At 33.0% G+C, this 63,076-nt stretch overlaps 7 protein-coding genes across 13 annotated transcripts; all 7 read right to left on the minus strand.

Moving 5' to 3' along the window:
• Positions 1-2,266: 2,266 nt before the first annotated feature.
• On the minus strand, positions 2,267-6,392 carry LOC148199888 (LEAF RUST 10 DISEASE-RESISTANCE LOCUS RECEPTOR-LIKE PROTEIN KINASE-like 2.5). The gene is made up of 3 exons (XM_088114451.1): positions 6,118-6,392; positions 3,967-3,999; positions 2,267-3,036 (listed from the first exon to the last, which is right to left on the minus strand). Exons 1-3 carry the CDS (start codon positions 6,314-6,316, stop codon positions 2,495-2,497), a joined length of 774 nt encoding a protein of 257 aa, XP_087970577.1. The 5' UTR covers positions 6,317-6,392; the 3' UTR covers positions 2,267-2,494.
• Positions 6,393-6,490: 98 nt separating this feature from the next.
• On the minus strand, positions 6,491-10,811 carry LOC148199889 (LEAF RUST 10 DISEASE-RESISTANCE LOCUS RECEPTOR-LIKE PROTEIN KINASE-like 2.5). Its single transcript, XM_088114440.1, has 3 exons — positions 9,721-10,811; positions 8,708-8,737; positions 6,491-7,706 (listed from the first exon to the last, which is right to left on the minus strand). Exons 1-3 carry the CDS (start codon positions 10,661-10,663, stop codon positions 6,622-6,624), a joined length of 2,058 nt encoding a protein of 685 aa, XP_087970566.1. The 5' UTR covers positions 10,664-10,811; the 3' UTR covers positions 6,491-6,621.
• Positions 10,812-12,648: 1,837 nt separating this feature from the next.
• Positions 12,649-27,257, minus strand: LOC124822655 (LEAF RUST 10 DISEASE-RESISTANCE LOCUS RECEPTOR-LIKE PROTEIN KINASE-like 2.1). Of its 3 annotated transcripts, none has more exons than XM_088114441.1 (3): positions 26,303-27,257; positions 15,415-15,450; positions 12,649-14,013 (listed from the first exon to the last, which is right to left on the minus strand). In XM_088114441.1, exons 1-3 carry the CDS (start codon positions 27,180-27,182, stop codon positions 12,914-12,916), a joined length of 2,016 nt encoding a protein of 671 aa, XP_087970567.1. In that variant the 5' UTR covers positions 27,183-27,257; the 3' UTR covers positions 12,649-12,913. The 3 variants fall into 3 exon arrangements, with proteins under 3 accessions (XP_087970567.1, XP_087970568.1, XP_087970570.1); XM_088114442.1 differs by lacking the exon at positions 26,303-27,257 and adding an exon at positions 23,753-25,085; XM_088114444.1 differs by lacking the exon at positions 26,303-27,257 and adding an exon at positions 16,242-18,659.
• A 1,090-nt stretch (positions 27,258-28,347) lies between these two features.
• LOC124840523 (LEAF RUST 10 DISEASE-RESISTANCE LOCUS RECEPTOR-LIKE PROTEIN KINASE-like 2.5) lies at positions 28,348-37,491 on the minus strand. Of its 4 annotated transcripts, XM_088113698.1 has the most exons (4): positions 36,786-37,490; positions 33,601-33,947; positions 30,747-30,779; positions 28,348-29,693 (listed from the first exon to the last, which is right to left on the minus strand). In XM_088113698.1, exons 1-4 carry the CDS (start codon positions 37,253-37,255, stop codon positions 28,585-28,587), a joined length of 1,959 nt encoding a protein of 652 aa, XP_087969824.1. In that variant the 5' UTR covers positions 37,256-37,490; the 3' UTR covers positions 28,348-28,584. The 4 variants fall into 4 exon arrangements, with proteins under 4 accessions (XP_087969824.1, XP_087969820.1, XP_087969821.1 ...); XM_088113694.1 differs by lacking the exon at positions 33,601-33,947 and having other exon boundaries at positions 36,433-37,491; XM_088113695.1 differs by lacking the exon at positions 36,786-37,490 and having other exon boundaries at positions 33,601-35,838.
• A 966-nt stretch (positions 37,492-38,457) lies between these two features.
• On the minus strand, positions 38,458-45,422 carry LOC124827827 (26S proteasome non-ATPase regulatory subunit 13 homolog A). The gene is made up of 6 exons (XM_088113699.1): positions 45,203-45,422; positions 42,227-42,673; positions 40,789-40,869; positions 40,486-40,682; positions 40,286-40,385; positions 38,458-38,941 (listed from the first exon to the last, which is right to left on the minus strand). The coding sequence occupies exons 1-6, from the start codon at positions 45,350-45,352 to the stop codon at positions 38,756-38,758; spliced, it is 1,161 nt and encodes a 386-aa protein (XP_087969825.1). The 5' UTR covers positions 45,353-45,422; the 3' UTR covers positions 38,458-38,755.
• An 841-nt stretch (positions 45,423-46,263) lies between these two features.
• On the minus strand, positions 46,264-51,588 carry LOC124822122 (LEAF RUST 10 DISEASE-RESISTANCE LOCUS RECEPTOR-LIKE PROTEIN KINASE-like 2.4). 2 transcript variants are annotated; one of them, XM_088112543.1, is made up of 5 exons: positions 50,396-51,588; positions 50,178-50,252; positions 49,065-49,295; positions 47,968-48,006; positions 46,264-47,528 (listed from the first exon to the last, which is right to left on the minus strand). In XM_088112543.1, the coding sequence occupies exons 1-5, from the start codon at positions 51,183-51,185 to the stop codon at positions 46,435-46,437; spliced, it is 2,229 nt and encodes a 742-aa protein (XP_087968669.1). In that variant the 5' UTR covers positions 51,186-51,588; the 3' UTR covers positions 46,264-46,434. The 2 variants fall into 2 exon arrangements, with proteins under 2 accessions (XP_087968669.1, XP_087968670.1); XM_088112544.1 differs by lacking the exons at positions 50,178-50,252; positions 50,396-51,588 and having other exon boundaries at positions 49,065-50,127.
• Positions 51,589-52,647: 1,059 nt separating this feature from the next.
• Positions 52,648-58,168, minus strand: LOC124844353 (LEAF RUST 10 DISEASE-RESISTANCE LOCUS RECEPTOR-LIKE PROTEIN KINASE-like 2.3). Its single transcript, XM_088112793.1, has 3 exons — positions 57,508-58,168; positions 54,302-54,331; positions 52,648-53,985 (listed from the first exon to the last, which is right to left on the minus strand). Exons 1-3 carry the CDS (start codon positions 58,166-58,168, stop codon positions 52,910-52,912), a joined length of 1,767 nt encoding a protein of 588 aa, XP_087968919.1. The 3' UTR covers positions 52,648-52,909.
• Positions 58,169-63,076: the final 4,908 nt, after the last annotated feature.

The raw sequence follows: 63,076 nt of genomic DNA on the forward strand, positions 1-63,076 counted from the left end.
TTTACAATCACCTACCTTTTGGAAGAGGAATTATACAAATCTTTCAACTTCACCTTACAGCGCAATCTTAAAATTTATGACAGGAAAGAAGCATATGGGTCCAATATAAACGAATTTTCTACCTTAGTGTTCAATTTTCTCATTGTTACATTACATTTTAAATCTTATATTATACGTTTGATTTCAACATTAAAACTTACTATCATTTCACATTACTGAAATGCTTGTTCTAGATTATAAACCTCTGTTCAAACTAAATAACTAAATCCAAAGGAATCATTCTATCGAACTGAGTACTTGTTTTCTTAACACAAATCAAAACATTTTGATTTTAACAATTCTAATACAAAGAGGTGCATCGTCTTCAATTCTTATTTAAAAATCTAGTGCTTAAAAATTTAGGCATAGCTTATTCACGAAAATTATAAACAGATTACAAAGACATATTTGTAAACGAAAATAACTCAAAAAATAAGAAGTGATAACTGATGATTTATTTTCCAGAGGAGGAGAATGAAGGTGGAGTGATATATGTAATTTTGTTAAAATGAGTAAAGGAAAACTAATTTTAAAGACGATGAAGACATACTTCTTTTGTCAATTTTTGTTTTATCAAATCACTCAGATTATATAACTTTTATAACATAATTGATTATCTTTTATATATTTCCACTGCACTTAATAATTAAATATTTTCATGTTGACTGGGTCAAGTGAAACAAGACAGAACAAACCAGCTAATAAATGTAGGGACCAAGAGAAAAAAGCACGTCAAGACCTGGAAAAATATGCAGTCAACTTCAGAGTCTGGTCAACAAAAGCAAGTAACTGAAAAACCACGCAGTTATTTTTTGAGTAAATATGTGTAAGCTAAAAACATATGAAGAATATGTAAATTGGAAAGAGAAATGTGCTAAAATCAGGCAATATTTTGTGGGACAAAAAAATAAATGAAGCCGAGAAACTAAAGCTTATTCACAGAGAAAAGCACATTTAAGCTTCTGAAGTTTTGTTTTTTTATAGATAAAAACATCATAAAATTTAATTTTATTGATCTAAAACTTTTTTCCGTGTATATATATACTGATTTTTAATTTTGTTTCAATTAATTCTTAAATTGTTTTAATAAATACATGAAAGTTTAATTGTGCTATAATTATATTTTAAGACTAAGTAATTTTTTTGTAAATAATATTTTGAAAACTCTGAGTTAGAAAATAATAATAACACTACCAGCAGCAGTTTAATAAAGATATATTTAACATAAAGAAGGTTATTTATGAGAAATATACTTTAAGAAATAATTATGATAAAATTAAAGTTTTAGGTGTATATATATAAAATAAAGAGAACAATTGAAGAATTAATTAGAACAAAATTAAACATATATAGATTGGATAAAATTTGAAAATCAAGTAAGAAAAACGGATTTTGAGGTCTGAATATTTATAGAAAATGGTAAATTTAGGGGGTTAAATTTTCTTTTACTTGAAATTTAAAATTACAAATATAACCATAATGACTTGTGATAGTGTTTAGTTTCCAAGTCATAATTCTTTTTTATCTTAGATAAGCTTCAGTTTTTATTTTAATCGAGAAAAAAGTGTCAATTTTACTAATTAATCACACCCAATTATACATTCTACATACCGAATCTCGTCTCTCCCATTTTTACTTATTTCACCACAGTATATTATTTATATCACTTTTTAAATCATTTACAAAACATTCATCACATTTCTCCATAATTAATTTAATTTCTATCCAAAAACTTCATTTCTTAGCCCCAACAACTTCTCTTAATCCAATGAATCTCTTGGTTACTTTTGCTTTTGTTCTTTTCCCTCGTAGGTTAATCTTTATTTCGAATAATTTTTCTGTCATTAGAATTCTCTATAAATTTGTCTCTAATCATATCATATTAATATTTTCTGCTCCAAACAGTATACATTACACATTAATGACGCGTGATTTTTGTTTGCCACGACAGTTCTAACCCACGTTAGAATCTAAGGAAATTAGATTTTTCTTCAGAAATTCATTTGTAGGTCCTTCGTTAGTTATCATTACCTTGTTCTATGCCTCCTCTGTTTTTAAGATGTCAAATTTTATCAAATTTCTGACATTTTATTAAAGTTGTGATCTTCCCCCTGTCAAGACATGACTGTCAGAAATACTCCGGCCATTCTAATTTTGTTTTTATATATACATATTATTTATACAAATTTAAAATCACATGCTCATTTCTAAATATGATACATATGAATATTCCAACTGATTAATCTATATTATAAAAATCAATATCAAACCTTGATTTGAGATATTACAACTGAAACATTACTGTGTTGAGTGATCTTTAAAAAAACAACTTTCAAGATCTACTCAGACTGCAAGGAACTAGTGGTCCATTCTGCCACCAATCCAGTTGAGGGATAAGAAAGAACAGGTTTTGGGGGTATTTCTTGAGAATTCATGTTACCTTCTAACATTTCTATTATCCCTTGTGCAGGTACTCTAATCCTCTGGCTATCCCTTTCGCAATTTGCAACAGATTATCCCAACTCAAAGATGAAGTGCTCTCTAGTCCCTTATTACCGATAAACTTGTCGAGGGAACCATTAGGCATGAATTCATAAATAAGGGCTTTCTTCTTTCCTTCTAAACAGAATCCAAGAAGTTGGACAACATTAACATGAGATGTTCTACTGATGCTGGCAACCTCATTGATAAAGTCTTTGCCATTTCCTTTCGATGCCCTTAATATTTTTACAGCCACATGGTAACCATTGCGTAACTCTCCTTTGTATACAACACCAAACCCACCTTCACCCAGCTTAACGGTGAAGTTCTTGGTGATTTTCTTGACTTCTGAAAATGTATATTTCTTTTGTGCTAGAGTTCCATGATCTTTTAAGAATACTTCAATATCTTGCTCATTAGTAATATGAAATTTTGTCTTTCTTATTGATGAGATGCGTTTTCTGCAACCTATTATGAGGCATATCATGAATATCCCCATTGCTCCACTTGCAGTACCTGTGTTAATAGATATATTAGAGGAGTTACGAGCTATAAGAAACATTTGAACTGCCTTCTATAACTAAAAATATTATTTAAAATATCATGTTTCATTAACTTTAATTGGGAAAATGGAAAATAGATTTATTCTTTCCAATGCTTTCACAAAAGCTTTTTTGAAAACAAAAATGGAAACCCCTTGACTTTTAAGATTGGTATATGTGTGTGAGAGTGTGTGGGTATGAAGCATAACGAAACAATAGGTATAAAAGGAAATTTGAAAAATATTCGCAATTATATGTGGTTGTATTTTGTTTATTTGAGAATTTTTATTAAGTGAGCCTTAGTTTTTTGGTTGAGATTTAATACAAAAGTTATATACTCTCTCCAAATTTTATGAAAAAATTGAATTTTCTAAAAAATAATATAAGAGAAAATCGTATTAATTATGTATTGAATCTTGAATTGTCCGGTTGAACAATTTAAGAAGATTTATCACTTTTTTTAGTTTATTGACACATACATATTTTAATATACATATCTTAAATTTCATTAAAATTTATCAATTGTGTTTTGTAAAGATTGTTGAATCATATTTGATTATGGTTGATAATCACTTTGGATAACTCAAAATCCTGACAAAATTTTGTTAAATTTAAGACATGTTTAAAATTGATATGTACCACTAAACTAACCAAAGTGAATCTTTTAAGTGAAATAGGATCAAATCTTGAATACAAAAGTGATTGAGGTGATCATTCATTTAAAAATTATTGATATTGTGTAAATTATTGCACTATCCGTATGGATCGAGATTGAATTAATTTACCATGCATTCACACTCATTATGACGGTAAGCATAGCAAATTTCAATTATTATATGACTATTAATGAAATATATGTGAAAAAAATTAAGAAAAAAAATGAAAGAAAACTAAACCTAATTACCTATAATGATTTTCGTTCTCCAATTCATTCGTCCTGCAACGGATAGAAGGGAAAGCAAAGATGGGTTAGCATTCTCCCAATGCAAGGATGATAATATAGTAAACATAAACACACCGATGCCTCAAGAAGAAAGTACGCGCTAAGGGTTATGGCATGACATTATGAGGCAAAATGGGAATTACCAATTAGTTTAAGTTGCACTGGTATCAAACAACTTAGAAGTTAGTCATTCTATACTTGTTTTTCGATTCAAATCTATGATGATTAGTTTCTAACTTAGTATAGAATTTGGTCCTCTGCATATTTTGATGATAAGTATATAATGCATGACAATTGAAAAATATATTGGTAGGATAGGCTTTAACCATGATTCTGATACCATATTAGAAAGTGGTTTTAAGCCTAATTCAACCTATAAAATCGACTTGTAAGATGAAGTTTGCACCCCTCTTATATATTATAATTTTATCTTATCTCTAGTCGACGTAAGACTTCCAACAATTAGTGTGACTAGACACGTTTAAGTAGGACTTATCCTTGCAGAAACAGAGAAACTGATTGCCATCAAATCCACAACGTCCACCACTTTTCTCACAGTACTCGCAATAAGGTGCAGTCCAATTCAAAAGAAACCCTATCTTCAAAATCTACTCTCAATGTAATTCATTCTCAATAAGCCAGTGAAATTAACAGAAGCATTCATGCTAAATGGCGCATTGACCATAAGCTGACACTCGTTTAAGGAATAGCTTTTGTATCGGAATGCAACCGTATGTATATAGCTCCATTGAATAGATAAGAATTTAGATATATAGTCATGTATACAAATATTGCAAGGTCATGACTAAAAGCTATAAAAAAGCACTAAAGAGTAATATTTTAAAATTTATTAATGTTTCGTTACTACAAGGGGTAAATCAAAATAGTGGATGATTTTGTTTGAGCAACCATATTTTAGGAAAAATAAGAATAATTGAAGAAATCAAAGTCTGCTTCGCAATTTTGATACTTTAAAAATCTCAAAAGTAGCAGAAAGCAGAAAATGATGTCCATGATGGTGAAATACGTGTTGGACCACAAAAGGAGGAAAACATCTACATTTACTCATAAATACAATCAACAACTCTGTTAAAAACATATATATATATATATATATATATATATATATATATATATATATATCACTTACGATGCTGTTTAATTTCAATAAAGGATTCTTTTTACGAATATACAATTACTTCATAACTAATTATAATAATATATCTAAGTTAATAAATAATTTTTAAATATTATATTATCAATTTATTATTATAATAATAAAAGTGTGAAATTGTTATATATGAAATAAAAATTGTCAAAATATCATTGTTGATTTAATTTTTAAATGATCACTTGTCGAGATGAGCTGCTAAACTAGAAACTATATTATTAATGAAAAATTCTTCCTCTTCTGAATGATTGGTGTTACATGCTCATGCATCTTGTAAAACGAAAGTAAAAGAAGGAAAAGTAGAAAAAGGATGGATAATACTTTATTGTCGTGCATGATGTTAAGGACGGGTCCCAATAATTTTAGACCATAAAAAACAACACATGTATGCTTAGACTGTGAGTATATAAGTAATAATTTCATAATAGGTCAAACTTGCCCCTCTTAAAAGGATATACAAGAAATTTTGTCTTGAGCGATTCTCTTTTCCATGTCTTTTCTTAATAATTATATATCTTACAATAATATATGCACTACATGAACAATTTTTAGATACATACGAACAATCAGAATTGCAGTTAAAAACAAATTTAGACATACAATAATATATGCACTACATGTCTTTTCATACGCTTATTTCAATATCTTCCATACTTTATTTTTTGTGTCTAAAAAAATTATTATAGTTTCAGTGTTGATTTACAAAATCCCAGGTAGATGCTGCCCGATCATCGAAATTTGTATGGGAGAAAGCAATGGAGTCTATTTAGTATTCATAAATTAGAGGCCTTTTACATCCTGGACGTGATTTTTCACTTCTCAACATGTTTAACATGTAAGGTATTTAGATCCTTATGAAAAAGAAGTTGAATGGCACCATTGAAAAGAATAAGATTATAGCAGGAGAACATAATAAAAACTAGAGAAGGAAGAAAACATACTCTGAGCACGTGGAGACTCTGGTGGAGAGAAATAATAATAAGGGAAAAAGGGTAGTAACGGTGAATTTTCTGGTATTACTGTAGGTGTTGGTGCTGGAGACCTTGCAGCATGACTAGATAAATATGTTTGGAAGAGGAGTGATAAGAAGAAAAGGGTGCTGATGATGGTAGAAGGAGATGAAACAAGAGGAAGAGGCATGGTAGAAATCTGAGAGGGGCCTTAATTTGCAGGAGAACAATGTCAGAGGCCTCGTTTGTCAGTGAGGCAAATGATCAACTACACAACGACAATCTCTTTATAACTCAAACTAACTCAAGTTCCCAACTACATTGATGGCTATTAAAATAAATGGCGTTGAAGATATGGGAAAAACGTTGAAAATTCTATAGCATATATATCAAACAGAAGGTGTTATAAAAGTCAATATTGAACGTTGACTTGAGATGTTACAAATAAAACATAATTATGTTGAGTGATCTTCTTTGAATAATAACTTTTAAGATCTACTCAGACTGCAAGGAACTAGTGGTCCATTCTGGCACCAATCCAGTGGAGGGATAAGAAAGAACAGGTTTTGGGGGTATTTCTTGGGAATTCATGTTGCCTTCTAACATTTCTATTACTCTACTCATAGTTGGTCTATCTTTTGGAAACGTTTGAATGCACCACAAACTAACTGTAATCATTCTCCTTTCTGTCTCTTTTTCTTCTGTGACTATATCACTTCTCAAATCTTGGTCTTCCTCCAGCTTTCGGTATATCCAATCTGGGAAGTATTCACTTGTTTCAGTGGTTTCTTCATTAACATTGTTCCTCACTCCCACTATTTCTAGTAGCATCATTCCATAGCTATACACATCAGATTTTTGTGAAACTCCACCAAAATGTTTGTTGCACACTTCAGGAGCTACATATCCTATTGTTCCTCTCGCATCTGAAACTGAAATAGTGCTCTCTTTCCCAGGACAAAGTTTTGCAAGCCCAAAGTCTGATATCTTGGGACAGAAGTTGTCATCCAAAAGAATGTTATGTGGTTTTATGTCAAAGTGTAAAATACGAGTGTTGCATCCCTTGTGCAGGTACTCTAGTCCTCTCGCTATCCCTTTTGCAATTTGCAACAGATTATCCCAACTCAAGGATGGAGTGCTTTCTAGTCCCTTATTACCGATAAACTTGTCGAGGGAACCATTAGGCATGAATTCATAAATAAGGGCTTTCTTCTTTCCTTCTAAACAGAATCCAAGAAGTTGGACAATATTAACATGAGAAGTTCTACTGATACTGGCAACCTCGTTCATAAAGTCTTTGCCATTTCCTTTTGATGCCGTTAATAATTTTACAGCCACATGGTAACCATTGCGTAACTCTCCTTTGTATACAACACCAAACCCACCTTCACCCAGTTTAACTGTGAAGTTCTTGGTCATTTTCTTGACTTCTGAAAATTTATATTTCTTTTGTGCTAGAGTTCCATGATCTCTTAAGAATACTTCAATATCTTGCTCATTAGCCGTTCTTCTTGATGACATACATTTTCTACAACCTATTACGAGGCATATCAATATTCCTATTGCTCCAATGAAAGTACCTGTGTTAATATATATATATTACAGGAGTTACGATAAAAAAACAAATACGGTAGCTAATTTTAAACGTTTTCTTTTCCAAACAAGTGTTGAAGAGACGCAAAACATATGGCTTAAAATCATCATCAAAATCTTGTGTAAGATAGTATATGTTTCATGACCTTTATTTTAGAAAATTGAAAACAAAATTATGTTTTCCAATTCTTTCATATATTTTTTTGTCAATGCTTTTTTTGAAAATCAAAATCGAAACACCTAGATTTGTAAGTTTGGTATGTGACTATCATTGTTCTGGTACTGGATGGATAAAAGATTTGTCATGGTTAAATATTCTATGGGCTTAATATATTATATATTTGTTTTCCTTAAACACCATTTTAGTTTTTTATTTAATTTTTGGACCATGATACTTTGATCCTAATAAACTTCTACACTCCTCTTATATCTAATAAAGTACATGCATCTTTTTCTTTTTTCTTTTTTGCTCCCAAAATTTTCTGGAAGGTCATACCTAGGTTAAGATATTGGCCAACTAATAACTTAACCACTGTGGACGAACTGTCCTAATTTGATAGGTATGGCTTCTAGGGAAATAGAAGTAGGCTTCTAGCTTTTCGTTTATCTTAACCTTTTTTATAGATGGGTTTTTGTCTAGGTCTCTCAAGATTTTTTATATATTTTTTTCCAGATATTTAAATTTTGTTATAACTTATTAGTGAGAAATTTGAATCTATAATTTCTCGTAACTTTTCTTCTAAACCTACTATATCAATCTTATATTTCTAAATTAACAGTGAAAAAGTTTAATTCAAACCTCTCACGTTCTCTCTCCCCATTTTATCACTAAATCAATTTTATAGTTCTTAACTAACAAATAGTTTGATTCTACAAAAGTCAACAATGAGTATATATATATATATATATATATATATATATATATATATATATATATGAAACATACCAAACAAAAAACAATATGTATGAAAGGAAATTGTGTCATTACCTATGACGATTATCGCGTATAAAATGACATCTACAACATTGAGGGAAAGAAAAACGCAAGTAGTTAAAAGAAATATATATACAAATAATACATAATGAATAATATGACGTGACTTTTTAATAACAGGATAGGATACAATAGGATAGAATGAAGATAACACTATAATATGATAGAATACGAAAAAGGAATAAGATAACAATATAAGATAAACCGTAATCGTATGTGATGTTTATTGTGCAACTTGATAAACACTAAATATTAATAACGTGTAATAACGACGGTAGTGATTATTGATATTTTAAAGAACAATAAGATAACAATAATGGCTATGTACTACAATTACAATTATAACAATGATGTAAATAATAAAAATGAAACTATGGCAACAATGACAATGCTACCCCCACAATGAATTATCCAAATTTATATAGGATAGTTATTAGAATAAATTCATATATGTTTATATGTAATTTTGTATTTATTTCTCATTTATATCTAATGTTCGACTTCGTACTCAAGTTTGACGTCAATAAATGCAATGGATTAATTCAAATACAATAAATCACCTATGAGATTTTATTATGGTGTGCATGTGGAAATGTTTGAACAAATTTTTTTGTAGATATTTTTAAGAAATAAATATAGGTAGAGCAATCTGGATCGTATAATTGATAAGTTATGAAAAGTCTAAAGAGAAATATTTAAATATTGAGTAATATTCTGTGATTTAGCACGAGTGGATGATTTGGTTTGAGCACCAAGTTAAAGTAAACAAGAATAAGTGGAGAAATAGTTTAGCAATATTAATTCTTTAATAATATCAAGAAGAAAGCATCATGATCGATTGGACCCTAGGTTGGTTTAGTTCCACCCAAGTGATAATTAAGTGCGGTTTTTCTTTTTGCACTCTCATTATTACTAACCACATCCCATTTTACATGTCGTTGTTTTGTGGCACTGATACGTAAGATATGAGAGGCGGAAAATTGAAAAAAAAGAGAGAGAAGACTTACCTGTGTCGAGAGAACACTGTTCATTTGGGCAATAGTTGCATGAAACTAGACGTTCATCATAACCATAACCATACGGTGAGCAACTTTCGTCACTTTCTCTGCATCTTGTGCAGCCACGAGGAATACTATAGTTGACCTTAAACGCATCATTGAGAGCTTCTTCCAGAACTCCAGCTCCGTCATCAGTGTCATCGTAACGATCCAGAGGACCGGCAGCAGGCACGTTCAAACGTCTATTGCAATCCTTAAGCGGTGGGTATTTGTGGAGCATCTCCTTTTCCGTGTACCCCTCCTCAAAATAATACACAACATCCGCGCACGTAAACTTGCGTTTTAAAGGGAAATTTGGGATTGTAGGACAATGCTCAAATATGATGATTTTACGCACTGACGCGTTATACTGGAGCAGAGTGCTGTTGAAGTTATCGTAATCGAAGTTCTGGTAGCCGTCAAAAAGGTGAGTAGAACAGACATGGTCGACAGGGGGTCTTGGCATCAGTTTCATGGTGTGAGTGGTGTTGTCGATATCTTTCACTGTGAAATTTTGAGATTCATAATGAGCATGGCAGGTGAGCAGGAATGATTTGTTGGGGCCGTTACATTGAGAGGGTGGAATCTTTTCCCAGGGAGGATCGAAGATGGCGGAAACGTTCCAGTTGCACCTGTATAACTGCTGAGCACAGAGCGGTGGTGGTGGTTGAGAGTGGGAGTATGGCAAAGCGATGAAGAGTAATAAAGAGACGGTGAGTGCGAAGGCAAGGGGAGAGGTGTGGATGTGACTATACTTATCATCCATTCTCACACTTCTTCTCACTTCCCTCCCAACTCTCTCTCTCTCTCTCTCTCGTAAATGAAGGCTACAGAAGCACTTTTTGTCAGCACCAACGGTTGAATAAACTTTAATGTGGCCAACGTCAATGTCCCATACAGTAATCACAATCATGAAATGCACCACCCTTGGTGCAGTAGTGTTAGGTATTGTGGGGGTATGATCATTCTCTGGAAAAAAATATGTCAACACACAACAAGATTTTGATATGACCACGTGTACTGATTAGTACATTTTATTATATTTTTGAATTTATTTTATATTGACGTGGAAATGAAATTTTAGAAAACGAATGCCCTGGTTTCAAACTTTCGACTTCTCCTTTTGCAAATCTTCGTTGCAGTCGACCATACCTCATTGGTGTGTTTTATGGTTGCTCTCTGATTCGCTTTTATTGAGCTCCCAAAATCTAGGTTATTAGGAGCGAACTCTTTTGGTTTTATCAGTTTTTCATTTTGAGTGACAATCTGATTCTTCGGTGATTGGTTCATTTTCATTGTTTGGAACAGTTTGTAGTAAGTAAAGTGAAATCCATGACACAATCTATTATATATCTATTAAAACTCTAAGAAGAAAACTATTAATACACTCATGACAATTTAGTGTGACGTAACGAAGACATATAAGAAATGGAATCCACAAACTTCATCAGTGCACTTACTGTGTCATATCAGACATGAGCATTAATAGGGTAGCATAGTATAAATAAGTGGATAGGTATGTTGTAATTTTTGCACAACTTTTCCTTAACGTGAATCTTTAAAGGTTCTTACATCAACTAATTTCATTAACTACTAATTTACTACTAAGGTCATGGGTGGCACCAATTATAAACACAAACTGTATCAACATACTCACTCTTTAAAGAAAAAAACCTCATAACAAACTTCACAATTAACTGGGTAGCATAGTACAAATAAGTGGATAGCTAGCTGAAATTTTTGCACAGTTTTTTTTAATGTGAAGCTTTGAATGTTCTCATATCAACCAACTCCATCAACGGATAATCTATCACCCAAGTCATCAATGGTATAATTTATGTTAAGAAACCAAATTTTTGCTTGACACTAAAAATCTAAAATGCACTTAAAATCAGAAGTCAGCACTTCTGTCATATGCCTAGTTTTTCAAAACTGAACATTGCACAAAGTGAATATGATGAACAATCCACTTTTAGAGTGAATATAATGAACAATCTACTTATATCATGAATCACAATTATCAAGATCTTTAAATTAATGAATTTCCTTTTAATATAGACTTCAATCAACACATTTATTTTCAATACTCATATTTTTTGTGTTTCTGTTATCTTTTCACAAGTGAGACGAAAAAAGAAAAAATGAAGAATCATAGAGGAAGAAGATAATGGAAGTGAAGGGTTTGCAGAAAAATAAATTTTCAAAGATAAAACAAGAACTAGTAAATTAAATCAATAAAAGTGATTATTCGAATTGTCACAATCAAAATTGGATTTGTCATTTCTTTCTGTTTGTGACGTTCTTAAAATGTTTGAAACTTTATTCACAATTTTTCACCTTCTGTTTATATTAGATCTATCTATTTATATTTTTCTCTTATTTTGTGAGTTACTCGACCCAATAAAAAAAAAGATAAAATACATATATTAAAATAACAACCTTAAACTATCCACTTAAGGTTAGATATCCTAATTGATTTCACGATCTGTAGCCTTTAATGTATACAACCTTTTTCTCGAATTAACTTTAATCTATGCTTCAATTGCTCCTCTTTATGTTTCTCTACTTTGATTTAGTTTCTTTCCATGTCTTTTTATCCTAGTCAAGTTTTTTTTGTCTTAACAATGTCCGATTCTTCATCTTGATCCTACTTAGCTTCTTGACACATTTATTTTCCATCCCTATAACAATGTGTAAGATGATTTCTTCAATTCAATTATTTTCTCGATTCCCTCAACATATATCCCTAAGAAAATACTAATTCCACTGTGTTGGTTTCAAGGTATACGAAGAGTTAGGACAATTGATATACCAACAATACCAAACCCAAGCTTTATGAGACTTGGTGGGAAAGAAACCTTGGAAGGAAGGATACAAGTCATAAAAGAAACACGATAATTTGTCAAGAGAAAAGGAAATTTTTTTTAAATAAAAATGAAGTATTGATTGGTAATAGCTGCACTCTTGGAGAGCATCAGATTCATTTGGGCGATAGCTGCACGAAACTACATATTCATCATAACCGTCGCCCCCAGCAACTTCTATTTTCGTTGCATCATGTACAATACACCCCTCAGCTTGGTCCACAACTTATATATATATAATATTACAACTGAAACATAATTAAGTTGACAGATCTTCTTTAAAAAACAACTTTTAAGATCTACTCAGACTGAAAGGAACTAGTGGTCAATTCTGGAACCAATCCAATTGTTGGAGAAGAAAGAACAGGTTTTGGGGGTATTTCTTGAGAATTCATGTTGCCTTCTAACATTTCGATTACTCTACTCATAGTAGGTCTATCCTTTGGAAACGTTTGAATGCACCACAAACTAACTGCAATCATTCTCCTTTCTGTCTCTTTTTCTTTTGTCGCTATGACATCATCACTTCTCAAATCTTGGTCTTGCTCCAGCTTTCGGTATATCCAATCTGGGAAGTATTCACTTGTTTCAGTGGCTTCATCATTACTATTATTCCTCACTCCCACTATTTCTAGTAGCATCATTCCATAGCTATACACATCAGATTTTTGTGATACTCCACCAAAATGTTTGTTGCACACTTCTGGAGCTACATATCCTATTGTTCCTCTCGCATATGAAACTGAAATAGTGCTCTCTTTCCCAGGACAAAGTTTTGCAAGCCCAAAGTCTGATATCTTGGGACAGAAGTTGTCATCCAAAAGAATGTTATGTGGTTTTATGTCAAAATGTAAAATACGAGTGTTGCATCCCTTGTGCAAGTACTCTAATCCTTTGGCTATACCTTTTGCAATTTGCAACAGATTATCCCAAGTCAAAGATGAAGTTCTTTCTAGTCCCTTATTACTGATGAACTTGTCGAGGGAACCATTAGACATGAATTCATAAATAAGGGCTTTCTTTTTTCCTTCCAAACAGAACCCAAGAAGTTGGACAACATTAACATGAGATGTTCTACTGATGCTGGCAACCTCATTGATAAAGTCTTTGCCATTTCCTTTGGATGCCCTTAATAATTTTACAGCCACATGGTAACCATTGCGTAACTCTCCTTTGTATACAACACCAAACCCACCTTCACCCAATTTAACTGTGAAGTTGTTGGTCATTTTCTTGACTTCTGAAAATCTGTATTTCTTTTGTGCTAGAGTTCCATGATCTTTTAAGAATACTTCAATATCTTGCTCATTAGTAATCTGAAAATTTTCCTTTGAGATACGTTTTCTACAACCTATTATGAGGCATATCATGAATATTCCCATGGCTCCACTTGTAGTAGCTGTGTTAATAGATATATTAGAGGAGTTACGAGTTATAAGAAACATTAACTGCCTTCTATAAACTTAACCAAAAGAAATAAGAATGAAAACACTTAAGCTAATTTCCAATGCTTGGGAAATTCAACTATTTAGATATGATGATAAAAGAACAACACGTTATATTAGTCAATTTTGTATTTGTTAATTTTAAATGTTGTTTTTCATACAAGTGTTGAAGAGACGCAAAAATGTAAGGCTTAAAATCATCATCAAAATCTTATGTAAGATAGTAGGTTTCGTGACCTATATTTTAGAAAATGAAAAACAAATTTATATTTTCCAATTCTTTCATAATTTTTTTGCCAAAGCAAATTTTAACAACAAAACCGAAACACCTAGATTTTTAAGATTGATATGTGACTGTTCATTGTTCTTGTACTAAGGATGAATAAAATGTTTGTCATTGCCACCCTCTTACCGCCACCTACCATTGTTACAAACGTTGGTCCATGTAATTTTTTTTTAGTTTTTAATTTTTGGCATCTGCTAAAATGCTTGTGTATTTTTATTTTCAGGTTTCTAGTTCCTCTCTTTATACCTTAAACATTTGAGAACCTAGTTACAACTAGTTTCACACTCCCACGTAATGTATATTTGTATATAAGTATTTTTTTATGTTTAATGTATTTTTTTTTACATATTTGATATATATTGTATTTTTTTTTTATAATTCGTAATTACATGTACTTGAATTTTGTTTATTTGAAATTTTTTATTAAATTAGTCTTAGTTTCTTGTTTAAAATTTAATACAAAAATTATGTATTGTTTTCAAATTTATGAAAATATTAAATTATTTGAAAATTAATATAGAAAGAAACAATACTAATTGTGTATTGAATCTTGAATTGTCTTGTTGGATAACATCAATAATTTTTTCTTAATTTATTAGTGTATATATATATATATATATATATATATATATATATATATATATATATATATATTTTAATATAGTTATCTTAAAATTTATTAAAATTTATCAATTGTATTTTGTATTGATCTTCAAATATATATTTGATTTTGATTGTAGTTGATAATCATTTTTATTTAGTGTAACCTTAAAACAAATGCAAAATGCTAATAAAATTTAGTTAAATTTAGAACATGTTTAAAATTGACATGTATCACTAAACTAAAAAAAAGTGAATTTTTTTAATAAGATAAGGACAAATCTTGAATTCAAAACAATCAAGTTATTTAAAGATTACCGAAATTGTTCATACAATTTCAGTATATACGGATTGAGATTTGATTAATTCACAAAGAGCAAGAATATCATATTTCCATTATTATATGACTTTTAACGAAATAAATGTGAAAAAAATAAAGAAAAAAATGAAAGAAAACTGAACTTGTTACCTATAGTGATTTTCGCTTTCCAATTTATTCCTCCTCCTACAGATAGAAGGGAAAGCAAAGAAGGGTTAACATTCTCCCAATTGAAGGATGATAATATAGTAAACATAGACACACAGACACATACATACAATTTCACCAAATGCGTCAAGAAGAAAGTACGCGCTAAGGGTTATGGCATGATAAAATGGCATGACATCCTTATGAGGCAAAATGGGAATTACCAATAAGTGTAAGCTGTACTGGTATCAGACAACTTAGAAGTTAGCCATACTATACTTCTTTTCCGGTTCAAATTTATGATGACTAGTTTCTAACACAGTATAAAATTTGGTCCGTTTTCTTAAAGTCCAAGTATAAACAATACTCAATTTCACTATAGTTCTGCATATTTTGATGATGCATGACAACTGATAAAGATATCTTCACATCGAGACAGTGAAAAGATTATACGTAGCCGAACCTTTTCATGAGACAGTTAATAATTATATCAAAAGAATTGCACGGCTGATTTTATTACTGTGTCCACCACACAAATAGTTATCGTGGCTATTAGTGTGGCCAGACACATTTATGTAAACCAAATACATACATATATATATATATATATATATATATATATATATATATTTATTGTGAAACAATATCATCATCTGATCTATGAAGATACTTAGCAAAAGTTCGTATACTAATTTGGCTAGCATATTCTGAAATTGCATCTGTACCCGAAAGAGGGAAATGGGGAAAGAAAACATGAAAGGAATAGAATTATCACAGGGATCTGAATAAACAACAAAAATAATTATCAATATGTCAAAATATATTATTACCACTAACACAACTTCTTAAGTAGGCCTTATCCTTGCAGAAACAGAGAAACTGATTGCCACCAAATCCACAACGTCCACCACTTTTCTCACAGTACTCGCAATCAGGTGCAGTCCAATTCAAAAGAAACCCCATCTTTAAAATCTCGATGTAATTCATTCTCAATAAGCCAGTGAAATTAACAGAAGCATTCATGATAAATGGCGCATTAACCATAAGCTGACACTCATTCAAGGAATAGTTTTTGTTCTCTAGTGTCTCCTTATGAAAAACCGCAAAAGAATAAAGTGAAGCATTTTTAGCACAATCTACTTGGTAAGTGGGGTAATCTATGGGTTCTGTGGTACAGTTGTAGAAGAAAGAGAGATTCCAATTTTCTGAACTGTAGGTAAAGGGAGTTTGATCAAAGCTGTAATTAGATAAAGGAACAGGACAATTGTCCTCGTAGGCAGCCATGTTGGCCACAGTAAATGAGGAGTTAGAATAAGAGATATCTTTCACCAGAAAATCATAACTAGGAGTACTGAGAATTGGATTTTTATCCATACAAGTGATCTCAAAGTGGGGATAGCCACAAAAAGATTCCTGTTCATAAGAAATCCAGAAAGGGTACTTAATGGACGGGCCATTTCCACAACTTTTAGGTGTGCAGACCTTAAATTTTGGATTAGAAGATAGAACAGTGGTAGCAAAGAAGAAGATTGTGGTAATAATACATAGCTGAGGCTTAAGGTAATGGAAGGAGATTGGAAGGATCATTTGGTTCTGGGGATTTGAAAAGAATGAAGAAGAGAGAAGAGAAGAGTATTAGTGTGGAATGTAAGGCTGACATTTAGGAGAAACTTCAAAGTCGTCGGTAGGTGTGTAGTGTGGAAATTCTTACACAAAAACATGCTACTATTTTATAATGGGGTTTATGATTGAAGCTTGAAAATATAGATGAAAACAAAATAAAAGTTCAAGCAACAGATTGCAGGCTTCATTTTTTGTAGTTATATAACAAGCATCAACACAAATGGAATACCAATGAGGATGAAAACCACATCATCTCCAGTAATGGTGAAATCACTATGACATTGCAGGTGGATAAATAAATCAACAAAAGAAGTGATGAAAGCAGAAAATGATGTCCATGACGGTGAAAGACGTGTTGGACCAAAAAAAAAAAGGAAAACATCTACATTTACAAATGCAATCAACAACTTGTTGAAAACTAAAATCACAATTATACCCTTAATATATGGACCGCGATATTCCAACAACGCATATTTAACACTGTTTTGACAACGCCACGTGTCGTTGTTTGATTGGTTTGTTTTAAAAATAAAATTTTTTTAAAACCTACGAAACGGAAGTCCGTAACCCTTATTTTTACTGAAATTCCGAAAATAGCCCTTTCTCTGTTCCATTGGAAACGAAGGTGCGTTCTCTTGGAAGGTCGAAGGTCGCGTTTCGTGGCGCTTCACTTTGTTCTGTGTGCGTGGTGTTGTCTCCGTCCAGTTTCGTTTCCTGTTATCGTGCGGAATGGCAAGTTCCGGTGACGATTGTCCGACGACGAAGGTAAGTGGTTTTCCATTCCATGTCGTAGCGTAGTTATTCGGTTTGGGCATCTCGTAGCATGCTTATTTGGTTTGGGTTAAGGTTTGGGGTTCGTATCCTTGTGTTGTGGTTCTTGGGTTATTGGGTTTCGTTGTTTTGATGAATTTATTTTGGTTTATGCAGTTGAGTGTTCGTCACTCTTTTTCGACAAAGTATATATGTACTTTGAACGAACGCTTGACAGACGAGAAAGGATGCTAAACCAAGAGGAAAGAAGAAACAAAAAAGAATTCGTAGAGAAACTTTTATGCGTACCTTAGAGGAACAAGAATTTCTAATTGAAGAACTTAAAAGGAGGGTTGCAAATTTGGAGGCACAATTGGCCGAAGAGAAGGCAAGAAGGCAAAATAAAGATGACGTTGGACAAAGTGTGCCTCGTACAGAACCATCCGTGAACACTGGTTTTGTATCCCCTACTGACATTGACAGAAATGAACAACCTTTGAAGACGTATGTTAGGGTTGGATCACGAAGGCGTTACAAGGGAAGAGCACTTAGGACTCCATACACCGGAACCGTAGTGCTTAGAATAAAAAATGAGTGATCTGTGTATTTTAGTTGATGGAAAATGTTATTTGGAAAGTAATGATAATTGTAATCATTGTAAATAGATTAAGAAAACAAAGTTTAATGTATCCGATTTAGTGCAATGAAATAAAATTTGAGTTTTGGTTTGAATTGGTCTCATATTTTATTTATTCACTACCGTTGTTATTATGAGTTGTGAGTTTGTGGATTTCAGAATGTGGTCATTTTTTTCGTCTCGTAAGTTGCAGGCTTGTTTGTAAGATGTTGGTGTTTGAGTGGTCATTTTGGATAACATGGTGACCAATGTCAAAACCAGTTAATTTGAAGGACAATTTCAGTGGTAGGAGAGGGTGGTTGGTGATGTGATGTGAGTCCAAGGAGTGTGGGGTGACCCCTGATCAGTTGGAGGAGCAAGCTCTGCAAGGGATGAGTGAGGGTGTTGAAAAAAGGGTCTGGTAATCGTTTTCAGCATCCCTGTAAACGATTACCCGAGACAAAACTGGATTTTGTACAGAAAGTCCAACACAGGTAGTCAGTCAGGTGAACAGGGGTCACCATTGGCCAAAAAACTGACTTTTAGGCAGTTCTGCACCTGTCTGAGGCTGGTCCAGGTGTTTCAGTGGTGGGAGAGGGTGGTTGGTGATGTGATGTGAGTCCAAGGAGTGTGGGGTGACCCCTGATCAGTTGGAGGAGCAAGCTCTGCAAGGGATGAGTGAGGGTGTTGAAAAAAGGGTCTGGTAATCGTTTACAGCATCCCTGTAAACGATTACCCGAGACAAAACTGGATTTTGTACAGAAAGTCCAACACAAGTAGTCAGTCAGGTGAACAGGGGTCACCATTGGCCAAAAAACTGACTTTTAGGCAGTTTTGCACCTGTCTGAGCTGGTCCAGGTGTTTCAGTGGTGGGAGAGGGTGGTTGGTGATGTGATGTGTGTCCAAGGAGTGTGGGGTGACCCCTCATCAGTTGGAGGAGCAACCTCTGCAAGGGATGAGTGAGGGTGTTGAAAAAAGGGTCTGGTAATCGTTTACAGCATCCCTGTAAACGATTACCCGAGACAAAACTGGATTTTGTACAGAAAGTCCAACACAGGTACTCAGTCAGGTGAACTGGGGTCACCATTGGCCAAAAAGGTGAGTTTTAAGCACTTTTGAACTTTTCTTAGGCTGGTCCTGGTGTTTCAATGGTGGGAAGTGATGTTTTGGTACCCCATGATGGAGGAAAAAAACAATGTTTATGAGATGAGCAACTTGGGTGAGATAACATGCTGTCAACTTTGACCTTTGCTGGCTATTTTACTGATAACTTTTCCCACCGACTTCCAAATGATGTGATTCTTTTTTTATTAGAAACTAGACTCAAAAATCTTTCCAATGACTACTAATTTGTAATTTTTGGACATCTGAGTTGGTACAGTTTATTCTTTCAAGTTAGCGTTTCATATATTTTTGCCAACTCTAACCTTTGCTTGTTCTTTTGCTCATAACTTTCTCCACCGAACTCCAAATGAGTTGATTCTTGTTTTGTTGGAATCTATACTCAAAGACCTTTCAAATTATGCCTTAGAAATCAAGTTTACACCTTTTTTGACACTGTAATCGATTACAAGGATACTGTAAACGATTACCATAGTGTTTTTTCTGCAGATTAGGTCTGCACTTGTCCAACTTGGTCCCTTCAGTAAGAATGGCTTCTTTCCCACTTCTTGGGGTCACCTCCCATCACCTACCACCCTCTACCACCAGTCAAACACCAACACCAAGTAAATACAAGTGGACTTGGGCTTTAAATTAACAGTTTTTGCCAATGATCACCCAGGACACTACAACTGACTACTTCAGTTCAACTTTCTGTACAAAACAGTGATTTCTCTCGTGTAATCGTTTACAAGGCCACTGTAAACGATTACGACAATGTTTTTTCTGCAGATTAGCTCTGCACTTGTCCAACTTGGTCCCCTCAGTAAGAATGACTTCTTCCCCACTTCTTGGGGTCATCAAACATAACCTCCCAACCAGTAATGACCCTTAAATTCACTTGTATGATTTTTTGGTCAACAAATCCCTTGCAGAGCTTGCTCCTCCAACTGATGAGGGGTCACCCCACAGTCCTTGGACTCACATCACATCACCAACCACCCTCTCCCACCACTGAAACACCTGTACCAGCCTCAGACAGGTGCAGATTTGCATAAAAGTCACCTTTTTTTCCAATGGTGACCCCTGTTCACCTGACTGACTACCTGTGTTGGATTTTCTGCACAAAATCCAGTTTTGTCTCGGGTAATCGTTTACCAGATGCTGTAAACGATTACCATACCCTTTTTTGAACACCCTCACTCATCCCTTGCAGAGCTTGCTCCTCCAACTGATGAGGGGTGACCCCACACTCCTTGGACTCACATCACATCACCAACCACCCTCTCCCACCACTGAAACACCTGGACCAGCCTCAGACAGGTGCAGAAGTGCCTAAAACTCAGCTTTTTTTCCAATGGTGACCCCTGTTCACCTGACTGACTACCTGTGTTGGACTTTCTGTACAAAATCCAGTTTTGTCTCGAGTAATCGTTTACACGGATGCTGTAAACGATTACCAAACCCTTTTTTGAACACTCTGAGTCATCCCTTGCAGAGCTTGCTCCTCCAACTAATGAGGGGTCACCCCACACTCCTTGGACTCACATCACATCACCAACCACCCTCTCCCACCACTGAAACACCTGGACGAGCCTCAGACAGGTGCACAACTGCCTAAAACTGAGCTTTTTTTCCAATGGTGACCCTTGTTCACCTGGCTGACTACCTGTGTTGGACTTTATGTACAAAATCCAATTTTCTCTCGGGTAATCGTTTACCAGGATTCTGTAAACGATTACCAGACCATTTTTTCAACACTCTGACTCATCCCTTGCACTACTTCGTCCCCCTACTCATCACGGGTCACTCCACACTTCTTGCGTTTACATCAATGACCAACACCCATCTCCCCACTCAGAATTTGATCAACTCCTTCCCATTAATTACCATTAATTTTACTGAAAATGGTCTCGTACTTTTCAAATTCTTATTATAATGCTGCGTTCATTTTTCAATCACTACTTTTGTCATTATAAGTGAGATTAACACAAAGTAAAAATGATAGAGCGAGAAAGCGAGACAACGACAGCGAAGATGGAAGCTTCGAAGACGAACGACAGAGCGAGAGAGCGAGACACAATATGGAAGGGTTGAACGAACTTCTTTCCCACCCTAAACCGCCCAAACCCAATTCTTTAAATTTTACCCTGGAAATCCCAAAATACCCCTCGCCCCGTAACCCTTTGTCTGTTTTATTTTCAAATTATTTATCCAATGCAGAGCTGACACGTGGCGTTGTTAAATGTGTGTCAAAATTTCGTTGTCCAAATAACATTTTCCTTAATATATATACATATACATATATACACACACATATATATATTTATATATATATATATATATATATATATATATATATATATCACTTACGATGCTATTTAATTTCAATAAAGGTTTTTCTTTGACGAATATAGAATTTCTTCATAACTAATTATAACAATATAGATATCTAAGTTAATAAATAATTTTTAAATATTATATTATGAAATTATTATTGTAATAAATGTGCCAAATAGTTATATATGAAATAAAAATTGTCAAAATATCATTGTTGATTTAATTTTTAAATGATCACTTGTCCGAGATGAGCTGCTAAATGAGAAAGTATATTATTAATGAAAAAGTGTTCCTCTTCTGAATGATTGGGGTTACATGCACATGCATCCGTAAAATCAAAGTAAAAGAAGGAAAAGTAGAAAAAGGATGGATCATACTTTGTTGTCGTGTATGATGTTAAGGACGGGTCCCAAATATTTTAGACCACAAAAAATAGCTAATGTGACTGTCAAGTGTTTTACAGCCAAAAAAACAAGACAGATATACATCATTTATGCTTAGACTGTGAGTTACATATAAATAATTATTTTATAATAGATCAAACTTTGTCCCTCTTAAAAGGATATACAAGAAATCGTGTCTTGATTTATTCTCTTTTCCATGTCTTTCCTTAATAATTATATATCTATAATATATTCGGAAAATGCATGGCATTATATATAATATGTTTGAAATTATTCGGCAAACAATTTTTTAGATACACGAACAATCAGAATTACAGTTAAAAACAAATTTAGGCATACAAATGGAGCCAAACAGGGATTGTAATTCATAGAGAAACTGCTTGATAAGATTATTCAATGGTTAAAAAGGAAAATTTCAGGAAAATGGTACTAAAAGTCAAAGTTGATACCTATTGAGAGAGGTGATTGAATTGACGCGTATGGGAAAAGGAAGAAAAAATGAGAATGGAGAAAGAAAGTAATAAATAGGTGGAGACAAAATAGAGAGATGATTTTAATTTGGTTATTGACCGAGTCAAAGCTGAAGGATGGAAATGAAGGTGTGAAGAAGGAACCACATCTCAGCATGACTTGGAAAAGGTGAAGTCAGTAACACTTGTTTTTCTCATGCTCATCAGGTCAACAACTTAGTTCTCATCGAAACCTCCGTATACTATTCAGTAAATTTGAATTATTAATAATTATTTTCATCATGATTACAATGGCTAACTTCAATCTTTACCAGTACTGTTTATTGTTAATTCATATCTATGGAGCAACACGTGTTTTGTTTTTGTTTATCAAAGTACTTCTTTTATTAAAAAAATCATCAAGCTCTTTATGATGCGTCAAATATTTTTTATCTTCTAAACAAACACTTCTAGATAGAATGTTGTCAGTCAAAATTTATAATTATGTATGTAAAATACTCTTTCTTATAATGTTTAATTAAACATAACTCTTTGAAATTCTTTTCATAAGTGTCCCAGAATACTGATAAACAAGAATCCAATCGAAATTGATGCAATTCCACTCTGTTTTTGTTTTTGGGTTGATGAAGCCGAGTGAGAACAATTGATATACGAAGAATGCAAAAGCCCTGCTTTATGGGAGTTGGAGGGGAAAGAAACTGGGGAGGAAGGATATAAGTCATTGTAAAAGAAAGATGATAATTTGTGAAGAAAAAAAAGAATTTTTTTAAAAAATAAAAAGGAAGTGATGATCGGTGAGTGGGTGGTGAAGATTGAAAATTTGAGGATGAGAGTAAGAGTGGGTTGGCCGAATTGCAGTGTTTGTTGTACTAATTTTGTCCTAATTGTCGAATGAAAAATGTGTGCTGGTTAAACGATAGTAATGGATTACAGAGCGAGGATGGGAAGTGGGTACCTAAAAAGAGGATTTTGTGGCATTGATATGGAAGACATGAGAGGCGACAAGGGAAAATTGAAAAAACAGAGAGAAGACTTACTTTTTTCTGGAGAACACTGTTCATTTGGGCAATAGTACTTGCATGAAACTAGATATTCATCATGATCATGCCGATATGGCGAGCAATTTTCGTCACTTTCTCTGCATCTTGTGCAACCATGAGGAATAATACTATAGTTGACCTCAAACGCATCATTGAGAGCTTCTTCCAGAACTCCAGCACCGTCATCAGTATCATTGTAACGATCCAGAGGACCGGCAGCAGGCACGTCAAAAATTCCCCCCTTGCAACCCTTAAGCGGTGGGTATGTGTCGAGCATCTCCTTTTCAGTGTTCCCCTCTTCAAAATAATACAGAACATCCCCGCACGTAAAGTTGCGTTTTGAAGGGAAATCTGGGATTCTAGGACAATCTTCGTATATGATGACTTTATGCACTGGCGCGTTATGCAGGAACAGAGTGTTGTTGAAGTTCTCGTAATCGAGGTTCAGGTAGCCGTCAAAAAAGTGAGGAGAACAGACATGGTTGACAGGGGCTCTTAGCATCACTTTCATGGTGTGAGTGGTGTTGTCGATATCCTTCACTGTGAAATTTTGAGATTCAATTGGAACATTACCATAAGAAGCATGGCAGCTGAGCAGGGATGATGAGTCGGCGCCGTTACATTGAGAGGATGGAATCTTTTCCCGGGGAGGATCGAAGATGGCGGAGACTCTTATGTTGCACCGGTATAACTGCTCTGCACAAACCGGTGGCGACGGCGATGGTTGAGAGTGGGAGTATGGCAAAGCGATGCAGAGGAAGCAAGAGACGGTGAGTGCGAAGGCAAGGGGAGTGGTGTGGAAGTGAGTATGTTTATGATCCATTCTCACACTTCTTCTCAGTTCCCTCACAAGCCTCTCTCTCATAAAAGAAAGCTATGGAAGCAGTTCTTCTCACTTCTCCCACGAAGCTACCTCCTTCTTTCCTCTTACTTTCTTCACTCCCAAACCATTTACATTTCAACATTCCCCAAACACGACCCAGTCTCCCACAGATAAAAGGCTCACATGCTGTGTACCCTTCAGCATCAGTAGATAAATAAGTTGGGAAGAGGAGTGGTAAGAAAAAAAGGGTGCTGATGATGGCAGAAGGAGGTGAAACAAGAGGAAGAGGCATGGTCGAAATCTGAGAGTGGTCTTAATTTGCAGAACAATGTCAGAGTCCTTGTTTGTCAGTGAGGAAAATGATCAACTACACAACGACTATCTCTTTATAAGTCAAACTAACACAAGTTCCTAACTACATTCACGGCTATTAAAATAAATGGTGTTGAGGATATGGTAGTAAACTTTGAAAATTCTGACTCTTAAATTTCAAATAAAATATATAAAATAGTGTAAATGTAGAAGCAAAATCTTAAAAATGAAAGTTCCACCTGATTAACCTAGTTTATAATTAAAAAGGCTTATTTGAGATATTAAGATAAAACCTATAGTGGTAATTAGAGAATAGACACTGAAATAAGTAAAGAGTTGTACCTGTAAAATATATAAATTTTGAATCTAGAAAGGAAAAAATGTTCAATCCAATCAAGTTTTGAATTACCAGAACAGAAATAAATTTACTTTGATTAAAATCTGCTCAAAACAAATATAGTAAACGAATTGTACAATTAACTAAAACTAGAACTAAAATTTGGTAATTTGATAATTTGATAGTTGACTTGTCAAGTGAAACAAGATAGAAGCAAACACCTATTAACTGTGAAAAAAGTGAGGAGAACAGACACGGTTGACAGGGGGTCTTCGCATCAGTTTCATGGTGTAAGTGGTGTTGTCGATATCCTTCACTGTGAAATTTTGAGATTCAATTGGAACATTTATCATAAAGAGCTGAGCAGGGACAAAGCAATGAAGTCACTTATTTGGAATCAAGGCAATCAATCAGCTGAGAAGAATTGGTTCATTCGGAAAATTGTAATAAAAAAATATTACAGCTTGTTAGGTAACTGGTGCTGTCATCTTTCCACGAAAATAATAAATTTTAACATATAATCACCAAAATGGCAATGTCCATTACCATATTGTTGTTATATGCAGACTTTTAAAAACTTATACTCATTATTATCACTTGTAAATATTTAAAAGTCAACGAAAGCAAAACACTCCCCTAGGAAGCAGAAATAGGACATTATAAAATTTTACACGTTATCTCAGAACGCGTTCTTCAATAGTTCGATCTATATGATAAAAATTGTGAACACAATGGAGGGGGAAAAAAATCAAGATCTCTTCCTAACACGTATATCAGATAAACATATCCATTCCTAGTTTATAATGTGAAGTTCAACCTGCCTAAACCAGAGGGGATTATAGTAACTTGTTTGATTCACGTTTCAGATATGATCTTATTACGCTTATTAAGAAGCTGGTATTTATAACTTTGCGGCCTTTCATACCCTAAACGTGATTTTTAACTTGTCAACTCGTGTTCTAAACAAGCATGTAAGGTATTTGGATGCTCAGAAAAAGTTGAATGCCACCATCCAAAAGAATAAGATTATATAGTTGGAGAATTTAATCTAAACAAGAGATGGAAGAAAGCATACTCCGAGCATGTGGAGACTCTGGAGACTGTTCCGGAAATGTTTGAGAGTAAGGGGGTGACTGTGACTTTGCTGGTGTTACTCTGGGTGTTTGTTCTGGAGACTTTGCTATGATTTGTTTACAAATCTCAGCATCTGATTGCTGATTTGGGCAGAGACAGATAAATCCACTCGTAGATGAATTGTATCCACATCTCCCACTAGTTTTTGTGCAACCATCACATTCATCTTCGTTCACACCACTCCATCCAACCTCAAATCCCCTTGCTAAAACATTTCCCACAACCGAATCACTCTTCACAGCCTCTCTTAGAACAGAAACATTGATGCTGTTCTTGCACCCCAGACTAATGAGATTAACCACTTCAGTACTTAACACAAAGTATGCAGCTCGAAGACCACCATCTATGGAGCAATTAAATGCTATTGCTCCTCCACTATTCGCAGTTCTAGATTTATATCCAAGAGAACCGCAGTCATATAACAAAGTGTACTCATCATCGTTAGAAGTGTAGTTAAAGAACTCAGGATCCAACTTCACATTCACATAATCATTAGTACAAGGGTCGGCCAATAAATCCAACCTTGCAATCGTCAAAACCTTGGATTTTTTATTCATGTCAATGACTTGGAATGTCTGTGACATGATGTCAATTGTCGCGTTGCCTTGTTGGCAATCAAGCTTGAACTTTGGATGCCCACAGTAGCCTGGCTGGTCCTTACTCCAAAATGGGTACCTAATATTGTTGAAGTTCCCACAGCTAAAAGGCTCACATGCTGCGTACTGTTCAGCATCACTAGATGCATAAGTTGGGAATAAGAGCGAGAAGAAGAAAAGGGTGTTTATGAGAGAAGAAGAAAGTGGAACAAGAGGAACAGGCATGATAGAAATTTGAGAGGGGCCTTGAAATTTGCAGTAGAACAATGTGAGAGGCCTTGTTTGTGAGTGAGGCAAATGATCAAGTACCCAACAGCAATCTATTTATAAGTCAAACTAATTCAAGTTTCTAACTACATGGATGTCTATTAAAATAAATAATGGTGTTGACGATATGGAAGCAAACTTTGAAAAGTCAGAACTTTTGAAATAAAAGTATAAAATAGAGTAAAGTGACTGTAGATGCAGAATTTTAAAATTAAAATTCCACAGGATTAGTCTAGATTATAACATTCAGTTTAAACGTTTATTTAAGATATTAAGATAAAATTATAATGGTAATAATTAGATGTAAGACTCCTTCAAAACAAACAAACCCAGTGGACGAATTGAATAATCACTAAGACTAAACACTCTACCAACCACTTGTTGTCGTTTTAATTTCTTTTCATGTTTTATTAAAAAGAAGTCATAATGTACTGCTCTTCACAGACAAGAAAAAGCGTTAAAGCAATAAAGATCGAGAAAATAAAGTTCAAGAAATACATAACAAAACAAATTCTTTCCTTCATTCTCATTTGCTTTAGAGCGTGTTTACATAAGTGTTTGTATTACAAATGTTTAGAGAAGTGGTCTCAACAAATATCGATCTGTTTCACTTGATAACTCTTTCTCAAAATCAAAATTCTTTGAACTTGTCTTCTTTGTAATCATCATCTTTATATTCATATCTTCTTTTCCAGCCATGCTTAACATTTTTATCAATCTTGAGCTTTTTTTTTTTCCATCAACCCCTCTTGTAATCTCACGCAATTTAAACATTTTTCCATTCTCAAAGTTTTTACCTGTCTACATGCAGCTTTGAGATTTTCAACATTCTTCCATTCTCATAATTTATACTAACTATTATACCTTGAGAGGGGCTTCTTAAAAGGAAAATATTATCAAATTAAGAATCATTCTTTCTTTGATGATTTGTTTTCCATACAAATGGCCACATAACCATACCTAAGAGCAGTTCAACCAAATGTTTTCATGAGAATTTCTAGTAACATAGTAAAACATATTCGTTCATACTATATATGATAGTAAGAATTGAGACAACTTTAATCTCCAATAAACTTTATCCTACAAGATAAAAGGTATGTTCACAAAAGTGTCATTTAGCATCTCTTTCACCAACCGTGCCAATTCATCATTTTATTGCTGTTACAAGAAAACAGCCTCCCAAAAATAACAGAAAAGATTCCGCTCATAGCAAGTACCACCCAGATCAAGGTGGATGAAAATAATTAATATTCCAACTGATTAATCTATATTATAAAAATCAATATAAAACCTTGATTTAAGAAGTTACAACTGAAACATTACTGTGTTGAGTGATCTTTAAAAAAACAACTTTTAAGATCTACTCAGACTGCAAGGAACTAGTGGTCAATTCTGGCACCAATCCAATTGTGGGAGAAGAAAGAACAGGTTTTGGGGGTATTTCTTGGGAATTCATGTTGCCTTCTAACATTTCTATTACTCTACTCATAGTAGGTCTATCCTTTGGAAATGTTTGAATGCACCACAAACTTACTGCAATCATTCTCCTTTCTGTCTCTTTTTCTTTTGTGGCTGTCACATCATCACTTTTCAAATCTTGGTCTTGCTCCAGCTTTCGGTATATCCAATCTGGGAAGTATTCACTTGTTTCGGTGGCTTCAACATTAATATTATTCCTCACTCCCACTATTTCTAGTAGCATCATTCCATAGCTATACACATCAGATTTTTGTGATACTCCACCAAAATGTTTGTTGCACACTTCTGGAGCTACATATCCTATTGTCCCTCTCGCATATGAAACTGAAATTGTGCTCTCTTTCCCAGGACAAAGTTTTGCAAGCCCAAAGTCTGATATCTTGGGACAGAAGTTGTCATCCAAAAGAATGTTATGTGGTTTTATGTCAAAATGTAAAATACGAGTGTTGCATCCCTTGTGCAAGTACTCTAATCCTTTGGCTATACCTTTTGCAATTTGCAGCAGATTATCCCAAGTCAAAGATAAAGTTCTTTCTAGTCCCTTATTACTGATGAACTTGTCGAGGGAACCATTAGGCATGAATTCATAAATAAGGGCTTTCTTTTTTCCTTCCAAACAGAACCCAAGAAGTTGGACAACATTAACATGAGAAGTTCTACTGATGCTGGCAACCTCATTGATAAAGTCTTTGACATTTCCTTTTGATGCCCTTAATATTTTTACAGCCACATGGTAACCATTGCGTAACTCTCCTTTGTATACAACACCAAACCCACCTTCACCCAGTTTAACTGTGAAGTTGTTGGTCATTTTCTTGACTTCTGAAAATCTGTATTTCTTTTGTGCTAGAGTTCCATGATCTTTTAAAAATACTTCAATATCTTGCTCATTAGTAATCTGAAAATTTGTCTTTCTTATTGATGAGATACGTTTTCTACAACCTATTATGAGGCATATCATGAATACTGCCATTGTTGCACTTGCAAGACCTGTTGATAAATATATTAGAAGACGTAGGAGTTAGAAACATTTGAAGCTAATTTCCAATATTGGAAACTCAACTATTTAGATATGATAAGAAGAAAAAACAAGATAATAGTTAATTTTGTATTTGTTAATTTCAAAGGTTATATTCCAAACAAAATGTAAGGCTTAATTCCTTATCAAAATCTTATATAAAATAGCATATTTCATTAACTTTATCTGGGAAAATGGAAAACAGTTTCATTCTTTACAAAGCTTTCACAAAAACTTTTTTAATAACTTTTTTGAAAGCAAATGAAACCCCTGGATTTTTAAGATTGGTATATGTGTGTGTGAGAGTGTGTGCATACGAAGCATAACGAAAAAATCATTAGTACGGACAAAACTTTCTATGACAGGTCAAATGGATTTTCTACGGCAGTGTTGTGGCGTCATAGTTTTGCAAGTAAGTGTGCATTAATTATTTGTGTTTGTACTTTGTTTACCTAAGAATTTTTATTGAGTTAGCTTTAGTTTTTTTTTTTTGAAATTTAATACAAAAATTATGTAAAGTCTTTGAGTTTTATAAAAGAATTGAATTCTTTTAAAAATAATGTAAGATGAAACCATACAAATTATGTATTGAATCTTAAATTGTCCGGTTGGACGATTTAAAAATATTTATCACTTTTTTTAATTTATTAATGTATATATATATTTTAATATACTTATCTTAAAATACATTAAAACTTGTAAGTGTAATCTAAAGACCAATGCAATGACAAAATTTTGTTAAATTTAAGACATGTATTGACTTATACCACCAAACTAACAAAAGTGAATTTTTTTCATGGAATATGGTAAAAAATCTTGAATACAAAAGTGATCGAGATGATTATTTAAAAATTATTGAAATAGTGTGAATAATTTCAATATATATAGATCAAGATTAAATTAATTCACCAAGTATCCGCACTATTTACGAGAGCAAGCATAGCAAATTTCTATTATTATATGACCATTAATGAAATAAATGTGAAAAAATAAAGAAAAAAATGAAAGAAAACTGAACTTGTTACCTATAATGATTTTCGCTTTCCAAATTATTCCCCCTGCAACAGATAGAAGGGAAAGCACAGAAGGGTTAACATTCTCCCAATTCAAGGATGATAATATAGTAAACATAGACACACAGACACATACATACAATTTCACCAAATGCGTCAAGAAGAAAGTACGCGCTAAGGGTTATGGCATGACATCCTTATGTGGCAAAATGGGAATTACCAATAAGTGTAAGCTGCACTTGTATCAGAACACTTAGGAGTTAGCCATACTATACTTGTTTTCCGGTTCAAATTTATGATGACTAGTTTCTAACTGGGTAAAAAATTTGGTCCGTTTTCTTAAAGTCCAAGTATAAAGAATACTCAATTTCAGCATATTTCTGCATATTTTGATGATAAGCATATAATGCATGACAACTGATAAAGATATCTTCACATCCAGATAATGAAAAGATTATACGTAGCTGAACCTTTTCATGAGACAGTTAATAATTATATCAAAAGAATTGCACAGCTGATTTGGTTACTGTGTCTACAACACACAAAAAGTTGTCGTGGCTAGACAAATTTATGTAAACCAAATATATATATATATATATATATATATATATATATATATATATATATATATTGATAAGTGTGAAAAAGAGTTGTTTTTATACTTATAAATGAGCTCAATCTTGTAATTTTTCATGTTGTTCCTCGTTGAAAAGTTGTATCGTTGAAAAGTTGTAATAGGTAGTAGATTGTTATGTAAAATATTGTACAGGAAAATGATATATTAGAAAATTCGCATAGCGCACCAGTACTTGTGCGCTGAGCAAATAACATCAGTTAAAATACAGCAGTTAAGAAAATTCGCATAGCGCACCAGTACATGTGCGCTAAAATGAATTTAAGTGGTTTTAAAAGACGTGACAGAGCGACAGAAACAGGCCCTTCGAACAGAAGTTTCATACAAAAGAAAGAAACGAAAACATGTCAGGAACTTCTGGAGACTACCTCGAGGCATCAAGACACCATTGTTGCAAGGGATTGCTTCAAATGTGTACGTTTAGATGATTAGGAGTAGTTTTTCTTTCGTTGGAATTGGATATAATGAACTTACTCTGATGTAATTTTCCTGTTCAATATATCGTTGTTCGTTCATATGCTCTTTCTTGTATTTACTATCATTGTATGGAAATATAATGTTATTTGAATGTCTCTGATTACTGGAAAGTAATTTTGAACATGAACATAGATAGAGCACCTAAGTGATTTGGGATCTAGGGATAGACTCAATAACTTGGTCATTCTTAACATCGGCCTTAATGCAAATTGTATGTTAAATTGACTAAGGGATTAGCATTTTAATATATTAATTTAGAACTAGTTGCTAAGGGATTAGGACTAGTATGCCTTGATGTGAATGTTTGAATGAAATAATGAAATATTGAACAGAGTTTTATATTCATATGATTCATGAAACCCAATTCCAAGAAAGTTTCTTTTAAATATAATTCCTTGCACACCAACTGTTTGATAAAAATACCAAAAAGAGTTTCTTGTGTTTTTGTACACTTTGATGTCTAATTGAGTTATAAAAGAAAGAATTGTCATGTGTTGCACAAGTCCCTTGGGAGAACGATACTTTGAACTTACTCTATATTATTTGGAACGATTTGGTATACTTGCCAAAAAGTTATCATATATATATATATACATATATATATACATATATACATATATATATACACATATATACATATATATATACATATATACATATATATACATATATACATATATATACATATATATATATATATATATATACATATATATACATATATATACATATATATACATATATATACATATATATATATATATATACATATATATATATATATATACATATATATATATATATATATATATACACATATATATGAAGATACTTTAGCCAAAGTTCTGGTATACTTATTTGGCTAGCCTATTCTGAAATGGCATTGTAGGATTGAAATTGCATCTGTACCCAAAAGAGGGAAATGGGGAAACAAAACATGAAAGGAATAGAAGCATCACAGGAATCTGAATAAACAACAAAAAAATTATCAATATTTCAAAATATATTATTACCACTGTCACAACTTCTTAAGCAGGACTTATCCTTGCATAAACAGAGAAATTGATTGCCATCAAATCTATTAAAGTATAATATAAATTCTAGAAAAATACAAAAAGTCCTAAGATAGAAGTACTGATTAACATGGTATCAGTGTGATGTTAAGTTCGTATGAGTACAATAGTGATCCCTGTATCAAAATTCTTCTTGACAAAAGTTTCAGTTTGAGGTCAACGTATCCCGTTACGATGAATGGTAGTACAAAAATGATAGTACAAAAAGGGCTGCTCGAAAGCTTCCGCTTATAAATAAAAGATCCTAGGAGTATATCTAACAAAATATAAATTAATTTCATATATAATTTTCTACTATATTTAACAAACTCAATTCCTAAAGTTTTATGGGACTTGGTGGGGGAAAGAATTCGGAGGAGGAAGGAAATAATTAGTAATTGTAAAAGAAATACTATAATTTGTCAAAAAGGAATGGAATTTAAAAATAAAAAATGAAGTGTAGATGGGTAAGTAGGGTGGGGATGGAAAATTTGTGGATGGGAGTAAGAGTGGGTTGGTCCAATTGCAGCTGATCCCAGACTGCACTGAATTTGTTGTGTTAATTTTGTCCTAATTGTTGCATCAAAGTGTGTGTTGGTTAAATGTTAGGAGTAGATTAAAGAGAGAGAGTGGGAAGTGAGTAGCTAAAAAGAGGATTTTGTGGCAATGATATGTAAGATATATGAGAGGAGAGAAGACATACCACTACTCTTGGAAGAACAGTATTGATTTGGGCAATAGTAGTTGCATGAAACTACATGTCCTTCATAACCACCGCTCCAGCAATTTCTGATACTCTGGTTGCATCTGCTGCAATCTTGAGGAAGACTATAGGAGACCTGAAACCCATCCCTCAGAGCTTCTTTCAGAACTTGAGCTCCACCATCTTTATTATCATAATCATCGAGAGAAGCGGCAATGGGCACCAACAAACTTTTCTTGCAATACTCAAGCGATGGGTGTATGTAGAACTGCTCACCCTCCTCCCTAAAATAGTACACAGCATCCCCGCATTTAAATCTGCGTTCTGAAGGGAAATTTGGGATGTCGAGAGGACAACCATCGAAGAATACGATGACGTTGAACACTGACTTGTAATGTTGTAACAGACTGTTCTTCAAGTTGTCGTAAATGTGAAAAAAATCAGAAGAACAAACATTGACAGTGTGTGTTGGCACCACCGTCATTGTGTTAGTGATGTAGTTCACCTTCTTCAGTGTGAAATTTTGAGATTCATAAGGATCAGAGCAGCTGAGCTGGGGTAATGGGTCGGTGCCGTTACACAGAGAGGGGGGAATCTGTTTCCAGACAGGATCCAAGATGTCGGAAACGTTTATGCTGCACATGTATGACTGCTCAGCACAAGGCGGTGGCGGTGGTTGAGAGTGGGAGTATGGCAAAGCGATGAGGAGTAAAAAAGAGAGGGTAAGTGCGAAGGCATAGGGAGTGGTGTGGATGTGACTATGTTTATCATCCATTCTCACACTTCTTCTCACTTCCCTCCCAACCCTCTCTTTCATACCAATAGAGCCAAACAGAGATTGTAATGCATAGAGAAACTACTTGATAACATTATTCAATGGTTACAAAAGAAAATTTCAGGAAAATGGTACTAAAAGTTAAAGTTGATACATATTTAGAGAGGTGATTGAATTGACGCGTATGGGAAAAGGAAGAAAAAATGAGAATGGAGAAAGAAAGTAATAAATAGCTGGAGACAAAATAGAGAGATGATTTTAACTTGGTTATTGACCGAGTCAAAGCTGAAGGATGGAAACGAAGGTGTGAAGAAGGAAGAACCACATATCAGCATGACTTGGAAAAGGTGCAATCAGCAACTCTTGTTTTTCTCATGCTCGTCAGGTCAACAACGTACTTCTCATCGAAACCCCAAGATATTATTCAGTACATTTGAATTATTATTAATTATTTTCATTATAATTATAATGGCTAACTTCAAGCTTTAGCCGTACTGTTTATTATTAATTTATATCTACACGTTTTTTGTTCTAGTTTATCAAGGTACTTCTTTCATTAAAATAAATAATCAAGTTCTGCAAAATACAAAACTTTACTCAGGTGGAATTAGAAATAGACTACATAAATTAAGTAGCTTATTGCTATGAAGCATCACATTTTTTTTTCTTCTAAACAAACACTGCCAGACAGAATCCTCTTATTCCTAAAGAACAAAGCTACCTTCTCTTTATTACTTGATAAAGTACCGCATGTATGTGTTATCTAAGCTGATAATCTCTATTTGCTGGAAGCAACATAATATTATAATATTAATATGACAGAAGAACTAAAAAAATAATTATGCATGCAAAATCCTCTTTCTTATAATACTTTAATTAAAAGACCTCGTTTAAATTATTTTCTTAAATGTCCCAGGACTCCTATAACCAATAACCCAATAGAAATTGATGTTAATGAGCTCTGTTCATGGGCATATTAACGTGTAGATATAGTATGTTTATTAGTTTGTTATTTATATTTTAAGATTACCTTATATTTCTTTTGTTATAACTAGAGGATTTTATATACACATATTCAACTCAAAAAAGTTGTTGCTTTTGCCACTCCATTATTATTGTCGACGACGATACTCTGTTAATTTTAATCGTCTTAAGCGAGTATTATGTTATCAACAATGTCTTCATTAATGCTTTTTAAAGTTGTAGATTTGCTCCCATTTTCTATCGTGCATGATGGTATATTGAGATTGTTTTTTTTCTGCTTTCATATTAGTTGTGATTGCATGTCTCATCTCATCTTAGTTCCTTATTCAAAGCATTGAAGTTGTTTTTTTTCTTCATATGCCTTGATTGGAAAATCTTATATTTTTAAGATTTTTCACTTGTTTATTCATGGCTTTTTCAGCTTCTATTCTTCTATCATCTTTGCTTTTAATCGGTCTATATATGTTTTCACTAAATATATTGATTATATTAGTAGTAAGCTTAATATATAAGATTTATATGTACAAACTTAAAAGAAAGTATTAGATATATTATTTTTATCTTTTATCTTATTATTTTTTATTTATATTTTAGGTATAGTACATATTTTTTTATTATAAATAAAAAATTCTATATCCTGGATATATTCAAGATAAATTAGTTTTGTATATAATTTTTTATCTGTATTTAACAAATTCAAACCCCAAAAAGTTTTATGGGACTTGGTGGCGGTAAAGAAACCGCATGAGGAAGGAAATAAGTAATTGTAAAAGAAATACTATAATTTGTCAAAAAGGAATGGAATTTAAAAATAAAAAATGAAGTGTAGATCGGTAAGCATGATGGGGATGGAAAATTTGTGGATGGGAGTAAGAGTGGGTTGGTCCAATTGCAGCTGATCCCAGACTGCACTGAATTTATTGTGCTAATTTTGTCCTAATTGTTGCATCAAAGTGTGTGTTGGTTAAATGTTAGGAGTAGATTAAAGAAGGAGAATGGGAAGAGATTAGCTAAAAAGAGGATTTTGTGGGAATGATATGTAAGATATATATATGAGAGGAGAGAAGACATACCACTCCTTTTGGAAGAACAGTATTGATTTGGGCAATAGTAGTTGCATGAAACTACATGTCCCTCATAACCACCGCTCCAGCAATTTCCGTTAATTTGGTTGCATCCTCTACAGTGTTGAGGAGGACTATAGTAGAGCTGAAACCCATCCCTCAGAGCTTCTTTCAGAACTTCAGCTCCATCACCTTTATGATCATAATCATCAAGAGGAGCGGCAATGGGCACCAGCAACCATCTCTTGCAATAATCCTTAAGCGATTCGAGTACTTTGTGCAACATCTCATTCTCCTCCCCAAAATAGAACGCAGCATCCCTGCAATTTACTTGGCGTAAAGTGAAATTTGAGATGTAGAAAGGACAATCATCCAAGAATACGATGACGTTGTGCACTGACTCGTAATGTTGTAACAGACTGTTGTTCAAGTTGTCGTAAATGTAAACAAAATCAGTTGAACAAACATCGTTGACAGTGTGTGTTGGCACAACCGTCATGGTGTGAGTGGTGTGGTTGACCTTCTTCAGTGTGAAATTTTGAGATTCATAAGGAGCAGAGCAGCTGAGCTGGGGTGATGGGTCGGCGCCGATACACTGAGAGGGAGGAATCTGTTTCCAGACAGGATCCAAGATGCCGGAAACCTTTATGGTGCACATGTATGACTGCTCATCACAAAGCGGTGGCGATGGTTGAGAGTGGGAACGTGGCAAAGCGATGCAGAGGAAGCAAGAAACGGTGAGTGCGAAGGCAAGGGGAGTGGTGTGGACGTGAGTATGTTTATGATCCATTCTCACACTTTTTCTCAGTTCCCTCACAACCCTATCTCTCATAAAAGAAAGCTGCGGAAGCAGTTCTTCTCACTTCTCCCACGAAGCTACCTCCTTCTTTCCTCTTACTTTCTTCACTCCCAAACAAACAAACCCAGTGGACGAATTGAATAATCACTAAGACTGAACACTCTACCAACCACTTGTTATCATTTCAATTATTTTTTTCCTGTTTTATTAAAAAGAAGTAATAATGTACTGGATTTGTTACAATCAAAAGTGATTACCCGAATTGTTACAATCAAAACTGGATTTGTCATTTCTTCCTCTTTGTAACATTCCCATAATATTTAAAATTCTATTTATAATTTGTCACCTTCGGTTTACATAAGATCTATCTATTTATATTTTCCTTCTGTTTAATGAGTTACTTGACACAATAATCATAAGCACATTCCTTTTTATTCCCACCATCATTGACTGAAATCAATTCTCCGTTTTCTGCCTCAATGGATTTTTAGGGATTTCATCTAACAACAAAATATTACGTTTTTACGTTCTAAATTTCACATGGCTTAGAAAAACCAGAATTTATTCACAACCTCCTTTGAAGATAAAAATAACTCTAAAAAGGCATTACACCGTAAAAAATTTACCATTTTATTCAGTCTGTTTTCTGCGCAACTCTCGTTTTCTCCATATCTTTTGTTCAAGACCCTTTCAATGGCTTCATCTTCCACTCCATCCAAATCTACACAAATTTCCACTGACTTTTAATAATCTTTTACTCAATGCTTCCGTTTTCATTTCCCCTATTTGTGTCTCTATTGTCGATTTAATTGATATTTTCTCAAGCTTCATACTTCCTATTTTACTTATCAATGTAATTATCGCATTTGAAATGATATCGTAAAACCTCTACGAATTCATTCTTTCTTTGACGATTTTTTCCGTACAAATGGCCATACCGCAGAGTAGTTCAACCAAATGTTTCCATGAGAATTTCTAGTAACATATTCATACTATGATAGTAAGAATCGACACAACTTTAATCTCCAATAAACTTTATCCTACAAGAAAAAATGTATGTTCCTAAAAGTGTCATTTAGCATCTCTATCACCAACCGTGCCAATTCATCATTTTATTGCTGTTACAAGAAAACAGCCTCGCAGAAATAACAGAAAAGATTCCGCTCATAGTAAGTACCACCCAGATCAAGGTGGATGACAAATTGGGCAAAAGAACGAAGGTGAATGCTTGGGACTGTTAAATGAAAAATACTTCTAAAAGTCAATAAAAATGGACGTATCAAAGAAAATTCCAGATACAGTTTGTCATCACACTAATGCGTAAAAACAGCCTGGGTGGAAACGAGTTACCATGTCTGTAAGTTTGTAAGCATAGAACCAACAATTTCTAAGCCAAGTACAATCACTCAGAAAGCAGCAGCCAAACCCAGGCCCCATGTCACTTGGAAGTCTCCTCATCTTGTGTCGCCTAAGGATGTGTTCTCTTTAACCTAAGAAATTGTTACAAAGGGCAGAAAATGAATAAAAGAGAATTCACGATCCGATTAGATCAGGTGTTTCTGCCTCGATGGACAACAATGCAGTGTGTACTTTCCCTGTCCAACTGTCAAGTCTATCCCGTAAGGATTTGATCTGTTGAATACCCAGAACTCTTGGTTGCACCCAGGAAACGTGCACTGTGCCCTCAACTTGATCAATTATACCCTCAATTAGATGAACCTGCAAATAAAGAAATTCACTTTCAAGCTTTACGTTTTAAAAACGTTATTTGCCGAAGCTCTATATGACAGTAATGAAGTTCTAAAAATGCAGAAACTCAAGTAAAGAAACTCCCGATTGCTTTGCTTAGAACAATTCATGGACAACTAAAAATTCTTTGAAACAAGTACATAATGCTATAAATACATTCAGAATGATGTTGTCTTCTGTACTCGTAACAAACATTCAGTTACTGAGAAGAGTAAGTATTTCTAAACCAAAGCCACAATATTCAAGAAGACCATCTGCTTAATCACTGAAAAGGTGTAGATATACGAGTAAAAACAACAAATTTGTTTGAATGGGAACAAAGATCCCACGTCTACAGCTTCAGGAGGTAATGAAAGGACAAGATGCAAGCAATACTAAAAAGTTAACACCACCCATTCCAAACAGCCAAAAAAGCATTTTCCACTTTGAACTAGGACAAACCCTTTGGACTTTAATTTGTGGAATATAATCTCTTAAACTTCTAACATCAGATAAATAACGTATTCTGTGCAAAATTCCCAAGATTTATAAAGCCTAGTAAAAGATGAAAATGCTCAACAAAATTTTAACCAAATACATTTCTTCACTTCATGTCAATTAAACTCTCCAAATCAACCAATTGTCCCATTTTAACCCACTTCTTAGTAATGGATGTAGTTAATTTTCAGGTGATGAAAATAGAGTTAATTGCCAACGATAACTACAAAGAATTATCTAACAGACAATCAAAGTCAAAACAGATTATTTGCTTCCCAGCCTACAACCAACAATATGGCAAGAAGTTACGTATTCCTTAAATGAAATCAAGCATCAAAAGCTCTTCAGAACATGTTTGAACAGGCAGGTCATACCATTCACTTTAACAATCTACCACAAGATGAGAGGTCATTTTCAGCATAGCAAAAATACATCATTAGGTGTTGCTTATGTATCACACAGTAATAACTAAAACTCAAAATAATCAACTATACATTTTATAAGTAATAATGAACACAACATAATTCTTCAACTGCGTAGGGACATGTAAACAGCTCAAGACTCAAATTTAAATATCAATTCGATTATAGTTTATATCTCCATTCCCATACTGAATATAAGCTTAAAACACTATGATCACACTATGATTAATTGTCATTATAGGTCAAGTCTTGGTAGAAAATAATATACACCAATAAAAAGGATAAGAGAACATCATAAGCTATTTCACATCTAGAGAAATGCATCAGTTTAAAAAGTGTACTACTTTAAATGGTTGCAAAGAAAATCAAACAGATTTTCTACAATGTTTTCCTAAGAACTTCCAAGACAACTTACAGATAAGCTCTTCATAAGGAGATGTTCCACATTCTCTATGGAAAGTTTTGTACGTTGAGCAATTACACTCAAGGGAATAGTTCGATCTTCTGAAGGCCGACTGCAAGCAATGGCAATCAGTTTGAATTGGAAATGAAAACAAGAAGGTTGTTAAATACACCTCAACAGGTGACAACAATAGAATGTAATTAACTATACACCTGAAAATTATCTCCATCAGACAGAGGATGTTGATCTTTTCCAACAACTTCTGTTCATTTTGAACCAGTGCTGGTTGGGCTCTTAAAGCAGCATTATGAACCCGACACAATTCTTGATATTGTACTAAATCACCAGAATTGAATGCCTGCAGAATATAGTAAAGCCATTCCACTTTTGTCCCCAGAAGGCTCTTGATCTGTTTAACATATTACAGATGTGTGAACCAACATAGTAAAAAGATAGATGAAACAAAGAATTTTAAGAAAATAGGTGCTCCAAATATTTTTGACGTAATTACTCACTATAGGATGGGCAAGTAGCTCTCCGAAGTTGTAGATGTTGTCCCCAAGAAGCGCAGAGAGAGATAAATCAAATGCTAAATCCTAAAAAATAAAAAAATAGAACATTAATTCATATAAAATCTGCACACAAATAGAAACAAACCATAAATGAGATAGAACACAATGAACTCTGCCTTAACCTCTCTTTATCCCTTATAGAGAACACAGTGCACCTATATGTATTTATAAACCTCTGATGAAGTTTCTATTTAAAAAAAAAAAAAAGATGCATGGACACAATGACATTTGCAATGTCAAGACGAAATAGCAAAATAAAAGTAAAATACGCTAAAAAATTTATAGATAATAGATAAATATTACATAAATGAAGCACGGTTAGACACATCAACTAGCTTTAATTACCACAGGGCAACACAAAATTGAACTTCAGCAGCTATGAGCTTTGTGCTCCCGTGTCATATATATATATATATATAGACACACACACATGTATACATAAGTAACTCTAGGAGCAAAATGTGATTCAAGAGAATATCACTCCATAATACCCACAGTTGGATATGCAGAAAACTACACTCATTGCCGTTCTCACCCACAGTAAATTAATAAACAGCCTTACTAGCCATGTGCTTTTGGAAATTATCACTGATTATCAAGCTCCTTATCATTGTCATCTTCCTTCTTCCCCTCCCCTACAGATTTTGTTTGAGTGAAAACACAATTTGCATAATTCAGAAAGAATTGTCATAGCTGCAACAGTCACACGAGTGCTGCCTAATTCAAAAAGTTTTGGCAGTCATCGCCATCCACTAGTTGTAGATAAGGAGATTGATGATAAACAAAAGGAAGCAAATTGCAAATGGAGAGTCAAGATGGAACATTTTCTCAAAGATTTCTATAAAAAGAACAGGAGGTGCTTTTGAAACTAGAAAGGGGTTCTAGGTGAAGAACTGGAGAAAATAGTAGTGAGCAGGAAGAATTAGAAGAAGGATTGCCAAATATTAAATTGGAAATGTTAGGAGTGGAAGCTGAAGGAGATACCTCTTTTGATGACGAGGAGAATGATTATATTGGGTTAGAAGAGGGGATGAGAATTTTTTTTGCAATGAGTCATTGTGTCTTTAGTATTGCCCTATTGTTATGTGATGACAATCAAGAGATTGAGACTTAGATGAGTGTTATGAGTTTTAGTTTTATGTTTTTCTAATATATTTGTCACTTTTACAGTTTTTTATTTTTAATTTGTGTGTGTGCGTGTAAACACATTGTCAGCCATGGGTTCTGCCATACAAAGCTCCATTTATATGGTGGGTTCTTTCGGCTTTTTATCTCCCCTTGCAATACAAATCATAAATTGAATCAAAAAAAACCAGTGTAAGTAAATAGCCATACTTTGAGACAACAAAAAAGGAAATTTGCAACAATTGTGATGACACACCAGCTTGAATGATTCTGATAGAGACTCCACTGATGTGTATGCCAAATAGAGAAGGGCGCTTTTGTAGAACTCTGCAAATTCTTGGCGGGTCTTGTGATATTGAGACGATACCCAGTAGTAGTTAGCATATACAGATGGATCAATATCTGTCATGCTGTCAAGTGTAGTCTTCCCATCTTCTAGGAGTCTCTTGCTTTCCTTCTGGTCACCTTGCTCAAGCTTGAATATTGCTATTTGCATCTTAATGTAAAGGATAGGTTCTTCTATGCGCTGCTCTCTAGTGGCTTGCAGTTTCTCAATGACTGCTTCAAGATAACCAATCGCTGCTTCTTTTTCAGAATACTGCCGAGAAACTATAACAGCAAAATGTGCAAGCTTCAGAAGGTTGATTTTAGTCTCGAAGTCTGTGATGAAATTGTGATATAATTGAATCAACGCATCACCGGCCTGAAAATTTTAGCAATAACCAATTATAAAAAACACATGAATAATGATAAGAATACACATTACAAAGTGAATTTTATTCAATAAAGGTTCGAGAAAAATTATATTAGAAGCAAAAGGGAAATCAATATCCACAAACTGTGCAACATAATAAATGAAATAAAACATAATAGTCAATAACTAAATAGAAGAATGGGTGGCAACATAATGGAATCAAACATATCATATGCAATAGTTAAGTAGAGGCATTACTGGGCAATAAAGTGGTCAGGGAAGTTCTTCTTTGGGATATTTAACAACCAATGTTGTTAAATAGTGGCCATGGAAGCACCACGCAGAAATCACTCAGGCACCAGGAACTGGCGATGGGGTGGCTGGTTTTTATGGTGGTTGTGGCAGCCACAAAACGAAAGGCAGACATTGCTTCTGAAATGGCATGGCAAAGTGACTGTCAAGAATAAAGAGATGAATGAGTTGGGTAATGACACCCAGCCCAAAAACAATCTGAAACTCCAAAACAATAAAAGAAATGGGCTGGGTCGTGCAACCCAACTCAAACCATGCCTAAAAGGGATCAAAAACCTTTTAAAAGTATAGAATACAGGTTGGACTGCATGACCCAACCCAAAAACTATCTTTTAAAAGATAAGGCCCACAACCTGACCCAAACCACCATCCAAACAATTAATGAAACAGCCCACTAGTTTGAAAAGAAAGGCGTGAAGAGTATGTTGCAAAATCGCACGGAGCTGGACAACCACCCAAGCCACTCACAGGCATCTCCAGCAACCACTGCAACTGAGATGGATTAGCACCACAATACCCTAGCACCCAGCAAGTAATTACAGCCATTTCTGGCAACCACGACACCAGAGATAGATCAGCACAGCACCAGAGTTGTACAATACGGAACCACCCCAGCAACTGTCACAGCCATCTCCAACTACCAACAAGAGACTGACTGCCATCTCCGGTGACTACCCTACAACCTCTGCTTAATTTCTATATTTTTTCTTTATTTCTTATCTTTACCAATATGAATATACTATAATTTTCTTCAACCCTATCCATGCCTCCACCATACCCTGCGAGGATATCTACCATGTTTGTAAGGCAGATTGTTCATTATCCCTCCACCAATATCAATCAGATAGCAACCTCCCTACTATGAATAAAAGCCAAGAATCCCTCCCCAAAGTTGGACAGATTAATGACAAAAAAGAATTTTTGCAAAAACCCCCCTCTTAATTAGACAGAAATCTTACAAAAAGGGAAGAGATGCTAAGAGTTCATAAGTTCCATTTGGGGAGAGCTCAAGACAGAATGAAGCAATTGGCCAATAGACATAGAGTTGACAGACAGTTTCAAGTAGGAGATTAAATTTATTAGAAACTTCATTCCTATAGGCAAGGCTCAGCAGCAACTAGGATTAATGAAAAATTGGCTCCTAAGTACTATGGTCCTTTTCCTGAGATGGATAACGTCAGGGCAGTGCTTACAAGTTACAGTTACCAAGCACTTCTCAAATTCACAATGTATACCATGTTTGTCAGTCAAAGAAATACATTGGTGATGCTACAAATTGCTCAGTTTTGTCTAGCCATATTACTGATATTTCTTAAGCAAAAGAACCTGAAGCCATTCTTGAGTAACCTTTGTCAGAAAGAGAGGAAAGGCAGTGACTAAAGTACTTGTGCAGAGGAAAAATCAGAGTCCTGAAGATACAACTTGGAAATATTACTCTGATCTTCCCAGAAAATTTCCACATTTTTGTAATCCTTGAGGAGAAGGATTTTCTTAAGGGGGGTAAATTGTTAGAGTCTGTACTTTTAGTAGTTAGTTGAGTAGTTATAGCCAAATTAGTTAGCCGATGACTGCTAACTACTAGTTAAGTAACTCTATAAATAGTTAGTGTGAACATGAACGGAAGCTCTCTTGCTTTTGATAGACAACTGTAATTCTTCTTCTGTTTTTCTCTATAACAAGAAAGTCTCGAGGTTCTTTCTATTATAGAACTTCCTGCAATTTGAGATTCTTCGAGCTCTTTAGTTCCTAGTAGCTTGGCATCTATTAGTAACCGTATATGTCCCACACGTCATATAATAATATACCAGGTCCCTAAAAATCTTCACTCATCACTCCCCTCCAAATCCAAATAACTAAAACTATAAAACCCAACTTCAAATCAGGAGTCCAAATATTTACATTCCAGAAAAAACCTAATTACAATCCATTAACAACCCCATCTACATTTCCCACCCAACATCTTCGGATCCCTGATGAAAACCAAACGCTATCCTAGTGAAAAAAGTCCCCATCTTTCCCACACATAACTCAACCCCCCCCCCCAAAACAAAACCCTAACGGCAGCACAATCACTCTCTCGAGACCACATACCCCCTAACTCCCAAATTGAGCTCACACCAACAATGGCACAAAAAATAAACAAATTAAAACCCTAAACCAACAATTGCCGAAACAAAGACAAACCTAAATACAGTCCAGCTTGAGTGAAAAGAAGAAGAGTGGAACCTGAAAAACAGCGAGTGCGACAAACTGCTCGAGTTTAAGGGTGAGCTGATGCCAAAGCTTCTTCTGATACAGATCTGCGAGCGAATTGTACCAATCGGCGAGCTCAGGTTGCGAATTCCGCAACGATTCCAAGTATTGCAGAGCAGCCATAGCGATTCACGCGAGAAAGAACCCCCAAAATACGAAATAGAGAACTTCTGCGGTGTGTCTCTTATTTCTTGTGGATTTATATTCTTCTTCTGTGTTTTTAAATTTAACATTTACCTTTTTCTTCTTTTGTTTTCCCTTTCTTATATTATTTTCCAAGAAATAAATCCATCCTCTTTTTTTATAATTTAACCAATTATATTATAATATAATTAATTGTTGTTGCAATTTATACATAATGAATTGTGACATTTTGACAGCATAATTTACTTTTATACATGCATATATCAATTATTTGAATTTATAAAATAGATTCTTATCAACCTTTATTTTTATTTAAAATTAACTAAATTGAACCAATAAACTCATTCTTGAATAATCAATTCAAACAAATAAATAACAAAACCGATGAACATTGTAATCAAAGTGAAGAAGGAACCTCTCTTCGAACTAGAAACTTACACATGCTTTGAAACTTTGCAAGTTATGATAAACAAGTGTGTAAATATATAGGGTATAAAATTAGTTTAGTAATAAAAAAAATAGAGAGATTAAGAATTTAACTTTTCTACTAATATTAATATTTAAAAAATATAATATTAATTTAGTACAAAATATTAAAAAATTTCTTAATTTTAAAGCAAATTAAAATATTACATAAAAAACCATAATATATATATATATTAATGTATTAGTACAAGTAGGTTAAATAATCTCAATTAAACTAATATCAATTTATTATTAAATTTTAAACGAATCTAAAGTGTATTTTAAGTTAAAAGATAAATTTTAAGTTTAACTCAATTACATCTATTTTTAATAAATTATATATTTGTTAACAGATAAAATTTTATTAAAAAAGTAAATATAAAAGAATCACAAAACATAAAAATTATACAATATTATGAAAAAACTAAACCATTAAAACATTTATAACGTACTTTATAAATAAAAGTCCAAGTAATTTATTATTACAATGGTTTACTCAAAAAGTTTGAACAGTAAATGTTCACAAAATTGCAAACAAGGCACCATCGTCCTTTAAAACTCCAAAATAACCCCAAAAAATGCATAAGTTAGTTTCATCAAGAGCAAGATTCTGACACTGATCTGTTAGGAGATGAAAGCAAAGGTTTTGGTGGCATTTCCAAGGAATTCATGCTGTTTTCCAACATGTCAATTACTCTACTCATCGTTGGTCTGTCATTTGGAAAGGTTTGAATACACCATAGACCCACAATGGTCAATCTCTTTGCTACTTCATTCTCTTCAGGGGTCATCACTTCATCGAATCTGAAATCATTGAACAACTGAAGTCTCTTATGTATCCAATTCGGAAAATATATCTCACTAGTGTGGCTAGCTTCACCATTAATGTTTTTCCTTCCTCCTACCATTTCTAGCAACATCATTCCATAACTATAAACATCAGACTTGTGTGAAACTCCTGCGAAATGTCTGTTCAACACTTCTGGAGCTACATACCCCATAGTTCCTCTGACATCAGACATAGAAATGATGCTTTCATTTCTAGGACAAAGTTTTGCCAACCCAAAATCAGATATCTTAGGACAAAACTTCTCATCCAAAAGGATGTTATGAGGCTTTATGTCAAAATGTAAAATTCGAGTTTTGCATCCTCTGTGCAAGTATTCTAACCCCTGAGCTATACCCATTGAGATTTGATATATAATATCCCAACTCAAGAGTGCAATGTTTTCAGGTTCTCTATAAATGAATTTGTCAAGGGAACCGTTTGACATAAACTCATAAACGAGAGCCCTCTTGCGGCCTTCCAGACAGAATCCAAGAAGAGTGACAATATTAACGTGAGAAGTTCTACTGATGCTTGCAACCTCGTTGATGAATTCTTCACCATTCTTTTTTGTTTCGTTTAACATCTTTATAGCTACGTGACTACCATTGGATAGCTTTCCTTGGTACACTGCACCAAAACCTCCTTGTCCTAGTTTAACTTTGAAGTTGCTTGTCATTTTCTTGACCTCTGATAAGCTATACCTTTGTATAGTTAGAGCAGCATGATTTTTAAGGAATGCTTCAATATTTTGGTTACTTTTTGTAGTCAACCCAAAATGTTCTTGCCACAACGATGACTTGTATCTCAAACACAGAATGGCCAAACATATCAGCAATACAACAATCGCTGCACTTGTAGCACCTGTTGGCAAATTGATGCAGTAGGAGCATCAATGAACATTTGATTTATATACAGTATTTCTGATAGGACAGTACAAGAAAACCATACCTTGGAAAATTTGTCAGAAAGAAAAAAAAAGGAGTAACTAAGAAAATTATTTTGTCAGATATGTGTTTTTTATGTATGGAAATTACTTTATTAAGCAGGTATTATATTAGACAGTTATATGTGCTTTAGTGATATATGTACTAGGCCTCTGTTTTGTGGGTGTGTAAATTATAGTGTCCTAATTATAGTGTCCTAATTAGATGTGACAAACTGTAAGTATCCATTTCAAATTCATAAGAAAAAAGCAATAAGCATCATCTAATATGAAGGGCAATAGATAAGAGATATTAAACATGTTTTGGATATTAAAGAACCAGTAAAAGCAGAAGTAAAAAGATGTGACATTTATTACCTATAATAATGAGTTTCCTCTTTTTGTTCCTTTTATTTCCTGCAACAGAATAGTGAGAGCAAAGAGGAGGACATTAGAACATTGTTAACAATCGTCTTAAAATGTTATTCAGATAGAAAAACAGAATGTGCATGATCATATTTCAGTCTCCTTGTGTTTTACTACATAAGAAAATCATCTTGGCCAATAAGAAGTTAAAAGAGAACGAAAAAAAAGTGTAATTTGTCCTACATTTTTATATTGTTAAAGTTGAAATGTGTTAAGACATGTATCATAGGATTCCCTAACAAGAAAATAGGAAGTGGTGATATAAGAGACGATTTGTGTTCTTTTGTAGAGATTAAGAGGTGATGGTGGAATTGGGAGATTCATGTTAATGTGTCATCCCACTTCAATGAAAAGATTTGAGAGTGAAACAAGTGTTTTTACATGAATATCCTTCCTATCACAGTTGGAATGGCATACATGGAGGCTAGCGGGGAATCGGATCTGTCACAATTGGCACTGATTCCATGTGCTTGAAGAAAGAAATAAAACTTGTTTTGTGATAGTTGGAACTGATTCCAAGGGTGAGGAAATCAGTTTCATTGTGCTTGAAATTTGTTCTGTGATGGTTGGAACTGTTTCCAGGTGTGAGAATTGATCTCTTTTATATCTTTACTTATTTCAATTAATACTATTTTTAAATTTTATTAATCAAAAAAATTAAATAATTCTAACTCACAAATATCATTTTATATTAGTTTTAACATAAAGGGCAATTTAATAATTTTACTTTTCTAATTTATTAAAAAAGTGTGTCACATAAGTCAAATTTCTCTCAAAACTTTACTTTCAAATTCACTTCATCACCTCCAAATCCCTTAAAAGAAACAAAATTTACCTTCAAACTCGTCCAAATCCATCATTTCATCTCCCTCAAATCATTTCTTATTAAAGAACACAATCTTAAATTCAAAGTCCGAATGGTTCATATAATGAATTTCATTAAAAAAATTCATTCTATAAAAAAATTCTTTGCTTCTCAATGAAAATGCAATGAGATGAGTAAGACTTTAATGAACCTAAATTAAATCACATGAAGGATGAATACGTACTAGTAGCATAATGAGATTGATCTTGAGTGTTTGATGTAGGAGTAGGAGCTGATGCTGGTGTTGGTGCTGCTGGTGTTGGTGCTGGTGTTGGTGCTGGTGTTGGTGCTGCTGTTGGTGTTGGTGTTGGCATTGGCTTTGGCGTTGGAGTTGGTGCTAGTGTTGGTGTTGGTGTTGGCAATGGCATTGGCGTTGGAGTTGGAGCTAATGTTGGCGTTGGTGTTGGCGATAGTGCTATGTCATTACCACAAATCCCACCATTTAGAATGCATAAAATGAATAACAAACAAATTATTGAACTATTGTTACACATATAATACACAACTTAATCCCAACTAAAGAAACGGACTGAAAAACTAAAAATATTAACCCATTCAATAAATTAGTGGTTGAATAACCCTTCTTATGACTAATTAACATTATAAATTATATTATATTTTCCTATACATTACATAATATATAGTAGTACTTTATGTTTAATCATGCAAATGCAGAAGTATTTAATATTTACACAAAACAATCCTAACAATGTTATTGGAGGATTTAGAATTATTTTACTATTTAATTAGTCTTTGAAATTTTTTTAGACCACCAAAAAGCCATTGACTTCTTTCTAATCTAGGTCAACACCAAATTGATCCCAATGTTTTCTCACTCATGACCAAGTTATCTACCAAAATTTCAACAACTAAAGTATAAATACCTTGTCATTGACGGTGGAATCCACGTTACACCGTTGCATCTATTCCCAATACTAACTTTCTTATCTAATTAGAAGAGTATGGAGTAAAGACTGTTTAATTGTCTCAATTGGATGAATTAAGTGTTAGTATTATGAAGTTTAATTTAGTCTCATATTGTAGGCTGAATTACGTTAAATTCCTATGTTGATTTTTGTGCTTTAGTTACGGAAAAATTGGTGGATAACTTTGTCATGACAGAGGAAACACCGAGTCAATCTGGTGTTGACCCAGATTGAAAGTGATGCAGGGACACGACTTGTGATAATTATGTAAACACAGAAAAATTAAAATAAATTTCTCAAACTAATTTAGTTTATGTATAATCAAACCCACACGAAAATGAAGCAAGAAAAGGTTAGAGAAAAGAGAGTACAGAGCAGAGAGAACTCAAGTAAACTAGTGCTTTGTGTTCCACGTGTTTGGTCTGACAGAACCCTTTTCGAATAATCTGAAAACCATGCACGTACAATAGAGTAAGATACAAGAGATATATAGAAAAAACACGAAACGAAAGAACAATCAAGAATTATATGGGTCGCAAGGTGTTTTCACGAACTAGACAAAATATATAACAGGGGAAAGAAAACATACTGCTGTGATTAGCACTGTAACCGTAGCATTCCAGATCTTCTGATCCATCTGAACAATGACACGCAAACTGATTCTTAGAAATCTCCATAGATCCGCAAAATCCTTTACTTTCTTCGCAAGTCCTGCACTTTTTACCATCAGCAGCGCTATAGTAAACGTCAAACCCACGTGAAGCAGCTTCTTTCAGAGAGTCTATTCCACCATCAGACACCAGCGAAAATTCTCTGAAAATCGGCACATGGATACGAAGCTCGCATTGCTCAAGCTCAGGAAACTCGGCCGACAACTCATCTGTCATCTCAGCATAGAAACCAAACTGAGTTCTGTCATTCTTGCACGTGAAGTTTCTCTCCCCAAAGGAAAACCCAGAGGGACAGCCATAGAATACGGTTATGTTGTGCACGGTTTCGGGGTATTTAAAGACTGTGGAGCTCAAAGAGGTGTTAGTTAAGTCCGAGGAACAATCATCATAGACGATGTCTGTTCGAACCAACCTCATGGTTTCATACAATGCATCAATCTTTAGCACTGTGAAATTCTGCGAGCCAAGTTGAAAATTAGTTTGTTGGTTAGGTTCTTCACAGTTGAGTTTCAACTGCTCGGTGCTGGCACAGTAACTGGGTCGGTTCTGACCCCAGAAAGGGTAGTAAATGTTGGACACTTTTCCGCAGGTGTATGGTCTGCTACACAGTGAGAATTTGGTTCCTTCTTCTTGGCAGTGGGATTGTGGAGAGGAAGTTAAGAAGAAGAAGATAGAGATGGTGAGGAGTGAAAGGACATGATGATCCATTGATAAGGAGTTTATGTTTGTTATGTCATCACTTGCCTTCAGAAGTTGAACATATACTATATTTCCATGCGCAAATTAAGGAAATTTGGCACCCGAATTTCCTTCAAAAGCGAGTTGAACATGGAAAATGTGGGGGTTTGATTATGTTGGATGATTATGTCAAGCTAACTGTACCTTCTTTTTGCACTTCTCTGAGAAAGAATAATTTGATATTGAAATGTTTGGTTTTTCCACGAAAAACAGGATTGCTTGAAATAGAAATAGCAGCTTGATTGTCAATAAATATTTTAGTGCATTTTTCTTGCTTCATATTTAAATCGATTAGAATCTTTCTTAACCACAAGGCTTGATTTACAGCAACGTTGGCTGCAACAAATTCAGCATTGTGCTACAGTGTTTTGTTTTTTACAGCACCATGAGAACACACATGATCCAAACAAGAAACAGTAGCCTGAAGTGCTTTTCAGGTCATCCAGCAAGCCTCCCCAGTCATTATCAAAATATCCTTAGAGTGTATCATCCTTACTTGCAAAAAATTTGATTCCAAAATTTAATGTTCCTTTCATATACCTCAAAACTCTTTTTGCAGCAATAAGATGTGTCTCAGTTGCACAATTTATAAATCTAGATAATAGACTTACAGAATGTAAGATATCAGGTCTAGTAGTTGTTAAGTACATTAAGCAACCAACTAGACTTCTATAAAAAGTTTCATCAACTGGTTCGACTTCATCCTTTTTGCTCAACTTTTCCTTCTGACACATTGGAGTATCTACGTCTTGCATTCATCCAATTTTAAACTTTTTTAGAATTTCTTTAATATACTTCTTTTGACAGATGAATACTTCTCCATTTTTCTGATTTATTTCCATTCCTAGAAAATAAGCCATTTCCCCCAAATCTCTGTCATCTCAAAAATTTACTTCATATCTTCTTTGAATTTTCTCACGAGTTCTTCATTGCTTCTTGTAACCAGCAAATCATCCACATATAATGAGATAAAAATGAAATGTATTTCATCACCTTTAATGTAGAGAGTAGCTTCATTAAAACTTCTCTTGAATCCCAATTTCATCAAGTACTCATCAATTCTGTTGTACCATGCTCTAGGGACCTGTTTTAGGCCATATAAAGCCTTTTTAAGCAAATACACATCATCTTCTTGCCCTTTCACAGTGAAACCTTCGGGTTGTTCAACATAAATTTCCTCTTCCAATAAACCATTTAAGAATGCTGACTTAACATTAAGTTGGTAAACTTTCCAACCCTTTTTAAGCGAGTTGAACATGGAAAATGTGGTGGTTTGATTAGATGACAAATTGTTAATGAAATTATGATTTAAAAAATGAAATATATGAAAAATTTTAATTTATCAAACATTTTTGGATATCTTATTACCAAAAATATAAATAACTTGAGGGGAAGGAGAAAAAGTTTAAGAGAAAGAGTTTAAAGAGGGAGCCACATTTGCCACTTTTCTATAAGTGCAAGGTGTAACTGATATGATCACAGTAAACTACTTTGATCTTACTACTATGACAACTTTATCTGACCATGACTCTTAGCTATATGCATAACACAGTTTGTTCTGACACAAGCATTTGCATTGAATATGTTGATACAAGTATGAAACCAGCTCGGTTTCAAAAGCATAGAATAACTGTGTTGAACTATTCATTTTACAGAAGTATAGAATATCAACCCAAAATGTAAAGAAAATTACTTCAACTGATGGGAGAAGAATGATCAGGTTTTGGAGGCATTTGCAAGGAATTCATGTTGGCTTCCAGCATATCTATTACTCTACTCATTGTAGGTCTATCATGTGGAATCGTTTGAACACACCATAATCCCACTATGGTCATTCTCCTCGCTATTTCCTGTTCTTCTGTGGTTATCACCCAATCAGCTCTCAATTCTCTACCCTGCTTTAGCCTGTTGTATGCCCAGTGTGGGAAGTATATCTCACTTCGGTGATTGGCATCTGCATTAATGTTTCTTCTCCCTCCCACCATTTCTAGCAGCATCATTCCATAACTGTAAACATCAGATTTGTGTGAAACTCCACCAAGATGTCTGTTCCACACTTCTGGAGCTTTATACCCTATTGTTCCTCTTTGATCTGACATGAAAATAGTGCTCTCTTTCATGGGACAAAGCTTTGCCAGTCCAAAATCTGATATCTTGGGACAAAAACTTTCATCCAGAAGTATGTTGTGTGGTTTTATGTCAAAATGTAAAATGCGAGTGTTGCATCCCTTGTGCAAGTATTCTAGTCCTTGAGCTATCCCTTTGGCAATTTGCCACAAATTATCCCAACTCAACGATGGAATGGCTTTGACTCCCTTATTGTAAATAAACTTGTCAAGAGAACCATTAGACATATATTCATAAATGAGAGCTTTATTGCTGCCTTCCAAACAGAATCCAAGAAGCTGAACAACATTAACATGAGAAGTTCTACTGATACTGGCAACTTCGTTGATAAAGTCTTCACCATTTCCTTTGGATGCACTCAGTTTCTTTATGGCCACAGGACAACCATTGAGTATCTCTCCCTTGTATACTGCACCAAAACTACCTTGACCTAGTTTTACTTTGAAGGAGTTGGTCATTTTCTTCACTTCTGAAAATTTGTATCTTTTTAGAGTTTGAGCTCCATGATTTTTAAGGAATGCTTCAATATCTCTATTAGCTTTTGAAGTCAACCCAAAATGTCCTTGCAAGATTGGTGACTTGTATCTTAGACAGAAAATTGCTATACATATCATCACAGTTGCAATTGCTACACCTGTAACACCTGTTAGCAGAATACAGTATAGTAGGAACAACACTGAACATTTGCTATGCTAGGATTGTTGTCAATTGATTGTAAACTACAAAATTCTGATTGAGAACTTAGCAAAATTTTTTGTTTCCCAATAAATTTAAACTAATAATGTGTCTGTTATTAGCATTTTATAATTAGTAATTAGGAAATCAAAATGAGTGTTAGAGTGTAACTCCGAGTACTGCAGAATGAGCAGCAATGAATCCTTCAACACGATCAGATCCTAAAGATACATTTCGTCATGAGTATTAAAAGAACCAGTAGAAATATAAGAAGAATTTATTACCTATAATAATGAATTTCATCTTTTTGTTCCCTTTTTTGCCTGCAACTGCGACAGTACCTAGTGAGAACAAAGAGTAATTACGTTAGACTCAAATCATGTTATTCAGTTTAAATATACTTCCAAATCTCACATTCACAACACATTAACACCATTTCATAGAACAAATATGATAATATCAAGGGTTATGAAGTTTTCTGGAAATGCTACTAAATATGATAACACCATTTCACAACACATTAACACCATTTTTAACCAGCTGCATGAATCTATATCACAAACAGTACGAATCCAGACTTAGAATATCATGAATAGCTGGAATGAAATTCAGGGAACGTGTTAATTTGCCTAATGACATACTTGTAGGGACCATTAGAGACTCGAAAGCAGAAAGACTTGGAAAAATATGCAGTCAACAACCCTATCTTCTCTCAAAGTCATGTAAACGTAGTCACCCAAAGAGATTTTTGTTGAGTAAATGTGTAGAAATATAAAATTGTTAATAATTATTTTTATTATGGTCATTGTATTAGTTTTGCTACAGTGAGAAGTTGTTGATTTATATTTCAAGCATTTTTAAAATAAATATTTATCCCCGTTATGTTTTTAGTAAACATTATTATACTCTATGTTTTTAAAATACATATTCATTACACTCTTCTTTGTAATACGTTTTTTCTGTAAAATAACAATTATTTCCGTTATTTTATTTTCGTTGTGCGACATTACTTAAAAAGTGAGGAAACAGTTATTTACTTAATCTTTTTATAAGGAAATTTCATTGTAGTTTTCTTTTCAAAGTTTAGCTTCTGAAAGTGTTAAAAGTATATTTTAGGTAAGTCCTCTTATATTTATTTTTAGTATCACTTAAAAAGATTTTTTACTAATAAAATATCTTATGTGTATATAAATTTATATTATTTTTTATTTTATTTAATATAGGACTTTGTTTGTATCTGATAGGTGAAATTAATTAGATATTTATAAGTATTATGATGGAAGGTGACAGAGATGAAAGTGGGATGAGGGATGAAACTTGGATGAGAAGGTATGAATTTGAATAACTATCCTCATCTAATATACATAAACAATGACGAGTATTAGAACATAAATGGGTAGAGACAAATATAATAAGGGATGTGGTATTGTGTGTTAGTGCAATATTTAACTTAATCAATCTTAGTTCTTTGGTTATCATTCTTCATCCAGAAGGGACATCTTCTCTTCTTATTCTTAGCCTTGTCACATTATATTTCATGTAACTTCACAAAACTAATGATGACTAATTATGAATTGCTGCAGTGAAACACGTAGAAACACCGACAAATATATGCAGTGTTCCTACAGTGAAAGCAGAGATTTAATTGAAAATTATTGTCTCCATATAACAGTTCGTCATTAATGTGTCATATAAACAAAACAAAAATGTGGTGGACGTGCTCTGTAGCAAGTGCAACTACGGTCAAAACAATCAGCTGCCGTTGGTCCCATATAAACCCTTGACCCACCTACCTTATTAAATTGGACGTGTCGAGCATTTTAAGGTTGCAGAAAGGTTATAAATTAGGGAGGAAAATAAGAGAAAAATTATAAACTAAAATTACTTGATATAAAAGGTAAAAAATAAGCTTTTGAAGAAGTTATAAGTCTATTAATTTCGATGAAAATTTTCTTCAATAACTTTTAAAAGAAAAAAGTATGAAGAAAAAGTTAATATTTTTATAAGTTAAACATAAAAACTTAAAAAAACTATTCAATAAAGTTTTCCGTATAGTTTTAACTTACCAAACTAATAATTGAACTATTTTATTTTAAATTTGTAGAAATACTTAGATGATATGTTTATCTAAATATATGTGATAACTAAACTATAAACTTACGTTAAAAATAATTTTAATTTTAAACAAAATCCATTTTATTTTATTAGGCGATATTATAACCTAATTATTCAAGCATTATGTGTAACGAGGTTAATTTAAGAGATGAAAATGTATTGATTGATTCTAAGGGAAAAAAGTGTTTAATTTATGTAAAAACTAATTTTAAGTTGTGAAAAAATTATTTTAGGATTACTTCTCCATCATACGTTTGTATTTGGCAAGACATATTTTACAATAATATATATATATATATATATATATATATATATAAAATTAAAAATGAAAGTCCATAATTTTTTATTGAATTTTAGTGTTTTTCTTTAATTATGTTTTCAAATACAGTAATTGAGTTTGCCAAACCTAAGAATTAAGTCGCGTTCCTGCTACTGTTTCTCTTTTTTTTTTATTGTTTTTTGGGATGAGACAAGTGTTCTGTTGTATGTGTCCCAATGACACAACAATTGGATGTTTCTATTACCATACACTTTTTTTTCCTAACATCCCATCTTCCTTTCATTTTTTTAATAATGATAAAATGATATATTTTTATATTTATTTGATATAAAATATAAAAATAAAATAATCATAAAAGTAAATTTTTGTATTTTTTAATAAAAAAATAATCTTAAATGAATGTAAAAAATTTATGTATGTTAAAGTATTTTTTTCTCTTCATTTTTCTTTCATCTCTCTTCAATATCACACTTTCATTTTCCTCCTATGTTACTCTTTTTTTCTTCATATATCTCTTCTTATGAAGAATTGTTTAAACACTACCAAGAGTCTAGTCTTATGTTTTATAGGAGCTGCAGGAAAAAACCAGAGAAAACTATAGGTTTCAGACACTACATGGTAGGAATAAATAATTGAAAAATATTTTTTTAACAATTTTTTTTTAATAATTTTTTTATAATAATTTACGTGTAGCTTGTGATTGATATATATTTATTGTGAAAAAGTTGTTAAAAAAAAGTTTTTAACATAATCCTAAATAATTTAAACCATAATAAGTTACTAAAAGTTTAACTAGGTTTCCTGCATGTTTTACTTTTTTGCCTGTGGTTCATCTTCATTTCTTGCATCAAAATCTATAGCTTAAACCTACGGTAAAAGAGCTAGCAAGCATGGCTAGAAAATGAGCAGAACATTCAAAAGTTGAGAGTTGATGAAAGAGAGAGAGAGAGAATAGAAGAGACATACTGCTTGTGGTGGTTTTGACAGGACTAGGAGAACAGTGTAGGCCATGAGAACCATTTTGGCAATAGTAGCAAGAATTCACTACATGTTTTTCAATATCATCTCTCCAGCAACGCCCTTCACTTCCCAAACATCTTTCGCAAACTCGAGAAACATTATAGTTCACCACAAACCCTTCATTGAGAACTTTCTCCAAAGCAACAGAAAAATTCATCTGAGCATCACTCCACGTGTGTAAACGTCGCTTGCAACTTACAAGTTGTGGATAATCAACGAAAAGCCTATCATATTCCAGTACATAATAAGCGATATCATCTCCACATTTAAAGTGTCCATAAGAGAAAGTTCTGATGCGGGGACAATAGTAGAATATGATAATCTTTTGCACTGAAGGAGAATGCTGGAACAAACCAGTGTGACTCTCATTTCCATTCTCAGATTGCGGAGAGCAGAGATTCGCAACAGTGTCTGCTGGCACCAGTTTCATGGTGTGAGCAGTGTTGTTGATCTCCTTCACTGTGAAGTTTTCGGAGGCAATTCGAATTGAAGAAGTATTATGATCATGATTGCAGGTGAGCTTGAAAGGGTCGCCACTGCCACATTCAGAAGATCGATTGTGTCCCCAGAAAGGGTAGAAGATGTTGGATAAATTTCCACAGTTGTAAGACTGCTTCTTGCAAACTGAATAATCAAAAGTGGTATTTGATTCACAGTACGAGTGTGGCAAAGTGATTAACGATAACCAACACATCATGTAAATATGTATACGCATATGATCATGATCTTCTTCCATTCTAGGTACTCTTATATATGTTTGTTTGCCAAACTGTTGAACTTTCTTTGACAGTGAATCCAACAAATTCTCCCTTAGTTTTGGCTTTTGCTGGAAATAAGAAATGGATGTTGAAACATGAAAACAAATACACATTTTATATTGTCCTTTTAGAAGCAAGAACAATCCTCGAAAAATGATGACCACTCACTGGATGTTAGGGTCAAAGTAAGTTAAGTGAAAATAATTATGACAAAAATTGAATTTAGTTACTATTTTTATGTTATCCATTTTGTTTATATATATTAAAATCGTATACCTATCATTTATATTAATTTTATTAATATGATTTAAATTATAAAAACACATTTTATTTTAATTTTATTTGATTTTAAATTTTGTATTTATTTAAATGGATCAAAATAGTCCTAGTTTGACATAGATAGATGGAACATATACTAAAGATTTTAATTTATTTAAAAGAATCAGATAGATTTTAAGTGGACCATTAGGACGAAAGTGAAGGCCCATTTATCAGTTCTTATTAGAATTTTTACTTGTATCAATAAAATGGTGGGACTCAAAGGCGTGTTTGTCAAGTCTAAATAGCTTTTTGGCAACATTTTTTAGACTTTTTTGCACTTCTCTAGAAAGTTTGTTTTGGAAAATCCATTTGTCACTCTTGAAAGTTTATTTTAAAAAATTTGTTTGCAAAATCCTGTTATGTAAATTCCAATTAACTTGTTTATGAAAGATTATAAAAATAGGTCATTTTGAAGTTACTTTTAGAAAGGACAAAATAATTATTTAAAAACTATGTCGCTGCAGTTAAAAATTATAGGACTGCAGGAAAATAAAAGCCTTTTATTGAAACCAACCTCATGATTTTAGACAACCTGTAAATTCATAGCCCGGCCAAATTTTGAGTGTAATTGAAGTGAATAATCTTGGTTTAGCTTCTTCACAGTTCAACTTCTGGTTCCAAATTATGATGTATCTATAATGAATAAAAAATTAATATATATTTGTACTGAATATATATATAATAATTATTATAACCTCGAGTCTTTTTAATATTAATTAGTATTGTTAGAGTCATTCACCGCTTTTAAGTTTATTTTAAGTTAAATTATGTCATTCATTTATATTTTTTAGAAAAATTTTAAATTGAATTTTTCTTTTATTTATTTTAATTTCTATTTTGAAAATTTTGATGCATAGGTACTTTAATTAATAATGTATTAACTTAAAGAAGTGTCACATGATGTGTTAGTTTATAGTTTTTTGTGTTTATTTTTATTTTCTTTTTAAATATAAATTTGTCCTGTGTTAAGTTAATTTGTGTCACATGATAGTGTGATGTGTCAGCAACAATGTCACATGTCATTATCATACCAGGTATTATTAATTTAGTTTCAATTTGATCCATGTATTTTTATTTTTTTTCCCAATTTAGTCTTTTTTTTTTAAAATTAAATAATTTTGTTCTTCCTCAAATTGAAATCAAATTTCATTTTTATATAAATGTTACACAAATATTTTTATTAAAATTGATATTTTTATAAATAGTTTTAACCAGATTAAATTTATATAAATTTATATTTTACATTGAATTTTATTTAAAATTATTTTAAAGTTATTAATAAAAATTAATGTTAATAGAAAAAAAATCAAAATTAATTTCAATATGTAACATCTCATTTAATTGTGTAAAACTATCAAACAAAACATTATAGATATGATATTAAATTCCACATACAAGTATGTACTGCATACTTATGGTCATACAACTAAACTGACATAATTATAGTTTGTAAAAAGGAAAGAAATTCCACAAAACAAGATCATCCTAAAATTATACTTTTGTGTCACCCTCATCATATACTAGATCAATTGTAATATCATCATCTACTCACATCATTCTAGTATCGCAAACAATGAGAACACGCAGACAAAACAAAACACAATAAAAAGGGTAAACAAATGTGGGTAAACAAATGTGGGTAAACTAATGTGAAATAAGAAAAATCATAAAACAAGTATAGAGATATTATCACATAAATTATGCATAACAACAAACATATCACATACAAAAGACTCATATTAGACTCAATGATATGGATACGTGTATTGATATCAGACTCTAGCGATGCACTTATGGTAGTCTTTACTGCTTTGTAAGTTATTACCAATGAGTTTCACCTTACCATGCACAAGGTTAGTCCATTAACATTTGGTCAAGATAAACTCCCTAGGTTAGGACCACATGATCCTCTTACCATATACCCTACCTTTATAATTGAGATTTGATAGTTATTAGAATGACAAGACAACACTCCTAATACGAAATCCATATATCTATACACACTATTTTAACCACCACTAATTCTCCTTTCACTAGCACTAACCATTCTCATATTACATTATAAACCAACCATCATTTTAACATTCATAAAATCACACACCATGAACATACCATATTATACATATGAAGATAGAGTTAAACTATGATACTTTCACTCAGCAAGAATATCATCTACTCATTCAACGATTAGTGACTAAGATCACACTTGTCTAACTACCAAATTGCTTGCCTAACAAGAATATCATTGGAACATTAAAAATAAATAATTTTCAATCGTTTAATCCATAATATTACATCCAAACTTTTTTACTTCTCGTTTTTACAATTTGTGAATATTTTTATCTCTCAATATATAATTTTCCCGACCAAAAGGTGCTGGAAGAAACTGCGAAGATATAAAAGGAAAGAAATTAGATTGCAACTTGGGAATTTTAACCGCGGATACGGGTATCTGCGGATAAAATTCGCGACGGGTAGTTACTATCCGCGGGTATTTACTATTCACGGGTAACAGGTAGCGGATATTTTAATACTCGCTTCTAAACAGGTCAGATACGAGTAGTATACTATCCGCCACGCGGGTACACGTTATTCGCAAAAAATTAAAAAAAATTAATAATTTATATATTTTTTAATTATATTTAATTAAAAAATAAAATAAAATTATATTTTATTAGGTCAAATTTAATTAAAATTTAATTTATATTTAATTTAATTTATATTATATGATATATATATTTTGTAGTTTTATTTAAATTTTATTTTAAAAATATATTAAATATTTACTTTTTTGAGTATTCGCGAATACCGTAGATATTTTTTAAACGAATATTTGTGCGAGTAACAGATCGAGTAACGTGTACAGTTTTATCCAACAGGTCGGATTACAGGTAGACACTACCCGTGCCCGACCCGACCGTTGTCATTCCTAATTGCAACGTATTAATAAAATCATAGTGACTTTTTCTTCTTGTATTCCAATGATTTCTAACTGTATCTTTATAATTTTTAAAATATTCGTAAAAATAACTTCCAAATTACGGGTTTTGGAAATTTTCCAGAATAAACTTTTTAAAATTATTATAATATGATTTTTGGAACAGAATTTCTCGAGAAGAATTTTCAGAACAGAAATTCCATAATATATGAAATACTTAGTTTTTTAAAATGATTTTTTTTTTTCCGAACGAGTTCTTTCTCTTAATGCGGAATGAAGATGCAGTAGTGTGGTACAAGAAAGGGATATCTGTTAATGCTTTTGTGGTATGAGAGGTGGTGCAGGAAGAAAAACCAGTTTTTAAACCATTTAAATGTTGGACGCACTAATGAATATTTGGTTTCTATGGGGCCTTTTCTTCCACACCGTCTTGTTTCTTTCTAAACCCCATAAAACATGTAATTCTCAAACTACCCTTCATTAAAATTATACTAAAAATTACTATATCTGTTTTTTTTATTGGATATTTTCTGGATTCAAAAATATTTTCCAAAACACTAAATTTCAGACTATATTTCTGAATTAGGAAATATATTATGAAATATCCAATTTGAAATATAAAATACTTTTTGATTAAATATTTTGAAAAATATTTCGATTTCAAAATTGGAACATTCAATCCAAAATATAAAAGTATTTTTCGAATTAAGTGCTCCATAAGATATTTTTGGATTCATAAATACGTTACGAAACCTCAAATCTGAAATATAAAAATATTTTTCAGAATTAATGTTTCAAAAGAATATTTCTAGATTCAAAAATACATTACAAAAATCTAATCTAAAATATGAAAATATTTAAACTGAAGTCCTAGAAGATATTTCCTATCTGGAAATGCATTTTGAAAAATCAAATTTAGAATATAAAAATATTTTTTGAATTAAGCGTTTTGGAAAGTACTTCGAATTTGGAATGCATTACGAAACATTCACTTCATAATATACAAAATATTTTCTATATTGAATGTTTTGAAAGGTATTTGTAGATCTAAAAATACTAGAGAACATCAAATTCAGAATAAAAAAAATACTTTATGGGTTGAATATTTAGAAACATATTTCGACATATAAAAATATTTTATAGATTGAATGTTTGAAATGTATTTTCATATTCAAAAATATATTCCAAAACACTTAATTCTAAAAGTATTTTTATATTCTAAATTGAATTTTCAAAAATCTATTTTCAGATATGGAAATATCTTTCAGAATACTCAATTTGAAATACATTTAAAAAAAATACTTTTATAATTAGTTAAGCTAGAGTTTTGTTTGCTATAATGAAAGTGATGTGTTGGGATTTTGTTGTATATTGTACCTCCCTTTTCATGTGTATGGTGGGAAATGCAAATATATGATTTTTCTAATGCAATGATACAGAGAAGATGAAGCTTATGCATGGCAGTTGCTTGTGTTGGATGGTAGAGATCAAAAGGGGAAATGGAAATGAGGAAAATGATTCAGGGATGTCAAACTGTGCATTTTACCATGAAAAACCCTTTTTGTGTTGACAAATTTTTTTTTATAAATTACTAACAAATATTTGATTATGTAATTAAAATTCTAAT

Source organism: Vigna umbellata, chromosome 4 (assembly GCF_029865625.1).
Source record: "Vigna umbellata cultivar VRB3 chromosome 4, Vumbellata_1.0, whole genome shotgun sequence".
Classification (NCBI taxonomy): Eukaryota; Viridiplantae; Streptophyta; class Magnoliopsida; order Fabales; family Fabaceae; genus Vigna; species Vigna umbellata.

Bases quoted from the DNA above. Each gene is read 5' to 3' on its own strand.
- LOC148199888 (XM_088114451.1), bottom strand. From the start codon at position 6,316: ATGCCTCTTCCTCTTGTTTCATCTCCTTCTACCATCATCAGCACCCTT. The intron at 4,000-6,117 runs GTATGTTTTCTT...TATCCGTTGCAG, and splicing joins AGAGTCTCCACGTGCTCAGA to GACGAATGAATTGGAGAACG. The intron at 3,037-3,966 runs GTAATTAGGTTT...CTATTAACACAG, and splicing joins GAGAACGAAAATCATTATAG to GTACTGCAAGTGGAGCAATG.
- LOC148199889 (XM_088114440.1), bottom strand. From the start codon at position 10,663: ATGATTGTGATTACTGTATGGGACATTGACGTTGGCCACATTAAAGTT. The intron at 8,738-9,720 runs GTAAGTCTTCTC...TCAATGTTGTAG, and splicing joins ACAGTGTTCTCTCGACACAG to ATGTCATTTTATACGCGATA. The intron at 7,707-8,707 runs GTAATGACACAA...ATATTAACACAG, and splicing joins ATACGCGATAATCGTCATAG to GTACTTTCATTGGAGCAATA.
- LOC124822655 (XM_088114441.1), bottom strand. From the start codon at position 27,182: ATGCCTGTTCCTCTTGTTCCACTTTCTTCTTCTCTCATAAACACCCTT. The intron at 15,451-26,302 runs GTATGCTTTCTT...TTCTATCTGTAG, and splicing joins AGAGTCTCCACATGCTCGGA to GAGGAGGAATAAATTGGAAA. The intron at 14,014-15,414 runs GTAACAAGTTCA...CTATTAACACAG, and splicing joins GAAAGCGAAAATCACTATAG to CTACTACAAGTGGAGCCATG.
- LOC124840523 (XM_088113694.1), bottom strand. From the start codon at position 37,255: ATGAGAGATAGGGTTGTGAGGGAACTGAGAAAAAGTGTGAGAATGGAT. The intron at 30,780-36,432 runs GTATGTCTTCTC...TATCTGTTGCAG, and splicing joins CTGTTCTTCCAAAAGGAGTG to GGGGAATAATTTGGAAAGCG. The intron at 29,694-30,746 runs GTAACAAGTTCA...ATTTATCAACAG, and splicing joins GAAAGCGAAAATCATTATAG to GTCTTGCAAGTGCAACAATG.
- LOC124827827 (XM_088113699.1), bottom strand. From the start codon at position 45,352: ATGGCTGCTCTGCAATACTTGGAATCGTTGCGGAATTCGCAACCTGAG. The intron at 40,870-42,226 runs GTGTGTCATCAC...TTTATTTTTTAG, and splicing joins TATCAGAATCATTCAAGCTG to GATTTAGCATTTGATTTATC. The intron at 38,942-40,285 runs GTAAGTTGTCTT...CTTTATTTGCAG, and splicing joins TCCTTATGAAGAGCTTATCT to GTTCATCTAATTGAGGGTAT.
- LOC124822122 (XM_088112543.1), bottom strand. From the start codon at position 51,185: ATGGATCATCATGTCCTTTCACTCCTCACCATCTCTATCTTCTTCTTC. The intron at 48,007-49,064 runs GTACGTATTCAT...ATTCTGTTGCAG, and splicing joins TCAATCTCATTATGCTACTA to GAAATAAAAGGAACAAAAAG. The intron at 47,529-47,967 runs GTAATAAATGTC...ATTTGCCAACAG, and splicing joins GAGGAAACTCATTATTATAG to GTGCTACAAGTGCAGCGATT.
- LOC124844353 (XM_088112793.1), bottom strand. From the start codon at position 58,168: ATGGAAGAAGATCATGATCATATGCGTATACATATTTACATGATGTGT. The intron at 54,332-57,507 runs GTTTGGGAAGTG...CAGGCAAAAAAG, and splicing joins TTCTCGAGTTTGCGAAAGAT to GGAACAAAAAGATGAAATTC. The intron at 53,986-54,301 runs GTAATAAATTCT...TTCTGCTAACAG, and splicing joins GATGAAATTCATTATTATAG to GTGTTACAGGTGTAGCAATT.